Source organism: Camellia sinensis, chromosome 4, assembly GCF_055761805.1.
Source record: "Camellia sinensis isolate YWXY chromosome 4, ASM5576180v1, whole genome shotgun sequence".
NCBI classification, from domain to species: domain Eukaryota; kingdom Viridiplantae; phylum Streptophyta; class Magnoliopsida; order Ericales; family Theaceae; genus Camellia; species Camellia sinensis.
Window position 1 is genome coordinate 105,573,290 of NC_138964.1, and position 72,089 is coordinate 105,645,378.

The following is a 72,089-nucleotide window of genomic DNA, read 5'->3' on the forward strand; positions in this document are numbered from 1 at the left end:
TTGTTGCATGTTTGACCATCGCATTGTGTATGCTTTGATTATGCCTTTGTGTATGTCCATCTTTGTATGTGTGCATTGTGTATGCCATATAGCTCATGTGCATTGAGTATGCCATTCTAGGTTCATAGCATTGCGTATGCTAATTGCATGCGTGCATATCATCCCTCACATGCCAGCATGATTTGGTTGCATTGTATTTAGGGTTGCATGTTAGCCGCATTGTGTATGCCATCTCATTGTATTGTGTTTGGAGTAGGGTTAGTCCAAACACGGGAAATGAGGGACGTTTCATACCCAAAGTGATGAAACGTGTCTCAATTCCCGGTCGCCGACACTCCGGATTACCCATGATGGAGTTTGGGCCTTGTTGCGTTTATATGTGCATTCATTTCATATTGAGTCGTGCAATTCGACTCCTTGGCCATCATGCATCGAGATGCGTGATTGGTGGCACGAGGATCGAGGTCTACACTCCCTAGAGCTTGTGCAATGGCGGGGAGAGTGGTCGTGCATACATATGTGAAAATACTTTACCATGCCCCTTTTTTGCTCTCTGTTGCAGCAAACTGAAAACCGACAGCAAAAACTGGTCAACAATCTTCTGGAGCTTTGTACAGCATTCCGGAATCAATTAAAAATAGAGGCGAATCGGGGCATCGTGAGGAATTTCCCAACGAGACGACTCGAGCATGCATGCATCTTTCATCATTCGGAACAGAGCTGAGGCGGTCCATTTAGCTTGCATGCTAATTTATTTGCTTTTCTAGTTAATTTGTTGATTAATTAGGGTTTTGTAATATTTAATTAGCTAGAGTAGTTAATTATTTATTCAGTCTGTATTATTTATTCGGACCCTCCGGGGGAGGGCAATGTTGTAAATAAGTGTGCGTGTGTGTGATGTATGTCTTCCAACCCCACGTCTTTCTCCTTTTTATTTACTAGCTTATGATGGTTAGTTTAGGGCACGTTTAAATTAGCATCCTTATGCTCGTATGTTTGCATCCATTCATCTGTTTTGCATGCACCGGGCTCGGCGCATCATACTAACTACATTGTATTTCAATTCCAAGTTAAATACATGTCGTCCGTTGCATTTCATATGCCATGCTTAGAATAGCCGAGCCTATCTTAGTTATATTCTTGCATGTGTTGCATTAGGCATTTCAGCATAGTTAGGATTCATGCATGTTTTCTAATTAGCTTTTTTCTTTGGCTCGAAGTACTCGGTAAGTGTTTATGCTTTAGCATCCTTGCATGCGTATGAGTGACTGCCATGATAGCATGCTTACCATGAGGCTATGTTCTTATGTGATATAACTGCCTAAATGCTTTGGATGGAGGTTGGGTTATTTGAATTGGAACAATGCATTGAATGAAGTTTTAAGCCCACTCGAGAGTGGCAAAATCCTATTTTCTAAGCCCACCCGAGGGTGGCAAAATCCACGTCTTAGCCTACTTGCGAGTAGCACCTTCAAACCGTTTTTCAAAATGAACATGAGATGTTTTGTTCCAATTCAGGCGACCCAGTCTATACTTGTATGCTGTGCGCATCACATAGTAATTCTAGGCTAATAACCGGAATAAGAGCACATAATGTTTTCGAAACTCGATATCATGGTTAGTAGAGGCCGATCTTTGATCAGGCGAGCGGGGGTGCTCACGAAGTGACCTTCCCTAATCATACCCAAGTTTCCGAGCTGAGACAACTTTGGTGATGACGGACACGTGGCCTTAGGCAAACGAGTCAGGGTTTCCTAAATTCCCCAAAATAAAATATTTAGGTGGCAACTCTGTATCTGGCAAAGCAGTCCATGTTTGGCACTTCTTTCAAAAAATCTATTTTCAAAAACGATTTGCCAGATTTGGACTCTTTGATGATTCATCGGTTTTACATTACACTCTGCGAGATTAGATACAGGACAATGTAAAGTCTACACCGATCACAAGAGTTTGAAGTACGTTTCCACTCAAAAGGAGCTAAATATGCGACAGAGAAAGTGGTTAGAGTTGATCAAAGACTATGATCTTCAGATTCAGTATCATCCGGGCAAGGATACCACCGTAGCCGATGTGTTAAGTAGAAATTCAATGAGAAATTTGGCATGTTTGATCACCGAACAGAGGGAGTTACTGAAAGATTTAGAGAAATCCGAAATTGAAGTGGTGTTTCACAAACAAAGTGGAATGATAGCGACCACTTCAGCTCAACCAGCAATCATTGATGAGATTAAATAGAAACAAAGAGGAGATGAGTTCCTCAAGAAAGTGGTTGATGAATTTGAATCGAATTAGAAATCAGGGTTCAGTGCTGAGAATGAAGTATTGAAGTTTCAAGAGAGATTGTGCGTTTTGAATGTTCTTGATTTGAATAAGAGAATTTTGGACGAAGCTCACAAGTCCAAATATGCAATGCGTTCGGGTAACAACAAAATGTATCGGGATTTGAAGCAAAGTTATTGGTGGCCTAGCATGAAAAAGGAAATTACAAAGTATGTATCTAAATGCCTTCAATGTCCGCAAGTCAAAACTGAACATCAAAAATCGGTAGGGCTACTTTAACCTCTCCCTATTCTGGAATAGAAGTGTGAGCACATAACTATAGACTTCATTGTTAATCTGCCTCAGACACCGAGAGGTATGAACTCTATCTAGCCTATTGTGGATAGGTTGACTAAATTTGCACATTTTCTACCTGTAAGGACTAGTTATGATGCTTATAGATTGGCTACAATTTACATTGATGAAATTATTCGTTTACATGGAGTACCAGTATACATTATTTCGAATAGAGATCCAAAATTTGTGTCTAGATTCTGGAAAAGTCTTCAAAGAGCAATGGGAATAGAATTGAGGTTTAGTACTGTATTCCATCTGCAAACTAATGGGCAATCAGAAAGAACTATTCAGACGTTAGAGGATATGCTCCGAATGTGTGCTCTAAACTTTCAGGGGAGTTGGGAAACTTGCCACTTGCGGAATTTGCATAGAATAATAGTTTCCACTCTAGCATTGGCATGGCACCATATGAAGTCTTATATGGCAGGAAATGTAAGTCTCCGATATGTTGGATCGAAGTTGGGGATAGGGTCTTGCCTGGACCTGAAATTGTGTAAACAACCCATGAAAGTATTAAAGTCATTCAGCAAAGGCTCAAAATAGTACAAAGCCGACAGAAGAGTTATGCGAATCATAAAAGAAGGACTCTTGAATATAAAAGCGGTGATCATGTATTCATAAGGGTAATTCCAATGAAGGGTCAATTAAGATTCGGCAAGAAAAATAAATTATCACCTTGATACATTTGGCCGTTTCAGATTCTGGAAAGGCTTGGTCTAGTTGTGTACCGAGTTGCTCTACCACCGAGAATGGAACAAAAGCACAATGTGTTTCATGTGTCAATGTTGAGGGACTATCTTTTTGATCCGTTCCATGTTATTGATTATCACCGAATAGCTCTCAATGAGAATATGGAGTATAAAGAAAAATCAATCCAAATCATTGACCGACAAGTGAAATAGTTGCGAAATAAAGAAATTCCTATGGTAAAAGTAGAATGGAAGTAACATTACGATATGAAAGCGACTTGGGAGAAATAAGATAAAATGAGGCAAACGTATTTGAAGGACCAAACTTCTTAAAAGGGGAAGACTGTGACAACCCTGACACGTATTATGCTTTTAATTCTTTAATTATGCATGTGCTTATGTGCTAGGTGTGAATTTGAATGTTAATTATGTGATTAATGTGGTTTTGACTTCATATCTGTTGATCGTAGGAATATCTGTTACGATTCCTATTATAATTTGAAAATTGAAGGCCTTATTGGCGTCAGAAACCAAAATTGGTTAGTTTATTGAGATCGACATAATTTTTAGAGTCTATTGGAAAGTTTGACCAAAATTTGATTCAGTTTAGAAAAATTGAATTTTTAATTAAACAATCTTAAGTCTTGATTAGTGCTTAAACCATAATTAGCTTCATAATCTAATTCACATGTGTATATATGATAAGAGATGAGAGAATTAGAGGAATGAACTCAAAAATTCTGCAGAGAGCTCTAGAAAGAGAGAGTGTGACTTCAATTTAGAGAGAAAGAAGGCTTGATCTTGAAAATTTGACTTGAATGTTGGAGAATTCGGTAGAAGAACCCAAGTTCTTGCTAGAATTTGCTTGATTGAAGACTTTAGGTAAGTGATTAGCTCTAAATTTATAAAACTAAGTCATTTCATATGTGAATTCAAGGAGATTATGTGTTTAAATGTAAGAATTGAGTTTAGGATGAAGAATTAGAGGTTTATGCATACATGCATGCATAATTTAGTAGAGTTTCATAATTTTGAGTATGATTGATGTCATCCATGTTGAATTTAGAAGATGAATTGTACATGCATTCATGATTCACAAAGATTTGTAGATAAATTTCATGTTTTATATAAGCCTTGGAAAAAGAATTTAAAGTTTAATCATACATGCATGAAGATTTGAATTTTAATGTTGAAGAATTCATGGAGTTTTGAGTTGTTGACCGCAATTGAGTGTATGTTTATGTTTCAAGTGTTTGTGAAGTTAAATACAAGCCGTGCAAGAATTTGATTTGAAAACACATGTTTTGAAGCTTAACTCTGTTCTGGAAATTCCAGAATTCTGCCTCACCGCTCAAGCAAACAATATGTCGCTCGAGTGCACATTTCATGCATCTAGTATTTTTACAGACATTTGTAGTTAGCTCAAGCGACCAAGTCATCGCTCAAGCGATTGCCTTTTATTTTTCACCTTGGTACGAGCAAACATCTAGCTTAGATTCAGACCATCCAGCACTTTTGCAGACCTAGTGGTCCGCTCGAGCGACCAATGTTGTGCTCAAGCAAATTGTCATGTTTCCGCATATTTTGAAAAGTCGTATTTTACTCACTTTGGCATTCTCATTCCCTTCTGAGCATTCTTAGTTATAAATTAAACATCCTAATTGAATTAAAGAGTTAGAAAAAAAAAAGCCTCGGATAATTGAACATGTTAAAGAACAATCTGGTTAAGTAATGTGATTCAATGTGTGTATGTTTATGAGTTATATAGGACCATCTGCGAAGACGTGTCAGCAACTGAATCACTGTGAGCAATATCTTAGTAAAGATATGTTCTTATTATTCTATTTTCTGAATGTCTTAATGTAGTAAGTGTTTTGAACTTATCATTTTGCAAGCGCGAATGAGTTTTATCTGTCCGATCAACATGATATCTATAAATGTGATTGATGTGACATGAATGTGTATGATGGACATCTAAAATGGACCCGTGGTCATTTCGTATATTTGACAAGTTGGACCTAAGGTCGTTTTGAATATTTGATAAGTCTGATTATGTATTATGAGTTGACCGAATGGTCATTATACAACTATAAATGATTGGACCCAGGGTCATTCCATTAAGATATGTTCAATTCTATTCTGTACATCTATTATCTGTTGGACTCAAGGTCATTCCCCTATCGGTTAGACCCAAGGTCGTTCCGTTATGAATTGTTAGTGATATGGAAATGCATAAGTTACTTAAAAGAGCTCATTCATATAACCCCTTTACTTTGATGTTATTCATTGGGCGTTAGCTCACTTCGTATTTATATGTATGTAGGCAAGCAACGGGATATCTAGCCCCAGCCCTAGGGAACCTGTGAAGTTTATTGAGTTTTATAAAGTTAGTCAAGAAGCACCTCACAGAAGAGGCTTTTGTTTTGTCTTTGATCTTTTGTTTACTTTTGCCGGTCACGTTGACCATGGTTGTACTTAACCCTTTAGGCTGTAAGATAATGTTTTGTACTCTTATGGGGTGATTTATGGATATGTGTAATATTATGATATGTTTATATAATCAGATGTAAGTTATTAACGTAATGAATATTTTTGTTCAAGCCATAAATACACAGCTCATTGGTCAAAATTTTATAATTCTACTTTCGCTACTGGCCCCATATAATTAAATATGATTAGATCTCTATTTGAGGTCATAGGTAATCTCATGATTTCTGTCCGGTTATGATCCAAACATCTAGGAGCGGGTTTAGGTCATGACACGAAATCTACCCCAAACGCATGGAAATGAACATGAAAGTCTAAATCAATGAAAAATAGATTGTAGGGTAGATTCCAACATTCCTTTGGAAGCTACAGTAAAGAAAACAAGAATATAAGCTACTCTATGCAATAAGCAAAAAGAATGAGAGAAGAGATGAAAAATAAGGTGAATCAATTTGGAAAGGGACATAGAAAGAGGCATATGGAAAAACAAAGACCTCAATCTATGAAAAGTAACATGAAAGAAGTATATTCAACCCATAATCCAAGGAAACTAAGCTACTGGCTAAGAAAATGGAAGCTAGAAAATAGAGAATAGAAGAAGTCTACTCTCTACTTCATGGAAATGAGTGTGAGATGCTCAAATCCATGTAATGATTTGTTAAAATAGTATACTCAACCATTCTCTAATAGGAAATACATAATTCAAAAGGGCTAATCTAAGAAAAACAAGAACTCAAAGAAAATAGAGAAACTTATATCTCTACTCATGCAAATGAGCATGAAAATGCTCAAATCCGTGTCAAAATGAATTGGGATAATAGATTTTAACTATTTTCTAGGAGGAAGCCCATGTTTGGCTTCTAAGAAAGCTATTATACTCAACAATGAAAGAAATAATCAAAACCAATGAAAATAGAAGAAATCTATTAAAATACATTATGGAAATAGGCATGAAATGTCCACATCCACGTAAAAATGAGTTCAAAGAATAGATTTCATCTATTTTCAAGGAGGAAACCATGTTTGGCTTCCAAGAAAATGTAGGGAAGCAATCAAGCATAATGATAATAAATCTAAAGCATTATAACAAGGATTTGACTAGAATCCACTATACAAGCCATCTAATCATATTGAAAGATAATGATTGAGCTAAAATCAACTATACAAGCCTTTATTCAACTAGAAAATAAAAGAAAGTGAAATAATAAAAAGTAATTGGCTACTAAGAAAATGATAGAGAAAGTGCTAAAAAATGAAAACAATTCAATCCAACACAATATAGGGGAGTAACCTTAGCCCCAACATATCAATAATCTCAATAGAATCAATATATAAGTAGTGTTTGTGAGAAGAGAAATGCAATGAAAAGAAAATAAAGTGATGAAAGTAGAGAGTACTTCAAGCTAAGAGATGAAGGGCTCAAGCAATTTGAATTGCCTCCTTCAAGCTTCCCTCAAGTCTGTAATGAAGTATTAATGCGTCATATTCCAACCATAGATGAAGTGCTTCTATATGTATTTGAGTGTATATATAGCTATATATGAGTAAGAGAGAGAGACAGAGAATGAGTAAGCGTCAAATATCAAGAGAGTTCATCTCTACCCAGAAAGGTGTATTCATAGGCCTCCAGGCCTCTGGAAAGTGCCTCATCATGGAATTTTTCGATAATTGTGCGAAATGACATCTTCCAAGATGCTAGGGGACTATCTTCTAGAAACTTTCTCGTGCCGCACGTTTTGTACAGCCACACATTTTTCATGTGGTCATAGCTTTAAGTTGCATCCATGGAAAATTTGCAAAACACTGGGGCTAAAAGATTTTGTGTTGCTGGCCTAAAATAATGTGGCTCAGCTATTTTTAGAATATTTTTCCTCATTTCACTCATTCTAGCTTTGTCCTTGCTTATTTTCTAGAAAGAACAAGATTTTTTTTTATTTTATTTATAAACAAAAAGCTTGGACATAGTGAAATGATTGAAATAACATAACTACCTATGAAAATCATTTTGAAAAATCTTTTTAATGATCTTAAAAACATTTTGGCCAAAACAGGTTTAGGGTGGGATATCTCTCTCCATCTGAAAGTTTGTTTTGAAGATTTCAAAGCAAGGAGTTTTTATTTTCATCATCGGAAAGCTTGGGAAGGTTCCCAAGTCTTAGGGTCGGTCAAAATAAGGTGTCTAAAAGGTTTAAATTTTCATTTTCATTTGAATTTAAATTGGACAAAGATTAGCTTTGAGAGTAAATCGAGAAAAAATACAAACACTAATGGCCAAAGCGAGGAAAAAAAAATGCTTTAAAGGGGCAAATGGAAAACTATAAAACTTAAGGATGAAAAGTTGTAATTTATCTATTTTGCCAAAGTGTCCGCTCACAAATGATATCATCTTTTTCCATTAATTCATCCATTTTTAATTTCCTGAGTTTAGATCTAGAAATTTTAGACTTCTTTGATGATAAGGATGATGGTTTTACAAATTGTTTTCCAAATAACTCGTGTTCATGGGAAACAACTATGTTGTCACAAACATAGTGAAAGTCACAATAAATGGTAATTATAATTGAAATGAATAATGAGTATTGTGTTAATGAATGATAGGTATTATCTCCCTAAGTAGTAAGCATTGTCTCAATTAGCAGCAACAATTTTCATAATAAACAATAAATAGAGTCACAATGAGTGGTACGTAGAATTAAAACGAATGGTAAATATTGTGCCAATTAATAATAAGTCACTATAACAAAACTGACTTTTTACGGCACCACATCAACGACATACAATAAATGCATGCCGTAGTTTCTCACTTTTACGACTTGCTTTTTTTTCACGTCGTAAATACTTTTTCAATCACGACGTGTCTATTGCGTAGGCCGTGAATGATAATAACAATGATTTTTTTATGGCTTGCAATGCATGCTGTAAATAATAAAACTTTCTACGATGTGAATATGACATGCCGTTAATACATCAATTATATACGACGCACATACACCAGCTGTGAAAAGTGAATACTTTTCACAGCGCACACAACGCCTGCCGTTAAAAAGTATTGCCTTTTTACGGCGCACACAACGCCTGCCGTTAAAAGTATTGCAATTTTTACGACAGACAATGTATGTCGTAAATTGTATGATCAAAAACAAAGAAGCACCAAAATAAAATTTTTGGCACCAATTCACCAAAAAAAACAAAAAAAAAATATTTAGGAAAAGAAAATATACATCAATTGTTTGGGCTTATAATAGATTCTAATCATCAGACACTGGTTCGAAGGACATCCATCGCTAGTACAACTCCACTTAATAGCGTCGGGCACATGAAAGGAGATAAGGAATGGTACACACTTATACCCTTCTATTCTATTCTCTTCTCTCTCTCTCTCACTCTCTCTCAGATTTTCCCTAAACACATCTCATTTGGGGCATCTCTCTCTCTCTCTCTCTCTCTCTCTCTCAGATTTGTGAACGAGATTGAGTCTGGTCGAATCGAGTTGTAGAATTACTTTGACGAGTTGTCGCTCAGGTGGGAGACCGAGTCAAAGAAGAGTCAGACCTCGAAGGAGAGTCAGAGTTACTCTATGGAGGTTTAACTCTAGTTTCTCCAGGTATGCTACCTTGAATGATTCCTTGATCTTCATCAATAGCCATATATGCGTCTCTGTCTCTCTGTGTGTGTGTATATATGTATCTATGTGTATATATTAAATATATAGACTTACACAATGATCATTCATTCAAGGTTTTGACCAACTATAAAATGAAAATTGAAATTGAAATTGATGAATGGGCAACGAAGAAACAGGGTTTCAGACTAGTAGTAGTTACGGAGTCACTATAACATGATAAAATTTAACAGATTAGAAATGGGATTTCTTAGTAACGACAAACATTGAATTTCGCAGAACTTTCTTCCTCTAATTACCATTTTGTTTCTAGAACAATATACCCACACCCAAAAAAAAAAAAATGAAAAAAAACAATAAGCAAAACCAATAACAAACACCACAGGTAACACATTCATAAGGTACACGTTAAATATTTGCTTATTTGAAATTTTTATTACAAAGTAGCATAAATTTTTTGACAGTGTCTTTTTAAGGTGCACATCATAAATTTCTTCTAAATTTTGAAACTAACTTTAAACAATCCACTATTTAACTCGGCTCAGTTTTTCCCTAAATCCAAGATTCAAACACAGTTGGGGGAACTAGAGTTCCCTATACAAAGAAGTATAATGTTGTTGTCTTTACGAAACTAGCTGATCGATGTGATTTTGGAGGTGCACTCAATACTTGGGTCATTTTGTTTTTTAACGGCAGTTGACTGATGTAGTATTGCTTCATTAATTGATAAAAAATGCCGTTAGATGTAGAGTTTGTTCAGATTGATGTGAGGAATTTACGATGGAGAGGTAAATCACTTTATCTCCCTTTCAGTTACACAAACTTTCACAATGAGAATCCCTCTAGGCTACCTATCTTTATTCTTTTTCCAAGCCTCCAGCCAAATTAGGCACTCTGTTTTCAGTTTATTTTTTATTTTTTTATTATTCTCACTAATTGGCTCATCGCACATTTACAGAAAAAATACAATGGATGGGCAAAAACAAAACTCTCTCTCTCTAACATGCACACACAATAGAAGTTCAGTATGCTTTTGTCATTAGTAATTATGTGTTTGTGTGTGTGGTGCATTCCTTAACTCAAATAGTATATAGAATGCCAAAATTGAGCATCAAAGAAGTTATACCACACAATTTTATCCAGGGAACTGCTAGACTTGGACTGACTTGGAGGGAAGTGTTTGTTTTCTTGAAGACATTGCAAACTGTTCTTTAAGAGATGTGTTGATAGTTAATTTATCTTTTGGATATTTCCCTTAGAAATATTCTTGTATAGCATTTGGGGCTATTGGTATTGAGTTGCAATTCATGTAACATGATATATTTGCTTAATATATTTCTGTGGGAGATGCTAAGCTTACTATAGTATTCGTTCATTTACCAAAGTAGTGATCTTGATTTCTTGTGTAGGTCCAATTGTTGATACTGTTGTTATGAATCCTCTGTTCGGAACCGGGAAAAAGGGGGCTGATATGGACTTTCTCTTTGCGACTTTGAAGGTAAAGAGGCTAGGACTACTTTTTGACGCATTGAATGCACGTGTCCGTTCTTACTTTTTGACGCGTTGAATCATAATAAATCGTAGCGAATTGTAATTAATGGAAAATTGAATCACATGATTCACTTAATTCACTTAATTTTTGATTCAAAGGCATTATTTGAATGCATTTCATTCCAGTGGAATTATATTTGTTAAGAGACTGATAAATGCATTTCTGTTTGTTGCTTGAAATAGTTGTAGACATGAAAGTTTATCCCATAATTTAAGTTATAATTTATGTTTTCTGCTGAAAGGTTGGGGGGGGATCATGTACTTTTTTGGTCATAGGGATAAGATCGTTGCATTCTTTCATTTTGATTTTTCTGCAGAATTTAAAAAATGTAGGAACCTTTGGCAATACAACGAAAGGATTTGAAGACCTAGCTCTAGGTAAATTCTTGCTTTGCATGGATTTACAAGAATTTACCATACCTTTGTGATGTGATATTTCTGACTTTGATGATTTGCCATTATTGCTTGAAGAATCAATTGTATCTTTTCTACTGAAGCTAGTGGTCTATTATAGTTTGGCCTTGAGGAAATAAATAGATTAACAATAGGCATTGACTTAAGGTGTATAAATATTTTTTCTTTAAAAAAAATTAATATTCTGATGTATTAATCTAGGTTATCATAATGGACTGCCATATGAATATTTGAGGGAAAGATATTAGATGTATTTCCTAATTACAGAAAAGAAGCAGAAGACCACCTGTCAAAAGCTGTAAGTCAGAAAAAAAAAAGTTTCAATCCTGGTTGTTTCATGTGCTGCATTGCTCAGGCTGAGGGTTACGTTTTGAAATTGGCTGATGTTATTCCAGGTGAAGTTGAATCCATCTCTGGCAGTTGCTTGGCTCTGCTTAGGTAACTGCATTTGGAAAAATGGAGATCTACCTTCAGCAAAAAACTGCTCACTTGCACTAAGCAAGGTTATGTTTTTGAGTTCTGATATATTTCCATTGTTTCTCCAATTTCAACAGTGATGTGTGTTTTTATTTCATCTGTGTATATTCAACTACCAATAAGTTTATATCTAATGTAGGGTCCAAACAAAAAGATACTTTATCAATTATCTATGCTAGAAAGAAGAATGGCTCAATGCAAGGATCTTAGTTCAGTGTTATTTTTCTGTTTTCTCTTGGTTCCTCTTGAATATAATCTTCCATATTTATTAAAAGACAAGAAGTTATTATTCTGTTTTCTCTTATGGTTACATTATACTTGGGTTCTTGGTTCTTTGGGAGATAATTTATGAAGTGCTCTCTATTTTAGATCTAGAATGTTTGGGCCATTTATTTACAGTGAGTTTATTTAGGAGATTAATGAATCTATTTTAGTTAATAATAATGTTGTAACTTACGTTGCTTGTACCTATCATCGTATTCTTGTTCCAAAAACATTTACTGGTTTTTTTTGCTGTCTCAAAAGGAAGAAGGAAAGAGAAAACATTCACCATTCTATCTATTTTTTGATTTTGAGCTTCTTGAGTTCTGAATCCTTCTGTTTGTTTTTTTGCCACTAGTTTCATTGATGTCTTTTAATCTAGTACCTTTGTTGTGGTGTTGATGGAAGCAACAGGCCTAGAGATGGTGAATTTTGTTAGAATTTTTGTGTTCTTGACTAACTTTTTTGCCCTTGTATTGCCAACTATATTTGCTAAAGACAATTTGGTAATCATCAAATTTAACTGGTCTAGAAACTTTGGGAGTACAAAGAATAACTCCCTTGCTTGCCCAAAGAAAAAAAGAGAAGCATGATAGATGGAGATAAAAGAAAAAAGATTATTTATGATTTTTATATTAGGTGAGTATTCTTGTAAAAATGTAAATAGGGCATATTTTCTAGTCAGTCAAAGGAAGGTAAAATATATAAGAGAAAATTCAGATTGGTTTATCATTTCAAATCAGAAAGTAGCCTCCTTCTCATGCTATTTGTGGTCTCTAATTTTCAACTTTTGGTTTGCTAAGGCTTGTATAAAGTGTAAATATAAAATAATTTGGAGATCTAATCACAACAAATGGAAGCATTGCAGAGCTCACTCTTTTTTCGAGTCAAAGGCTATGCATCAATCATAATATAAATGCATTTATCTACTTTCCTAATTCTTTGTTATCTTTGAAGGTACTGATAATCAGCCAGAGATTGCTGAGGAAAGGATCAAACATGCAAAGGAAGTTATAATGTTGGATGTGAAAGATAGGAATTCTTGGTGTAAGGCTTCGTATCAGATCTAAGCTAAAACAGTAATTTGAATTTTTTTGGCTACTTTGAATTGGGAATGTGTGGATTGCAATTGGGTGGGTTTGAATGATTTTTGGTAAGGGGTTTTAGTAAAGGGTTTGATGATATTAGTGGTTCAAAGCTAGGCAGAAAGAGTGTCCAACTTCAAGACTAGCTGTGTTACATGGCATTTTTCAGAAAATTTGAACTTGTAGGTTTTTCTCGAAAATTAGTGTGTTGCATATTTTTCCTCTGTTAGAATAAGAAACTTTATACTTATTGTGGAGTGCTATAACAAAATTATGAAAGGTTTAGACAGTGGCAACTGTGGTTGATTATGAATTGTGTAATCTATTTTTCCTTGCAAGCAGGAGTAATCATGGGTGAGCATAGTTTTTTTTTTTATGTAATCTAGAGATAATTTGTTGTGACATGCTTCTTTAAACTTTACCCTCTTGGTTTAAATTATGGGTCAATGCAAATCTTATTTAATCTAGAGAATTAACATGTACTTCATGGTAATAAGAAATGACTGTCATATAAATGCCAAGGCTTTTAGAACTATAAAATATATATTACTTTGTTTTTACATTGTACCAAAATGGGCATTTTTTTACTCTTTTGTGGCAAAGGATTTGAAATTGTGGGTTTCTACAAGAAGAGAAAAGAAAAGGAATTTACGGCTTCTTAGGTTGGCTTCTTAGGTTAAGCTCTACCTTATGCTGTCTTTGTTGCTTTAGTTCATTGGAGTTAATTTTTTTATTTTCATTGTTTCTTATTTACCTACATTCCTTTGTTTTTTTAGCAATCTAGTTTTTGTCATCAACCCCATATGGTGGCTGCTATAGCAGTTACGAATTATCATGGAGGCAGGTAAAATATTTTTATTTGATTTCGAATATGTACTCTATTGTAGCTGTTGGTTAGTATTTTTGGACTAAAAGATGTTTGTTTTTAAATTAAAAGACTTGCTGATAGTTCTTTGTAAGCCTAATGCCCTTAATTGATGTTGTTGTTATTAAATGGTTTCGTCTAGTTTATTTAGTTGATTAGGTGCATAATTAAGTTTGTTCTTTTAAAAAAGTTTATTGTGTATTGAAAAATGGATTTATTTGCTTTAGTTTATAACTAAGAAAAAGTTACCTTCGGCATGTGATTGGCTTATATGACATTGCTTTTATGGGGCCATTGAATTATCTTATTAATTTTGGAAATGTTTTGTTGATATTTTAAAATTTCTTGATCATTTCTTAATACCTCAAGAAATATTTTTATCCTTGAGTCATCGGTTTTTGGACTTAAAATGAAGTTTCCTTTGTCATGCAGACAAGAAATGCAACAGGGTTAGTTGCTCCAGCTATTGTCACGGGTTTAGGTGCCTTAACACATACATTGGGCACCCTCGTCCCTGTGATAGAAGCAAGTGGATTTGCTGCATCTGCAACAACAACTGTTATAGGAACTGTTGTCAGTAGTTTTAGATAATCTCTTAATAGTTGTCAATATGTTTAGAAAGTTAGATATGCATAGTTTTGGATGGTTTAAACTTTTTGTACAATTTAGAACTTAAGGATATAGTTTTCGAATGTTTGGAATGTATAGACAATTGTTGAATGTTTTATAATTTATGGATATAGTTTCTTTTTGATGTTTCAAACAATATTTTGGTGGTTGATTGATGTTTTGTAATGCTTGTTTGTAATATTTGTTAGATTGTACAAAATTGGTCAAATAGAACCTGCTGAATTTAAAAATAAAAATAAAAAACTACATATTCTACGACAGGCATAATAAGTTGTTGTATTACAAATTTTATGACGCGCAATCAACGTCGTTATTTGTCTCACCAATTAACAGCGTGCAAAAGTAGTCGTAGAAAAAGTAACAACGACGCACAAAATTTGTCGTTAAATAATTTTTAACAGCGTACTATAGGATGTTCTAGAAAAAGTAACGACGACGTACAAAATCTACCGTTAAATAGTTTTATGTCGTTGAAAGTGAATGACTTTCTATAACTGGTCATAATATGACGCGCGCTGCACGTCGTGGAAGGGTTTTTACGGCGTGCATTGCGTGCCATAAAAACCCTTTTTTGTTGTAGTGAGTATTATCTCAATAAGTGGTAAGTATTGTCATAATAAGTGGTAAGCATGATCTCAATTAATGATTAAGTATCTTACCACAATAAATGATAAATAGAGTCACAATAAAGTGGTAATGGCTTTATAAAGTATTTGCCATATAGCTCATGTGTTCATGGCAAAGAACTATGTTGTTAAAAACTGTAACGCCCTGAAATAAGTGCAATAACCCATCTACAACATCAATAAGTGACAACTATGATAGAGTAATTATCTTTCATTAGCTTCCAATTAAGTTTTACAAAAGAATAACATACGTTGATATACATTTACAAGCATAACCCTGAATCAATAGCATATGTTACATAATAAGGAAATAGGATGAAAGTTAAAACAAATAAGAAATGCCTTAAAGGCTTACGACTTTCCAAGACTGTGCTTAGTTACAACAAAAGTGGAATTTAAGTCCAATATAGTTAAAGGCCCTTGGTTTGTGCAAAATATATACAAAAATCAACAAAATGAAGCTCTTGCTCCAAGTGCCCCCAAGCTATTGCCTTAGCGGAGGCATATCATCTGCACCTAAAATGTTTTTCCCACATAAGGTGAGCCAAAGCCTAGTCGAAATAATACAACATAGTATATGAATCTTAACAAAACTATAAGGTGAATGAATATGCAATGCTTGTGCCAAAACATTTTATATCTCTTTCCAAAACTATGCAATGCCAAGTTAATATCATGATTCATAAATCATTTCTTTTACAATAAAAAACAAGGCAGTGAATCACACTCTGGGAATCTCAAACAAATACAACCTTTCATAGAAATTTCATCCGCGGGAAACTGAAAATCTACACCTATATAAACGTAGGCAATATAAGCACTACTATTACCATTTTATGGAAATTTCATCCATGGGATCGGCACCCATGTATATGCGCAATTTTTAGGACTTTCACCATGGACACTCAGGCCATCTTATTTCAACAAGACAATACATATTTCCCAAATTCACCTATTTTTTTTCAAAATGATAAACATTTCCAATGTAAAGGTATAAGATAATGCTCAATGAAATTGAATGAGAAAATAGTTTTAATTCTCTTAATTCTCATGCAATTTCTACAACAATCATGGTTATCCTCCACTGATAGCCCAAAACATATATTTCTAAACAGATAATCAATTATCAAAAAGGATAAACCCTCTAAATTACAAGATGTGAGTGGTAATACATATCCAACTCTACCATCCTCATCAAAACCCATCTAATTTCTTATTCCCAACACCAATTCCATAATTTATATAAAATCAACATTTAACACAATTAGGGCAAAACCCCATTTTCTTCCAAAATCAATTCTACATATCGAAATCAACTGTTTTATCATAACTTAATCTCATTTCAAATCCCACAACCATTTCCATGAAACTATTAAAAAATCCCTCTTTTGAGTTTTGACCAAAAACCCTAGATTTGTTCAAAAATTTCCCAAATCACAATATTGTTTCAAAGCACAAATAGCTAAGTTAAAACTCATAGAAAGTGCAAAGAATCCATACCTCAAACTTAGAAGACGAGAAGAAAAGTGTAGAAAACTCAAGGACGCCGAAAATCAACTTTGCTCCAATTAGAACGAAGCCATTGTCAAGCTCTATCTTTTTAACAAAGGGGCACATGTGAAAAGATCGACGAGTCTAGGTATATTTTAGGGAAATTAATGAGTTTTAGAGAGAGAGTAAGAGAGAAATTAGGGTTTTGAAATGTATAGAGAGACAGAGAAATGAAAAAGTGACTAAAAAATGGTTGTTTATGAACTGATATACACACAAATTGCTCGAGCGCAATAAGTGTCGCTCGAGCGACCACACACAATAAGTTGTACTGCTCGAGCACAAGAATCTTTGCTCGAGCGAAAAATACCAACTCCTAGAAGTTTTACAAACAGAGGACCACTACTCGAGCACAAGAAGACTCGCTCGAGTGAACACCACTCGAGTGCAAGAAATACCGCTTGAGCAAAAAATACCAATACCTAGTATCTCTGCAGACCTACAAAAGTATTAGGAGTTCACAAGGACCGCTCGAGCACAAAAAGTGTCGCTCGAGTGAAGAAGCAAATTTCTAGGCAGCAACAGTTTGAAAAATAAACTACCAACCTGTTCCAAACGCAACCAACACATCCCAAAAGCCAAACTCAAAGAGAAATGAGAGAAAACAAGGCATGAACAACTATATAAGACAATGAAACCCAGATCCAAAATATCTAATGGGTCAGTTCTAAACCAAAATCGCTATAACCTCCCCCTTAAGGAATTTCATCCCTGAAATTTTAAACCAAACATTAAAACCATGTTTAAACTAGTTACAATAATGATAGCAATTCAAACTTAACATTATAACCCATCCACTCGTCATCCACTCTCGTCAACATGAATAACGAATATGCAATACTGAATATACAATTTACATTTCCAAAACATATGCAATGTTTATATTACATTAACATAACAAAGTTTTCAATACATGTTCAAACATCAACAAATAGGTCCGGATACTTCTCACGAACTTCCGACTCACGCTTCCAAGTGGCCTCCTCAACCCTGTGGTATCGTCACAACACTTTTACTAAAGGAATTGTCTTACCTCGTAAGACTTGGTCTCGAGTATCTAAAACTCTAATGGGTCTCTCCTCATACGAGACATCCTTGTCTACCTCTAACTCCGTCCAATCCAACACATGTGATGGATCCAGCTTATACTTTTGAAGCATACATATATAAAACACGGCATGAATGCTGGAAAGCTGTGGCGGCAAGACCAGGCGATAAGCTACCTCCCCAATTCGTTCAAGGATCTCAAAAGGCCCAATAAACCTAGGAGACAATTTTTCGCTCTTCTCAAACCTCATTAAACCCTGTCTAGGTGATATCTGCAAGAAGACGTGATCTCTCACTTCAAAGGATAATGGTCTCCTTCTATGGCCGACATAGCTCTTCTAACGACTCTGAGATGTAACTAACCTCTTACGGATAAGTGCAACTTTCTCTGTCGTTTCCCAGACTAACTCTGGACCTATCATAGGTGCATCACCCACCTCAACCCAATACACAGGAGATCTACACGGTCGGCCGTATAAGGCTTCAAACAGTACCATACCAATACTCGACTGGAAATTGTTGTTATAGGCAAACTCTACTAAGGGCAAGTGCCTCTCCCATGACCCCTTAAAGTCAAGAACACAACCCTGAAGCATATCTTCAAGCATCTGAATGGTATGCTCTGATTGCCCATTAGTCTGAAGATGATAGGTGGTACTAAAAGTCAATCTACTGTCCAAGGCATTCTGTAGGCTCTGCCACAGCCGAGCCGTGAAATGAGGATCTTTATCTGAAACAATAGTCATAAGGACCCCATGAAGTCGAACTATGTCCCTAATATACTAGCCGGCAAGATAATCTACCGAGTCACTTGTGCGCATAAATACAAAAGTGCGCTGACTTAGTCAACAATCAACTACCACCCATATGGCATGATTACCCTATTAACTCCTCAGAAGACCCACAACAAAATCCATCGTGACTTGCTTCCACTTCCACTCGACTATAGGTAAGGGTTGTAATAAACCCGCTGGCCTCTGATGCTTGGCTTTCACTTGTTGACAAGTAAAGCACATCGATACAAACACAACTACATTCTTCTTCATTTCTTTCCACCAAAATTGGCAGCTAAGGTCATGATACATCTTTCTGCCTCCTAGGTGCACCGCAAGGCGTAAATGGTGGAATTCTTGATGTACCTCCTCTCGGCAAGACTTCGGTATGAAAAGACGGTCAAGGTATCTAACACTTGAGTTGGAATACACGTTCAGGTCTTTCTTTACTTTCTCGCTAGATATCTTCTCCTCAAAAGTTTTTTTACCTCAAGGTCACCCCTCTGTGCTTCTATAACTCTGTTCACTAGTGTAAGTTGTGCAACTATCATAAACAACACTGTTGATTCAACGGACTCACCAAGATGCAAATCAAACTCGCCAATAGCACCTAATATCTCCCATTCCCGAATGACAATACTAGCCACATTGCTAATGGGTTTTCTACTCAAAGCATCAGCCACAACATTGGCCTTCCCCGAATGATAGTGTAACTCAAAGTCGTAATCCTCCATGAAATCCATCCACCTCCTTTACCTCAAATTCATATATTTTTGTGAAAACAAGTACTTCAGACTCTTGTGATCAGAAAACACCTCAAACCTCTCACCATAATGTTAAAGCCTCCAAATCTTCAAGATAAAGATCACAGCTGCTAGTTCTAAGTCATGGGTAGGATAGTTTTTCTCATATGTTTTCAACTGACGTGAGCCATAAGCTACTACATTTCCCTCTTGTATCAAAACATAACCAAAACCTTCCCGTGATACATCATAATACACTGAATAGCCTAAACCTCTCTCCAGAATAATCAACACTGGAGCAGTGATAAGTCTAACCTTAAGCTCCTGAAATGACTTCTCACAAGTCTCACTCCACACAAATTTGATCGCCTTCCTCGTCAGCTTAGTCAACAATGAGGCTAACCTACAGAAATCCTTCACAAACCGACGGTAATACCTGGCCAACCCCAAGAAGCTACGGATCTTGAAGGCATTCTTAGGTTGTTCCCAATTTTGTACTGCTTCTATTTTAGATGAGTCTACAGTCACTCATTTCCTGGATACCACATGGCCTAGGAACTTAATTTCCTTTAACCAGAATTCACACTTCCCGAACTTAGCATATAGTTTGTGGGTTCTAAGTAACTCCAGCACAACTTGCAAGTGTTCCTCCTCAGAGGGTGAGTAAATTAAGATGTCATCAATAAAAACAACTACAAAACGGTCTAGGAACTCACGAAAGTTCCCATTTATCAAATCCATAAATATGGCTGGTGCGTTGGTTAACCCAAAAGGCATCAATAGGAACTCGTAATGGCCATATCACGTACGGAAGGTCATTTTCTGGATATCCTCTTTCCTTACCCTCAATTGGTGATAACTCGATCTCAAGGTTATCCTAGAGAAACAACAAGACCCCTTCAATTGGTCAAACAAATCATCTATATGAGGCATTGGGTACTTGCTCATAATAGTTACCTGGTTCAACTTCTGGTAATCAATACAAAGTTGTAATGCATCGTCGTTCTTCTTGGCAACAAGAGTCGGTGCTCCCCAAGGCGAAGTACTAGGATGGATAAAACCTTTATCAAGTAATTTTTAGATTTGAATCTTTAACTCACTTAATTCAACAGGTGTAAATCTATACGATGTCATAGAAATAAGTGTCCTGCTAGGCACTAAATCAATAGAGAACTCAATCTCACGGTGAGGTAGTAAACCAGTGAGATCCTCGAGAAAGACATCCGGGTATTGACAAACTACTCCCGATAACTCAACTCGGACCATATCACTCTCAACACCTAAGAATGTAGCAAGAAAAAAACTAAGCTCACCTCAACCACGCGGATCATACACAGACAATAAGGTTCTATCGACTTTATCCCCCAAGAAATAAAAACAATCACCACTCGAGGTGCATATAGTAACCCTCTGACAGTAACAGTCTATAATGGCCCGATACAAAGACAACCAATCCATGCCCAAAATAGCATCAAAGCTCGACATATCAATCAATGCAAAAGAAAAAAAAAGTTGGCGACCGGCAACCTATATATCACAACCCCGACACCCCTGGTCCAAAACAATTTCACCACCCATAGTTGACTCTACATTGAGTGGAGATGCTAACCGAGCCACTTCTAACCCCAATGCCAATGCAAATGTAGAAAAGATAAAAGAATGGGATGCTGTAACAAGCCCGCGGGGGGACCTCGCTACAGCTCGGACTCTTAAAGTTGTCACGGTTCTTAATCTTGAACCAAAGAGTCCAAATCCGGCAAATCGTTTTTGAGAAACTGATTTTGAAAGAAGTGCCAAACATGGACTGCTTTGCCAGATACAGAGTCGCCACCTAAATATTTTATTTTGGGAAATTTAGGAAACCCTGACTCGGTGCCAAAAGGCCACGTGTCCGTCATCACCAAAGTTGCCTCGGCTCGGGAACTTGGGTACGATTGGGGAAGGTCACTTCGTGAGCACCCCCGCTCGCCCGGTCATAGACCGGCCTCTACTAACCATGATATCAATTTTTGAAAACATTGTGAGTTCTTATTCCGGTTATTTAGCCTAGGTTACTATGTGATGCGTACAGCAAATAAGTATAGACTGGATCGTCAGAATTGGAACAAAACATTTTATGTTTTATTCCAATTTAGATAACCCAACCTCCACCCACAGGCATTCAGACAGATATATCATATAAGCAATTAGCCTCATGGTAAGTATGCTATTCATGGCAACACTCACACGCATGCAAGGATGCTAAAACATAAAGCTTACCGAGTACTCCAAGCCAAAATAGACACTTGTTAGAAATCATGCATGATCCTAAGTATGCAAAAATGCCTAATGCAACACATGCAAAATGCAATTATAGCAGGCTCGGCTATTCTAAGATGGCATATGAAATGTTACAACTATCATGTATTCAACTTTTGAAATTGAAAGTACAATGCAGTTAGTATGATGTGCCGAGCCCGATGCATGCAATACAGATGAATGATGCAAACATGCTGTCATACCGTATGCTAATTTAAACATGCCCTAATCTAACCATCGTAAGCGGATAAATAAAAGGGAGAAAGACGTGGGGTTGGAAGACATGCATCGCACTCACCCACACTTATTACAGTTGTGCCCTCACTCGGAGGGTCCAAATAAATATACAGTCCAAATATTACAGTCCCCAAATAAAAGAATATTACAGTCCAAAAATATTACAAAATTCTAATTAATTAAAGAATTAACTAAGAAAGCAAATAAAACTGGCGTGCAGGCCAGGGACTGCCTTGCTTCTGATGGATGATGCATGTCCGGATTGTCTTGCGCGGAAATCCACCGGAATGCCCCAATTAGCCTCTGTTTACACCTGTTTCTTGAAATGCATGCCAACCCTCGAAAAGTTGCTGATTCTGCGTTTTGCTGCAACAGAGAGCAGGAAAGGGGCATAGCAATGTATTTGCACAAATATATGCATGTCTCGATTCTCGTGCCACCAATCACGCATACCGAGGCATGATGGCCGAAGAGTCGAAATGCACAGCTCAATATAGGATGAATGCACATGAAACTACAGCTAAAACCTAACTCCATCATGGGTAATCCGGAGTGTTGGCGACTGGGGAATTGAGACACATTCCGCCACTCGGAGTACGAAATGTACCTCGTTTCCCGTGCCCGGGCTAACTCCTATACCGGACACAATGCAACATGCATGATATGCATGAAATGCGACTAATATACAATTCTAACATACACAATGCTATGAAAATGAGATGCCTCGAAATGCGTGCACATGGGCACGCAAACTGAGAAAATGACGGAATGCTGAAAATGAGATGCCTCGAAATGCGTGCACACGGGCACGCGAACCGAGAAAATAATACGTGTCTCGAAATGCGTGCACACGGGCACGCAAACTGAGGCGATGATAGATGCAGTGAAAATGAGATGCCTCGAAGTGCGTGCACACGGGCACGCAAACCGAGGCGATGACAGATACAATGAAAATGAGATGCCTCGAAGTGCGTGCACACGGACACGCAAACCGAGGCGATGCAGAAATGCGATGAAATGACAAATGGGCTTATACCAACATGGGTGAGCCTCAGCCACACTCACGTCGGATGCCGTCGGATAAAAAAGGAAGTGCCTCGAAATGCGTGCACACAGGCACGCAAACCGAGGCGATGGCAAAATGCGATGTAATAACATGAAAATGTGATATGGACTTATACCGACATGAGTGAGCCTCAGCCACAATCACATCGGATGCCGTCGGATAAAAATGAAGTGCCTCGAAATGCGTGCACACGGGCACGCAAACCGAGGCGATGGCAAAATGCGATGTAATGACATGAAAATGGTATGTAAACATGGTAATGGATTTTCAGCAACAAAATAAGGGGGAAAACAGTCCCGAAATGAGGCGAAACGACATGAAATGCAAGGAAATGCCCCGAAATGCAACATTAGGCACCCGAAATGGCCTATAGCTACGCTAAACATGCACAATATGGACACGCAATGCAAAGACAGAAGCTAGACAGTCCCAAAATAAGCACTTTTCCAGTTTATAGCATGGCCAAACAGTAAGTATAGATATGGCAAAAATGGCATGCAAGAATACGGTATTTTCAAGGGGTAATGAAGCAAGTGATATAAACAAAACCCAAACTGAAAAATTTCCTTCTACAACACTGAAGATGTACCAAAAATATGAACATTTACAGTATATGGCAGTCTCAAAATCAGTATACAAATATGCTAAAAATGTGATGTAAAATGAAGCTCAAAAGGTGCTAAAACATGAAGTATACAAAATAATCACCAAACAGAAAAAAAGTGTGAATGAAACATGAAGTATAGGCCAAAACAAGGCCACTTTCAGTTCGGACCAAGGTCCAAAAACAGAAACAAAGAGGGCTATCAACTCATGCAAAAATGAGGCCAAATAAGGGATTGAACTACAAGTGACACATGGAGATACCAAACAATGTTGAACCCTTCTCCAATGTTGAAGAGGGTCTCAAAATAAGCCTTATATCAGTTTACAACATGCTCGAAAATAAATTGATCATGGGTCAAAAATAGCATACAAAACTATGACATACAAGATGGTCAATGAAGCAAGTGTATTATGGAGGGCTCAAACAGGGTTGAGCCCTTAATGAGAAGTGAAGATGAGCTCAAAAAATGGCCCTTTTCAGTTAGGGCCAGAGCTTGAAACAAAAAGCAAGAGGGGCTTAGAAATAGAACAAGAAAAAGGGTCAAAAGGGTAAAAGTGTAACTTACCCTTGAAGATCCGAAATTTTGTTGCTTCTTAGATGGATTTGGAGCTTCTTTAGCCTTCAAGAATCCCTCCTCACTGCTGGAAATGAGATGGTGGTGGTAGAGCTTGGTGGTGTAGAAGGAATGGAGGTTATGGACTTAGGGTTTTTTGAAGAATTGAAGAAGAAGAAGATGGAGATGGCTATGGAGCTTTGAAGAGGATTTTTTCTAAACTAAACAAAGGAGGCTATCAGCTGGTTATAAGGGGCCAAAAGAGGGTGCAAAGGTGGGGGAGAAGGAGGGTAAAACTCCCCCACAAAATATCCCCCGGATACAGAAAATATCTGGGGGATATTGCCCCACAGCTGTAAAGGGTACAGTGAGAGGAACACGGCCGGCCTCTCACTTTTGTTGGAGGTGGCCGGCCGGCCACACCCCCTAGCCGGCCGGCTAGGGGTCAAAAGGGTCAACAAGCATTTCTGGCCGGCCAGGTATTGGGGAGGTACCCCTATGTGTGTACAACACAACCATGTGGTTAAAATTCCAAGAAAGTTGGTCCAAGGGGTTCAACATTGGCTCGGAAAGAGGGGGTCAAAAGGGTCAATTTGAATTACTGGCCGGCCATGAACTTTTAGGGGCCTCCCATGTGTGTACATCACAGATATGTGGTTCAAAGTTCGAGAAAAAAGGTCCAAGGGGTTCAACATTAGCCCGGAAGAAAGGGGTCAAAAGGGTCAGGTGACCTTAATGGCCGGCCACCAACTTTTAGGGGCCTCTCAGATGTGTAGATCACAGATATGTGGTTGAAAGTTGGCAACACTACCCCTAAGGTATTCAACATTAGCCCGGAAGTTGGAAAAACGAGCGCCGGGAGGCTCGGGAGGAGAGATAACTGGTTGCTGCAACATTTGCTGGCCTCCCACCCTTCAGTGACCTTCCTCGTGATAAAACAGAGGTACCTGCCAAAAATGAACGAAAACCGTTGCAAAACGAAAGTTCCGGGGCCAAAACACGCAGTTCGGGGTCCCGAAAATGGCAATCGACCTCGAAGTGGGTTTCTCAGCCCCCAGTGTCCCTCAAAAGGGAGAAAATAGGAAGTATGCCAAAAACCAGAGCAAACGGAGATGGTTAAGCGGTCCCGAACCGAGGCACACGGCCTGACGGCTCCGGAAACCGGGAACCGGACTCCGAAATGGGAAAAATGGCCTACGGCCACCAAATGTAGCCTACGGACATTGAGAGATGGTCTACGGGACCTCTCCCTCCCCTCAGGAAAAGAAACAGAGAAAACCGAGTGTGGTTCGCAAACCGAGACAAGGCACAGAAAAGGGTTCGGGAGTCCGGAGGCAGGGCTCACGGCCGTAACTCCGAAACTTCTGAACAAGCGCATTATGCAACATCACCAAGCGCTCAATCGGTGACGTCTGAGTCTTAAGGTCGGTCAAAAATGGGGTGTCTACAGTTGCCCCTCTTTGACAGAACTCGGAAGTCACAAGTGACGGGAGTGAATGTCAAAGCCTAGAGACGACCCATTTTTGACAAGGCCGAAGACTTAGACAAACATACAAGATAGACAGAGATGCGCCCGCAGGCATGCCCGCAGGCAGGGGGCAAAATGCAAATGATATGCAAAAAGCCGGAGGTAACCCAATGATCGTGCAAATGCAGCAAGCTGTAATGAAGCAAGTATTCGCAAATAGATGCAACAGTTTTAAGCAAGAATGCAAAGCAACAACTACATTTCATGCAGTTAAGAATGCGGAGGATTATTCAATCCCCGCCACGTCTCACACGGAGAAGATACGATACCTGCGCGATTCGTCTGGCCGCACCAGCCTCAATTGAACCGTACATACAATATCGTGCCTGCAAAAGAGAGAAATTGCAACAAGCACAATATGCTAACGACATGTATTTAATGTTATCTCGAAAGTTTGACACACGCAGTGTCGGTGAGTGAATGCATCGCAATGCAAGAATGGAACATGCGTGACAATGCATGCTAAAACACAGAGGCATGATTAACATCAAGAAATGTGCATGACAATGTGAGTATGCCCATGAGAATGCAAGATAATGTGCATGATAGTACAAAACGTGCATGAATCAGGGCGCCCGTTTGTCGTGAAACAACGAGTACAGAAAAGCGTGTTTCGGCGAAGGTAACTCAATCGCGGTCTCCGATCTGCTTCTTTGAAAGGTCACAACCCATTCAAAAAGGATACACTTTGATTTCGATGGATGATGATGAGACACATGTCAGAATTTGAAACCGAAGTCCCGACGGAGCAATTTTGCGACCGGAAGTGTACTTTTCTTGAACTTTTTCAGGTCCCGGGAACTCCGATCTTCCTCAAAATTTGCAGAGAGCTAGGTGAGCATGTGGAGAGCATGGCCGGCCACTTATCTTCCCAAGGGGAGGTGGCCAACCGTTTTCCACAAAAGCTAATGGCTGGCCGGCCATTTCTGCAAAAAGCAGATGGCTGGCCAGCTAGAAATAGGGGCCGGCCGGCCATGCCCTTTTCCCAGGGGTATTTTGGTCTTTTCCTCTCCTTTTTGCATGCCTTTTCACTCAAGGCTTGAGGCCTATAAATGGCAGCCGAACCTCACTTCATTCTTTGCCTCTTTCAACACTTTTCTCTCCAGATCTAAGTTTCACGCGCGTTTTCCAACGCCCCGCGCAAATTGTTTTCGCAAAAACACTTAGTTTTAAGCATTTTGGAGCGATTAAATTTCGGCTTCGGAACTTCTTTTTGCATTTTCACCACTTGAGGTAAGTTTGTCTCAATATTTGGAAGATTCTCTCGGGGGTTGACTTTTGTTGACTTTTCATTTCCCGAGAGTTGACTTTTGTTGACTTTTCCAATTTTGCTCATTTTGCTCATTTTTGCTCCCCTTTTGCAGATTCTTGAAAAATGGCGGGCAATTCTTCCCATGGTGGAGGCTTTCCAGGTGCCGGCGATGACTTCGATCCCATGACTTTACCCCCGAGGACTCGACCTTTCATACCCGGGAGGTACCGTCCGCCAGTACACGTTCTTCCACGTGCTGTCTTCCGTCACTTCACTAATTTTGACGAGAGAGCACCTGGGGATCTGCTTCTCAGAGAGCCGGAGCAGCATCTCTCTCACGAGGCCCGAGAGGTATTTACCTCATTTTCTGTATTTTACATTCCGCACCCTTGCCATGCTTTAAACATGCAGTTTTAGCTTATGACATAGTACTTTCTTTACATCTTGAGCATGTAGTTTCAACATTCAAATTTCTGAACACTCGGTTCATTAATTAATTGCGAACACACAGCCCACATTAGAACACACAGCTCAAACACTGATTTGTCGAACACACAGCCCGAATTCGAAAGTGAACACACAGCCCACACTTTAAATTTTCTGAACACGCAGCCCAGATAGATAGTGAACACGCAGCCCACAATATAACTGAAAGTTGAACACGCAGCCCAAATTTCAACTTTTCTGAACACGCAGCCCAGGTAGATAGTGAACACGCAGTCCACAATTTAACTGAAAGTTGAACACGCAGCCCAAAATTCAAATTCTCTGAACACGTAGCCCAGGTAGATAGTGAACACGCAGCCCACAATTTAACTGAAAGTTGAACACGCAGCCCAAATTTCAAATTCTCTGAACACGCAGCCCAGGTAGATAGTGAACACGCAGCCCACAATTTAACTGAAAGTTGAACACGCAGCCCAAATTTCAAATTCTCTGAACACGCAGCCCAGGTAGATAGTGAACACGCAGCCCACAATTAAACCGAAAGTTGAACACGCAGCCCAAAATTCAAATTCTCTGAACACGCAGCCCAGGTAGATAGTGAACACGCAGCCCACAATTAAACTGAAAATTGAACACGCAGCCCAAAATTCAAATTCTCTGAACACGCAGCCCAGGTAGATAGTGAACACGCAGCCCACAATTAAACCGAAAGTTGAACACGCAGCCCAAAATTCAAATTCTCTGAACACGCAGCCCAGGTAGATAGTGAACACGCAGCCCACAATTAAACCGAAAGTTGAACACGCAGCCCAAAATTCAAATTCTCTGAACACGCAGCCCAAAATTCAAATTCTCTGAACACGCAGCCCAGGTAGATAGTGAACACGCAGCCCACAATTAAACCGAAAGTTGAACACGCAGCCCAAAATTCAAATTCTTTGAACACGCAGCCCAGGTAGATAGTGAACACGCAGCCCACAATTAAACCGAAAGTTGAACACGCAGCCCAAAATTCAAATTCTCTGAACACGCAGCCCAGGTAGATAGTGAACACGCAGCCCACAATTAAACTGAAAATTGAACACGCAGCCCAAAATTCAAATTCTCTGAACACGCAGCCCAGGTAGATAGTGAACACGCAGCCCATAATTAAACTGAAAATTGAACACGCAGCCCAAAATTCAAATTCTCTGAACACGCAGCCCAGGTAGATTATGCATGTCGCTTACTTCACTTCATCGGCAGACAGCCCATTCATTTCATTGGCACACAGGCCATTCATTTCATTGGCACACAGCCCATTCATTTCATTATTGACATATATATCCATTCTGAATGCAGGCTAGTTCCCGTAGTGTGCGAGGATATGGCTCCACCATGGCACGGGATTGGTATGCTGAGCTTCCGGAGGGTGTCCGGGATCTGGTAGACTCGGCAGGGTTCGGGCCCTTTTGCGTCGGGTTGTCACGCTGTCCTGCCAGGAGGACCTTGATGGCAGCTTTGGTAGAGAGATGGTGGGACACCACCAATTCCTTTCATTTCTCTGCTACCGGGGACATGACCATGACCCCTTTTGATTTTGCTGTATTGACCGGCCTTGATGTCGGAGGTTGGCCCATTCCCTACGACGAGGATATGGGCGAGTGGGAGGCCGCCTGGATGTATCTACTGGGGGCTCGCCCACCCGTTGACAGGGTCTCTGGGAGAGTCCGCTATACTTGGTTCTCCTCCCATTTCCGGCGGGCTGAGATGGTGCCCGAGACTCCCGAGGAGACAGAGCAGTATGCCCGTGGTTTCCTTATGTTCCTCTTCGGGACTACCCTGTTCGCCGAAAGAGGGAACACCATTGGGCTATACCTGTTGAGCGCTCTAGTCGACCTATCACAGGTCCATCGATATGACTGGGGCGGCGCTGGCCTGGCTACCCTTTATTTTTACATGAGCGTGACCTCCCGTGGGCGGGGCGACTTACTTGGCGGCTACTGGAGAGCCTGGGAGGTACTTTTCTGTCCCCTTGATTTACATTTCTGCTTTTCATTACTTGCACATTGCACACACAGCGCACTTTTATAGTCTGTATTTTGCCCTCAGCATTCTGTGTTTACATTCTGTACTGCTTTTCTCAGCTATGGGTGTATGTATACTTCCCATCATTAGCCCCAGAGCTGGAGGTGGTAGGGATTCCCGTGATCCCATATTCATTGATATTCGAGGGACCGCACCGGCCGAGACCTCGAGAGACCCTCCCTCGCCTACGGCAGTACTTCGACACCGTGCGACATTCAGAGGTACCTCAGAACTTTCAGTTCTTTTCATTTTCATCTTTGATTTGCTCTGTACATTCTCGATTTCTGATTGGTTTATGCATTTGTCATCCACAGATCACATGGCAGCCCTGGGCGTCTCTGGATGACGGTCTTCGACTTCAGTACACCGGAGCATCGGACATTTCCCAATATAGGGTCCTGCTTGAAGGGCCGGTTGGCAGGGTATGGTTCCTGGGGAAGCGCTTTCTGCGCCAGGTATGGGGGTATCTTTCTCAGGATATTCCCGCAGTACCTCCAGCCAGTATGCGGACTACTGACAGGCTCTCTTTCTCAGAGGTAGTCGGCGCCATGCTGGGCAGTGATGCTTTACTACTTGTTGAGGAGGGGGACTACGCCACTTACCGTCATATATATTTGATGCCTCCATTGACGGAAGCTCGTATCCCGATGATGAGGCCTGCCGGTATGTCATCCTCGGGCCAGGCTCAGGCTGCAGGCGCCCCTTCTAGTAGCAGGGTTGGCACATCTAGGGGTGGGAGTAGACCGGTTCCTCCGATTTCGCCGACTTATCCCCATCCCGGATGGCCAGATATGCCGACTGAGTTGATGGGGTGGCAGTATGGGACTACCTCTCCGATTCCGATCCCGATAGAGCCTCCGATGTCCGGTCATCGATATGTCAGAGACCCCGACTCGCCACCGGTATGTTTTACAGCTTTGGTTTATCACTCAGATATTTGGACATTCATTCCTTTACTGACACCCTTGCCTTTGCATATGTAGCCCCCTGTTGAGTATATGGATCAGGTGCTCGAGATGGTAGCCTCACTTGAGGGGATGGTCCTACGGAGGGAGGCACAGTTGTCTGTTGCGGGCATTCAGGTACCCTTCAGTTTTCTAGCATTTATCATACTTCTGACGACATGCTGATTTCTACTGCATCGATAGACTACTTGTGTAGAGCACATCTGACACACACCCCACTTGTACACTGTATTTACATACTCCCACTTTATGTAGCTTTTGTTTGCATCTGCATCTGACGTATATATATCTGAACTGATGTATTTGAATTGAACTTTTTGTTTTTCAGATGCCTTCTTGGTCCGGTCAGCCGCAGGCCAGGCCACCTGGGTCTTATTGGGGGGCTGGGCCATCTGAGCCTTTTCAGGGGGCGGGGTCATCTCGGCCTTCCCGGGGAACCGGGCCATCTAGGCCTTATCGAGGGACTCGAGGGGGACCCGTCCGCAGACGCAGGGCTCACGTTGTGGAGGTGGAGCCTGATGAGGAGGAGGAGGAGGAGGCTACCGACCGTCAGTTCGAGACATCTGTTGAGGAGGGAGGCTCTGGTTTTGGCTCGGGGAACAGAGGCGAGGCTGAGGAGGATCCTGAGGATGACAGCTCCGACTCTGACGATGGTGTGGAGGTTGTTCCGCAAAAGAGGACTAGGCGTGTTTCTCGTTCCCGCTCCCGAGGATTTTGATGTTGCTATTTCCTGCTTTATTTTTCTTTTTGGCTAGTAGTTTGTGGCACTTTGCACATTGTTAGGCAGTTTTATTTTTGTAAAACTTGTACCCTTAATTGTTGTAAAGCATGATGAAATGAAATAGCTTTTGAAAAGAAGTTTGTATTTTAAACTTTTAGCATCGTATCGCATCAATTTATTTCGCATAAGAATGAAATTGAATGGTAATGCGCATTGTGTAATCACCGAGTCAGGTAGCGAACCGACGCAACCAACTAAACAACTCAACTTACTAAGATATAACAGGACCTTAGAAAGTTTTACAACTCGATAAGCAAAATGCAACAATGCAAATAAAACAAGACTTTAACAACAATCGCTTAAACAGAGAGCAATGACTCAAAGACACGAAACACGTCCGCTCGACAAACAACTCGATAAGAAAAAACAACAACTCGATAAACAAAACTTCAACAACAACAAAGTGTATTTCTGACGATCTGGGCATCGGAACGCATCCGAAACAGAGGGAGATGAAGACCTTTGACTCTCCCGTTGCACGGAAATGCTTGGAACTTTCCCTCGAAGAGTAAAACAGGGCCGAGGAGATACACTGCAGCCTTGCCAGCCATCCCCGGGAGCCGGCCGGCCATTTTTGCAAAAAGTGAATGGCTGGCCAGCCATTTGTGCAGAAAGTAAATAGCTGGCCAGCCAGAAAAAGTAGCTGGCCGGCCATTCAGTCCTGCAGCCATCAGATTTTTGACACGTGTCCCCGTGAATAGTGTTTTTCCTTCTATAAAAGCCTCAACTTCGGGAACATTCACTTCAAGTTAGTTTTTTCACAAAAATGGAGGCATTTCTTACAGAAAATCTCACATCTTGGATCTCTTCTCTAGATGGCTCGGAAAAGCTGAATTTCTGGGGTTTCGGCTTAAATGCACTATTCACGCTGAGCCGTACTCGGCTACATCTCCCTTTTCTCCATGCCGCGGCAAGGTTCTGGAATCCAGTGACACATGTTTTCAGTTTTGGCGGCCAAGAGATGTGTCCCACTTTCGAAGATTTTCAGGTTTTGATGGAGTCTGAGTGCTCTGAATTGATCTTGCCCCAACTCCGTTTTGGCCATGCTCAGGCTTTAGGGCGGATGTGTGGGCTCACTGCGCACGACGCTCGATCTCTGATTTGCAGTGGGGAACTGGACATCCTCGGCTTGATCCATCGGTTTTCAGACGCCGGTGACCGCAACAACCATTATTGGCAGGGTTTCCGGCAACACGCCTTCTGCTTATGTTTGTTGTCTCACTTTCTGCTTTCCTCGGGCTTCGGCGGGGCTAGTATTCGCCTGATTGAAGTCGCCCAAGGTTTGAGAGAAGGAAAGAGCTGTATTGCCATGACCTTGGCCGAGACACTGATGGGTTTAGATTCTGTCTATCGCCGGGAGGCGACTAGGTTTGCCGGGAGTCCACTGTTGTTGCAGGTAATGTTTCCCACCCGACCTCACATATATATTTGCTCACATCACTCGGCCCTCAGGCTCGGTTTTTTTTCTCACAAAACCCTTGTCTTACTTTTCTCTCATCGTACATCTCTCTATTCTTTAATCTCTCATTTTCCATCCCTCCCCAGGTATGGTTAATGGACAAGTTGCAGGTCGTGGACTCTTGCCCAGCTTATTCAGCTCGAGGCTACTTCTTTCGGCAGCGCCTAGTCAATGCTCTTGACGAAAGGTGGTGGTTTGACTGGATGTGCAATTTGTCCGCGGACGGCATTGCATGGCGTTGTCCTTGGCTCAACCTCCCGGCAATGAGCTATAGTATGTCCCGGCTGATTGGGATCCAATTGATTGGTCTGACCCACTGCGTATTTTATTTTCCATTCCGGTTCCTGCGTCAGTTTGGTCACGATCAGACTTGTCCACCAGAGGGGATTGAGTACCCAGCCGCTTCAGCTCGAGGCTACTTCTTTCGGCAGCGCCTAGTCAATGCTCTTGACGAAAGGTGGTGGTTTGACTGGATGTGCAATTTGTCCGCGGACGGCATTGCATGGCGTTGTCCTTGGCTCAACCTCCCGGCAATGAGCTATAGTATGTCCCGGCTGATTGGGATCCAATTGATTGGTCTGACCCACTGCGTATTTTATTTTCCGTTCCGGTTCCTGCGTCAGTTTGGTCACGATCAGACTTGTCCACCAGAGGGGATTGAGTACCCAGCCGCTTTCCCGATCCGGGGAGCACAGCTTGCCCGATATGCCACAGCATGGAGGACTAGAGAGCTTCTGGCCCCTGCTTCCACTTTCAGTTGCACTTTGTCTGATGAGTGCTGGGATTGGCTTAATGAGGAGGCGCAGGTTGGGCCCAGCTTGGCATCAGATGCTCCGTCCAGCTCCGGGAGGGGACGCGGAGATACTTGATTCAACTATGCCCCAAATTTATTGCTTATTTAGCATTTTCAAGTTTTCTTTATGAATGTACTAAAAAGCAACCTCGATTATATATGTAAGAGCAGGAGGACTCTATTTTGAAATCAATGAAATTGACAGTTGTGGTACTGAAAATTTTCCGCTTTGGTCCAAAAATGGTCTAAGTCGTAAAAAGATTAATTTGAACAAAGTCAACTTTTATTAAAACTTTTCCAAAACCATTTTCGATGTGGATCAGAAATGGACACGCCGAAAATCTGTCACTGAGATGCACAACCCCAGATCCCTGCAACTGGAAAGTTGCCCCTAGTCTGAAGAACAATGCGGCACTGCAAAGCAACGGAAAGTTGCCCCTTGTCTGAGTAACTTTGCACCGTCGCGGCAACGGAAAGTTGTCCCTAGTTTGAACAGCACTGTACCGGAGATCACGATAAATGCTGATGGATAAAGATGGCTGAGATGATCAAAACGGACAAAGTTGATCGGGGAAAAGTTTATGGCTGAACCTCAATGTGAAGTTGCCTACGTATCCCAAAGATGGGAATCAAGCCTTACGTAGTTCAGGCTAAGGTTCACTCGAGTATTTTCACTCTCCTTTTGCGCTCTAACTTTTGCCAAGGCCGCCCTTTGCGGGTTTTCAACCTTGCGAGCTCAGTTTTTATATTTTCTAATTTTTTGTGCTCTGACTTTTGCCTAGGTCGCCCTTTCGGGTTTTCGGCCTAGCGAGCCTCTCAAGGATAGTATTTCTTCAACTTGTCCATATTGATCGGTTGTAAGAACTCCAAGCCATCTAGATCCATCAGAACCACAGCTCCACCTGACCAAATAGCTTTGATGATGTAAGGACCAGTCCAATTAGGTTTGAACTTGCCCCTTGGGTCGTGGATGGGAGCTCGGTTGTCTTTGAGCACCAAATCTCCTTCTTTCAGATTCCTGGACTTAACCTTCTTGTTGAAAGCCCGGGCAATCCTGCGTTGATAGCCTTGAATGTGGTACAGTGCTTTCAGTCTTCTTTCATCAAAGAGCATGAGTTCTTCGAATCTGCTTTGCTGCCAATCTGCTTCGGCTATCTGGCATTCAGCCAATACTCGTAACGACGGAACCTCAATCTCAATGGGTAGAACAGCCTCCATTCCATAGACCAATGAATATGGAGTCGCTCCAGTAGAAGTTCTGATTGAAGTCCTGTAGCCCCACAGAGCAAACGGCAGCTTGTCTGGCCAATCTCGATAGGTTTCCACCATCTTCTGTAGTATATGCTTGACATTCTTGTTGGCGGCCTCAACCGCTCCGTTGGTCTGTGGCCTATATGTAGATGACTTATGAAAAGCCACATTGTATTTCTTCAACAAGTCTATCACCTCTTTCTTGAAGTGGGAACCATTATCTGAAATTATCTCGTTTGGCACCCCGTAGCGACAGATGATATTGTTTCTGATGAATTTTGCAACGTGCGATGCTTTCAACACTGCGTATGATTGGGCCTCGACCCACTTTGTGAAATAATCTATCGCTACTAGGATAAACTCATGCCCGTTTGACCCCTTCGGGGTAACAGCTCCGATCACATCAATTCCCCAGACTGAGAAAGGCCACGGCGAAGTCATGTTGTACAGTTTTGACGGCGGGATGTTCATGCGGTTTGCATGAATTTGACACTTATGGCATCGCCTAACAAAGCTAATACAATCCTCCTCCATGGTTGACCAGTAGTAACCCTGTCTGAGAATCTTTCTGACCAGCATCACTCCATTCATGTGTGCACCGCACTCTCCCCCATGGATGGCTTCCATCAGGCGTTTCGACTCTTCAGCTTCTACACAGAGCTTATGCATTCCCAGATGACCCCTTTTGTGCAGCTTTCCTCCGCAGATGACAAACTGAGCAGCCATTCTTCTGACAGCCCTCTTATCCTTGGCATTTGCCCCTAGTGGATATGTCTCCTTTTCCAAGAAGTTCCAGATGTCGTAATACCAGGGGTTGCCGTCTTGAGCCTCATCTATGGCGGAAATTGACTCGTACGCTGGCGCGAACTTCTGATCGATAATGACTGGACGCATCCGGACTCCGGACGGGATGTCTATCATAGAAGATAGGGTTGCTAGTGAATCTGCAAACCTGTTGTTCTCTCTTATGAGGTGGGTGAAATTTAGCTTCTCGAACCGAGGAATTAACAGATCCAAGGTTTGGTGGTAAATTACCATCCTTTCCTCCTTGACTTTCCAATCTCCTTTTGCTTGAGACACAATGAGGTTTGAGTCCCCAATGACGTCCAACCGTCTTGCCCCTAGTTCTAGGGCTGCTTCCAGGCCAGCAATACATGCCTCATACTCTGCTTCATTGTTGGAGACTTTGAACCGGAGCTTGAATGCTAAAGGGATGCGGGAATCATCGGGCGCTATCAGCAACACCCCTATCCCATACCCATACTGGTTTGACGCTCCGTCAAAATACATTGTCCAAGTTTCATCTTCAACGTGTAGAATAGCTTCATCTGGGAATAGATACTCAACCGCTTCATCCCCCTCAACCGGGTGGTCGGCAAGGAACTCCGCTACCGCTCTACCTTTTACTGACTTGCGCGTTACATACTTCAAATCAAATTCGGAGAGCAAAAGCAACCAACGAGCTGGCCTACCCGTAAGTGCTGGTTTCTCGAAAAGATATTTGATGGAATCCAAACGCGAAACCAACATTACAGAGTGGGCTAACAGGTAGTGCCGCAGCTTCCTGGTTGCCCATACCAAGGCCAAACAAGCCTTTTCCAGCGGTGTATAGCGGGTCTCGTAATCTAGCATCTTTTTGCTCAGATAGTATATGGCCCTTTCCACTTTGTCTTTCGACTCCTGCGCGAGCATGCAGCCCATAGTAGTCTCAGTTACCGAGAGGTACAATATCAACGGTCTCCCCGGCTCTGGTGGTGACAACACGGGTGGGTTCTGTAGATAATCTTTGATCTGCTCAAAAGCTGCTTGACATCGGCCGTCCCATTGGAATTTCTTTCCTTTCTTCAGGAGACCAAAAAGTGGTTCACAAGTCAAGGTTAATTTAGAAATAAACCGTCTTATGAATTGCACTTTACCTAGAAAGCCTCGCACCTCCTTTTCAGTCCTTGGTGGTGGCATTTCTAAGATGGCCTTGATTTTGGAAGGGTCGACCTCGATGCCCCTTTGTGTGATCAGAAACCCCAGCATCTTTCCTGCTGTAACACCAAACGTACATTTTTGGGGATTCAGTCGCAGTCGAAACTCTTTGATCCTTTGGAAGAATTTTTGTAAAGCGGTGTAGTGGCCCTCTCTATCTTTGGACTTCACTATCATGTCGTCCACGTACACCTCGACCTCTTTATGGATCATATCATGCAATATTGTAGTCGCTGCCCGTTGATACGTAGCTCCAGCATTCTTCAGCCCGAATGGCATCACTCTATAACAATATGTCCCCCACGGGGTAGTGAACGCAGTCTTCTCCCGGTCTTCGGGTGCCATCACTATCTGATTATAGCCTGAGAAACCATCCATAAACGAAAGCAAGGCGTGTCCTGTCGTGAAATCCACCAATTCATCGATGTGTGGCAAGGGGAAGTCGTCCTTCGGACTGGCCTTGTTCAAATCTCTGAAGTCTACACAGACCCGAATTCTGCCGTCCTTCTTTGGCACCGGAACTATGTTGGCCAACCAAGTTGGATATTCAGATACGAGCAGGAACCCTGCGTCAATTTGCTTGGTGACCTCTTCCTTAATCTTGAGGGCCCAATCCGGGCGAATCCTTCTGAGCTTTTGTTTGACAGGGCGGGCCTCTGGATCAAGAGGGATCCGGTACTGTACAATCTCAGGATCGATTCCAGGCATGTCTTCGTAGGACCACGCGAAAACATCTTTGAAATCTTTTAATAAAGCGACTAAGCGCTCGCGTTCCTCAGAAGACAACGTGGACCCGATCTGGACCAGCCGCGGGTCCTTCTCAGTACCAACATTCACAGTAGTGATTTCATCCATTAAAGGTTTAACAAATCTCTCCTGCTCTTGATCAATTAATCGTTGTAAAACTGGAGGAATTTCTTCCTCGCTGTTTTCATCAAAATTTTGAAAATCCTGATTTAAGCAATAAATCAAAGGCACAGAAAAATACTCGGAAACCACATCCATATCATTCTCATTAAATATTTCCAAGCCGTCAGATTCTTCTGTTACAACAGACTCAAAAGAAAATGAAAAAGACGACCTAGACAGGACTGTGGTATCCGGGTTATCACCCCCAGGAATACCGGACTCAGACTCAGTCGAGCTGGAATCTGATTCCGACGCAGAAGATTCGGTGGAATCAGATTTCGGCTCACTACCTGACCCGGAACTGCTAGATAAAAAGCCTTCTTCATATTGCCAAATGAGAGAAGGTGCGATAGATGCATCCAAAATCGGCGCTGGAAAGCCCATAGCTATTTCATCTCCAATCACAGAAACCGAAGAGTTATCTCCCAAGCACTCTTGGTCGATCGGAGGATCTGATAGTAGACGCGCCAATGCTACCCCCATTTCAAACTCTGTGCTCTCAGGCTCCACTGTTCCATATTGTTCAACCTCGGTTGGTGGGTCTGTCTGCGCTTCGGCAACGTCATCCCCAGATAATTGTATGTTGAAGAAGATTTCAAAACCAGGCACGCGCTTCCCCTCCGTGTTTTGCCATGGCTCCGGGAAGCCGCAGAATGGAAAATCTTCCCCCTCCCGGACGAAACGTCCGTTTAGGGTACCCCAGATGGGCCTGTGCATTAACTCGAATGGCTTCCCGGCCCTCTTTGCTTTGGCCCTTCCGGCCATTTCTTTTCCTTTCCTCAACCAGTCCTCTTTGGTGGGTACATAACCCAGTCCAAAGGCGTGAGGGTTGTGTGGCACTTCGGCCAACACTGAGACGCCCTTCCGGCCACTTCTCCCTAATCCCATCCCGGGGGTATGTTTTAGCTTGTTCATGAGGTAGATAGATTGAGCACTGACATACATACCCTCATTCACAGCCATGATGTTCTGCACCACTTGAGCCTCGGCCAAAGTGAACCCCGATAAAAACACATCCTCCGTGCCGTGCTCGATTTCTAAGACAGGTGTAGACACCTCCGGCGGCGGATGGATTGATGAATTTCCAAAAACGATTGCTACCCCTTTCCCGTGGGGGTACTTCAGTATTTGATGTAGGGTGGAAGAGACTGCTTTGACCTGGTGCAACCATGGTCGCCCTAAAAGTAGGTTGAAGGTTGCTGGAACGTCCAAGATATGAAATTCGATGTTGTGTTGTCCTGGACCAACCTTGGTTTGAACTTTAACAGTCCCCATCACTTCTCTGCTGGTATTGTCGTAGGCTCTGATCACTTGGGTGGTTGGGATGAAGTCAACGGGTTTTAACCCAATCGCATATGCCGTTCTGGTCAGGCAGACATTAATCGCGGACCCGGTATCAATAAGTACCACCGGTATCCACTTATCTCTACATTCCACAGAAATATAGAGAGGTTTGTTATGGTTCGTGCCCTCAGGCGGTAGCTCCTTGTCCGAAAAGGTTAATGCCGGGGAACCTCCTCCCGGAAAAACCAGCCCGACCAGTTGTTCAGGGGTGGTGTCAATGGAAAGTTTGGATTTATCCATAGCAGATAGGACAGCTTCTCTGTGCACCCGTGATGCCATTAGCAGTCCCCAAATGGAGATGTCTGCCTGTATTTTCTTTAACTGTTTCAGCACAGCTTCATCCTCAATCTGCCTCTCCTTCTGTCTCTCCGCTTCTCTGTCTTTCCCGGATGCTTCGGGTTGGTCTAGGTGTGGGGGTTTGAAGTACCGCCCACTTCTTGTCATATGGTCCACTTCATCTAGATACCAAGTATCATCTGGTTGGCCGCTTGCCCAATCTTCATCAGTGTGGGCAAGACATAAGTCGTCATCTTCCCATCACATTCCACTGGCGGCCAACAGACACCTGTCTGGCTCTAGTCCATTCGCACTCTTAGTGCTTTCTGTCCATATGCTCGCAGCATTGTCTGTCTTCATGCACACAGCGCTTTCAGTCCCCTCAGGGCCTTTGGCTTTCCTGGCTCTCTCAGCAGCCTCAAACTTTCCTTGTTCCAACTGCATCAGTACAGCTGGTTGTTCAACAATCTCTGTATTTACAATGCCCATGTCTTGAGCGGAATTCTTAACACCGGCGCTCTCCGGCGATACAACTTGATTTTCGGCCGTTCCGGCCACAACTGATATTTCTGCCCCTGCCGGGATCTGTTCTGGTTGAGCTTCCCCCACTGCATCCGGTTGATCTTCAAGCCATCCTGTGGCCTCCTCTGATCCCTCATAATCGTACCAATTAATTGATGCATCCCCCAGTTCCTGGTCCTCGAGAAATTGCAAGTTAGCAAAGTCCTCCTCTACGGTTGTCGGGTCATCTGCCCATAACCCAGATCCATCCCCTCGGATCATGCATAGTTCTCCTGTCTCGGGAAATTCTACACTTAGCCCAATTCGGCTCGTTGATAGGATGTACTTGCTTGGATCATAGGCTCCCCCAGCAATACTCTGCCCAGTTCCAGATTCAGCAATCTCATTCTCTTCCAAAATCTGCCCTGTTCTGTCCTCGACGGTCACCACCATCGGTTCCGGTTGGGTTTTGGAGACGTCCACCATGCACAAGAAGTCAGTGCAATTAGGGAGGAGCACCTCTGGCTTGGGTAGGTGGGTGGGTGTAATATAGATACTAGGATCGTAAAATGCGACCCCAGTCTGGATAAAGTTGATTCTATTGGGAGGAGGAGCTTGGTTATGTGGTGGGAGAGGGTTGGTTGTGACATTGGGTTTGTCAGGGGGCGCGATCACCTGTTTGTCAATAAGATCCTGGACCTCATGACGTAATCTGAAACAACGGTCGGTGTCGTGACCGTGTTGTTGGTGATAAGCGCAGTATTTCGATGAGTCAAAAGAGGGAGGGAGTGGATTTGGTAATGGCTTGGGTTTCAGGGGTTTCAAATGGTTTTTCCTGATCAGTATTCCGAGAACCTTGGACAGGGGCATGTATAGTTGGGTAAATGTTCTTTGGCCCCGAGGTTGGAATCTATCAGTTCGTGTATTGCTTCCGGACGCGCCGGAGAAGGGTGTGGCAGTTGTGGGCCTTGGAGGAGGAGGGGGAGTGGTGGTGACCATACCAACTTCCGAGGCTCTTGTATTAGCAGCGCCACTCGGGCCCGCATTGTTACTACGGTTGAACGTCCTTCTCGATTGTTCTCTGTCTTGGTCAAACAGACCTTGTCTCATGGCATCTTCTATTTGCACCCCCATATCATGTAGATCTGCGAAAGTAGGGAAGGGGACCACGATCATTCTCTGCATTAACTTCGGGTGGAGATTGCGCACAATCATCCGAATTTGATCTCTGTCAGTGGGCCTTAAAGTCATCGTTGACGCCTTTGCCCTCCATCGGATCACAAAGTCCGAGAAAGATTCCTTAGGCTCTTGCCTTGTCGTTTCTAGATCACGGGTTGTGATCTCGATCTGAGTATTATAGGAATATTGTGTGACAAAGGCCTCAGCCATCTCATCCCAGTTCTTCTTCACCTCATCTGATAATCTTGCGTACCAATGGGAGGCCACACCCGACAGGGTTCGGCCGAATAATGAGAGCTTTTGTGGGCGCGTCAGGCCCATTGGCCGCAAGACATCCGCAAACAGTCGGATATGGACCATAGGGTCGCCAGTCCCGTCAAAACGGTCGATTTGTGGCATTTTGAACCTGTCGGGGAGTGTTACGGCCTCCTCGGTATATCCGTCCCCGATATCCGGCATAGCCTTAGCCCCTTGGGATTTTTTGAAAAGTTTCTCTAGTTTGCTCAATTTCAGAGCTGTTTGATCAACCTCGACCTCGGATGGAGAGTCCGGGTGATTGGGTGTATGGACCTTGGACAGTTGTGGTGGAATCGGGGGCGGAGCTGGCCCCGTTGGAAGACTTGTGTCCTCTTGCAGAGTCTGGATGGTTGGTACGGTATTCTGGGTGTTCAGAGGAACGTCTTGAATGGCAGGAGCCTTCTCAGGTAATGGGGCTCCTGTCTGAGGGGGAATTTGTTGTGAAGCAGATGCCTCATTCTACTGTCGCAGTCTGGTAATCAGTTCAGCCTGCTGGGTCATAATCTCAGATTGTTGCTTAGCAAGTTCGTCCCGGCGAACTGCATCTTGTTGCATAGCCCGCATGGTTTCCTGCATTTGGCGCATCATATCCTCCATTCCTGTTGGTGCCGTCATACTGTTTCGATTTGTCTGAACTACTGGCGGATCTGTCTCAATGGGGATCTCAATCCAACTGTCCACTGATGGGGGAAACCACTGTTCTGGTGCTCTCTGTTCAGATGTACTGCGCTTTCTCTGCTTCCTTCTTGTAACAGGGGGTAGAGAATGGAACACTGGCTGTCCGTCTATTAGATCCTCAGATCGATGGAGTCGACGACCTCGTGTCCAAGGTGCTTGGGGAATGCCTGCTGGGTTGGAAGCAATCGTGCTAAAACTGACCTAGCAAAAGATAAATAAAGCGAAAAGGAAATAAATAAACAGATAAACGGACAGCACAACAGCTTAAAATAAAATGCATGACACACAGTCGGGCATAATCAACACACAGTCAATAAGCTGAATAAATACTGCCCTCAAACACTGGTCATTATTCCTGTATCACTGTCCCCTAAAACAAAATCTGATATCCGCAGATAACCAATTCTTCAAATACTGGCTGATGCCCGCAGGCCTGATACCGAAACTCATGTACTGAACTGATGCCCGCAGGCCTGATGTTGACAATACTGAACTGATGCCCGCAGGCCTGATGTTGACAATACTGAACTGAAGCCCGCAGGCCTGATGCCCAAACTCATATACTGATACATGCATTCCTGTAGAGACGCACTCTAAAGCACATAACAGATAAGTGAGAGCCAAAACACCCCTATGTTGGGGTAGGGTTTCCCTGTCCTATTTTGTCAGGAGCTAGGGTTTCACTACGCACGCAGCGGTTTCAAACAACCTATAAACGGGTAAGCAACCTGTCCTAATTTGGAATGGTCACTATGGATCCGAATATGCACTAGGTCGAATGGTCAAAAAGGGTGCCCCGGTAAAACCGGGGTTTGTGTTCCCATACTGGCAGAGCCCACAACCGGTCAGCCTTATGGTCATGCCTTGACAAGACAAGCCTCCGGCAAACCGTTCAGGAATAGCAGATGGCAAACACGGTGTCCTAGGCGCACCAATGCAAATGCAATGCAAAGAGACACACAAGTGTAGTCAAAAACAGATATCATGAGTTCGAGTCAAGTTCTCTAAATCCCCAGCGGAGTCGCCAGAAACTGTAACAAGCCCGCGGGGGGACCTCGCTACAGCTCGGACTCTTAAAGTTGTCACGGTTCTTAATCTTGAACCAAAGAGTCCAAATCCGGCAAATCGTTTTTGAGAAACTGATTTTGAAAGAAGTGCCAAACATGGACTGCTTTGCCAGATACAGAGTCGCCACCTAAATATTTTATTTTGGGAAATTTAGGAAACCCTGACTCGGTGCCAAAAGGCCACGTGTCCGTCATCACCAAAGTTGCCTCGGCTCGGGAACTTGGGTACGATTGGGGAAGGTCACTTCGTGAGCACCCCCGCTCGCCCGGTCATAGACCGGCCTCTACTAACCATGATATCAATTTTTGAAAACATTGTGAGTTCTTATTCCGGTTATTTAGCCTAGGTTACTATGTGATGCGTACAGCAAATAAGTATAGACTGGATCGTCAGAATTGGAACAAAACATTTTATGTTTTATTCCAATTCAGATAACCCAACCTCCACCCACAGGCATTCAGACAGATATATCATATAAGCAATTAGCCTCATGGTAAGTATGCTATTCATGGCAACACTCACACGCATGCAAGGATGCTAAAACATAAAGCTTACCGAGTACTCCAAGCCAAAATAGACACTTGTTAGAAATCATGCATGATCCTAAGTATGCAAAAATGCCTAATGCAACACATGCAAAATGCAATTATAGCAGGCTCGGCTATTCTAAGATGGCATATGAAATGTTACAACTATCATGTATTCAACTTTTGAAATTGAAAGTACAATGCAGTTAGTATGATGTGCCGAGCCCGATGCATGCAATACAGATGAATGATGCAAACATGCTGTCATACCGTATGCTAATTTAAACATGCCCTAATCTAACCATCGTAAGCGGATAAATAAAAGGGAGAAAGACGTGGGGTTGGAAGACATATATCGCACTCACCCACACTTATTACAGTTGTGCCCTCACTCGGAGGGTCCAAATAAATATACAGTCCAAATATTACAGTCCCCAAATAAAAGAATATTACAGTCCAAAAATATTACAAAATTCTAATTAATTAAAGAATTAACTAAGAAAGCAAATAAAACTGGCGTGCAGGCCAGGGACTGCCTTGCTTCTGATGGATGATGCATGTCCGAATTGTCTTGCGCGAAAATCCACCGAAATGCCCCAATTAGCCTCTGTTTACACCTGTTTCTTGAAATGCATGCCAAGCCTCGAAAAGTTGCTGATTCTGCGTTTTGCTGCAACAGAGAGCAGGAAAGGGGCATAGCAATGTATTTGCACAAATATATGCATGTCTCGATTCTCGTGCCACCAATCACGCATACCGAGGCATGATGGCCGAAGAGTCGAAATGCACAGCTCAATATAGGATGAATGCACATGAAACTACAGCTAAAACCTAACTCCATCATGGGTAATCCGGAGTGTTGGCGACTGGGGAATTGAGACACATTCCGCCACTCGGAGTACGAAATGTACCTCGTTTCCCGTGCCCGGGCTAACTCCTATACCGGACACAATGCAACATGCATGATATGCATGAAATGCGACTAATATACAATTCTAACATACACAATGCTATGAAAATGAGATGCCTCGAAATGCGTGCACATGGGCACGCAAACTGAGAAAATGACGGAATGCTGAAAATGAGATGCCTCGAAATGCGTGCACACGGGCACGCGAACCGAGAAAATGATACGTGTCTCGAAATGCGTGCACACGGGCACGCAAACTGAGGCGATGATAGATGCAGTGAAAATGAGATGCCTCGAAGTGCGTGCACACGGGCACGCAAACCGAGGCGATGACAGATACAATGAAAATGAGATGCCTCGAAGTGCGTGCACACGGACACGCAAACCGAGGCGATGCAGAAATGCGATGAAATGACAAATGGGCTTATACCAACATGGGTGAGCCTCAGCCACACTCACGTCGGATGCCGTCGGATAAAAAAGGAAGTGCCTCGAAATGCGTGCACACAGGCACGCAAACCGAGGCGATGGCAAAATGCGATGTAATAACATGAAAATGTGATATGGACTTATACCGACATGAGTGAGCCTCAGCCACAATCACATCGGATGCCGTCGGATAAAAATGAAGTGCCTCGAAATGCGTGCACACGGGCACGCAAACCGAGGCGATGGCAAAATGCGATGTAATGACATGAAAATGGTATGTAAACATGGTAATGGATTTTCAGCAACAAAATAAGGGGGAAAACAGTCCCGAAATGAGGCGAAACGACATGAAATGCAAGGAAATGCCCCGAAATGCAACATTAGGCACCCGAAATGGCCTATAGCTACGCTAAACATGCACAATATGGACACGCAATGCAAAGACAGAAGCTAGACAGTCCCAAAATAAGCACTTTTCCAGTTTATAGCATGGCCAAACAGTAAGTATAGATATGGCAAAAATGGCATGCAAGAATACGGTATTTTCAAGGGGTAATGAAGCAAGTGATATAAACAAAACCCAAACTGAAAAATTTCCTTCTACAACACTGAAGATGTACCAAAAATATGAACATTTACAGTATATGGCAGTCTCAAAATCAGTATACAAATATGCTAAAAATGTGATGTAAAATGAAGCTCAAAAGGTGCTAAAACATGAAGTATACAAAATAATCACCAAACAGAAAAAAAGTGTGAATGAAACATGAAGTATAGGCCAAAACAAGGCCACTTTCAGTTCGGACCAAGGTCCAAAAACAGAAACAAAGAGGGCTATCAACTCATGCAAAAATGAGGCCAAATAAGGGATTGAACTACAAGTGACACATGGAGATACCAAACAATGTTGAACCCTTCTCCAATGTTGAAGAGGGTCTCAAAATAAGCCTTATATCAGTTTACAACATGCTCGAAAATAAATTGATCATGGGTCAAAAATAGCATACAAAACTATGACATACAAGATGGTCAATGAAGCAAGTGTATTATGGAGGGCTCAAACAGGGTTGAGCCCTTAATGAGAAGTGAAGATGAGCTCAAAAAATGGCCCTTTTCAGTTAGGGCCAGAGCTTGAAACAAAAAGCAAGAGGGGCTTAGAAATAGAACAAGAAAAAGGGTCAAAAGGGTAAAAGTGTAACTTACCCTTGAAGATCCGAAATTTTGTTGCTTCTTAGATGGATTTGGAGCTTCTTTAGCCTTCAAGAATCCCTCCTCACTGCTGGAAATGAGATGGTGGTGGTAGAGCTTGGTGGTGTAGAAGGAATGGAGGTTATGGACTTAGGGTTTTTTGAAGAATTGAAGAAGAAGAAGATGGAGATGGCTATGGAGCTTTGAAGAGGATTTTTTCTAAACTAAACAAAGGAGGCTATCAGCTGGTTATAAGGGGCCAAAAGAGGGTGCAAAGGTGGGGGAGAAGGAGGGTAAAACTCCCCCACAAAATATCCCCCGGATACAGAAAATATCTGGGGGATATTGCCCCACAGCTGTAAAGGGTACAGTGAGAGGAACACGGCCGGCCTCTCACTTTTGTTGGAGGTGGCCGGCCGGCCACACCCCCTAGCCGGCCGGCTAGGGGTCAAAAGGGTCAACAAGCATTTCTGGCCGGCCAGGTATTGGGGAGGTACCCCTATGTGTGTACAACACAACCATGTGGTTAAAATTCCAAGAAAGTTGGTCCAAGGGGTTCAACATTGGCTCGGAAAGAGGGGGTCAAAAGGGTCAATTTGAATTACTGGCCGGCCATGAACTTTTAGGGGCCTCCCATGTGTGTACATCACAGATATGTGGTTCAAAGTTCGAGAAAAAAGGTCCAAGGGGTTCAACATTAGCCCGGAAGAAAGGGGTCAAAAGGGTCAGGTGACCTTAATGGCCGGCCACCAACTTTTAGGGGCCTCTCAGATGTGTAGATCACAGATATGTGGTTGAAAGTTGGCAACACTACCCCTAAGGTATTCAACATTAGCCCGGAAGTTGGAAAAACGAGCGCCGGGAGGCTCGGGAGGAGAGATAACTGGTTGCTGCAACATTTGCTGGCCTCCCACCCTTCAGTGACCTTCCTCGTGATAAAACAGAGGTACCTGCCAAAAATGAACGAAAACCGTTGCAAAACGAAAGTTCCGGGGCCAAAACACGCAGTTCGGGGTCCCGAAAATGGCAATCGACCTCGAAGTGGGTTTCTCAGCCCCCAGTGTCCCTCAAAAGGGAGAAAATAGGAAGTATGCCAAAAACCAGAGCAAACGGAGATGGTTAAGCGGTCCCGAACCGAGGCACACGGCCTGACGGCTCCGGAAACCGGGAACCGGACTCCGAAATGGGAAAAATGGCCTACGGCCACCAAATGTAGCCTACGGACATTGAGAGATGGTCTACGGGACCTCTCCCTCCCCTCAGGAAAAGAAACAGAGAAAACCGAGTGTGGTTCGCAAACCGAGACAAGGCACAGAAAAGGGTTCGGGAGTCCGGAGGCAGGGCTCACGGCCGTAACTCCGAAACTTCTGAACAAGCGCATTATGCAACATCACCAAGCGCTCAATCGGTGACGTCTGAGTCTTAAGGTCGGTCAAAAATGGGGTGTCTACAGTTGCCCCTCTTTGACAGAACTCGGAAGTCACAAGTGACGGGAGTGAATGTCAAAGCCTAGAGACGACCCATTTTTGACAAGGCCGAAGACTTAGACAAACATACAAGATAGACAGAGATGCGCCCGCAGGCATGCCCGCAGGCAGGGGGCAAAATGCAAATGATATGCAAAAAGCCGGAGGTAACCCAATGATCGTGCAAATGCAGCAAGCTGTAATGAAGCAAGTATTCGCAAATAGATGCAACAGTTTTAAGCAAGAATGCAAAGCAACAACTACATTTCATGCAGTTAAGAATGCGGAGGATTATTCAATCCCCGCCACGTCTCACACGGAGAAGATACGATACCTGCGCGATTCGTCTGGCCGCACCAGCCTCAATTGAACCGTACATACAATATCGTGCCTGCAAAAGAGAGAAATTGCAACAAGCACAATATGCTAACGACATGTATTTAATGTTATCTCGAAAGTTTGACACACGCAGTGTCGGTGAGTGAATGCATCGCAATGCAAGAATGGAACATGCGTGACAATGCATGCTAAAACACAGAGGCATGATTAACATCAAGAAATGTGCATGACAATGTGAGTATGCCCATGAGAATGCAAGATAATGTGCATGATAGTACAAAACGTGCATGAATCAGGGCGCCCGTTTGTCGTGAAACAACGAGTACAGAAAAGCGTGTTTCGGCGAAGGTAACTCAATCGCGGTCTCCGATCTGCTTCTTTGAAAGGTCACAACCCATTCAAAAAGGATACACTTTGATTTCGATGGATGATGATGAGACACATGTCAGAATTTGAAACCGAAGTCCCGACGGAGCAATTTTGCGACCGGAAGTGTACTTTTCTTGAACTTTTTCAGGTCCCGGGAACTCCGATCTTCCTCAAAATTTGCAGAGAGCTAGGTGAGCATGTGGAGAGCATGGCCGGCCACTTATCTTCCCAAGGGGAGGTGGCCAACCGTTTTCCACAAAAGCTAATGGCTGGCCGGCCATTTCTGCAAAAAGCAGATGGCTGGCCAGCTAGAAATAGGGGCCGGCCGGCCATGCCCTTTTCCCAGGGGTATTTTGGTCTTTTCCTCTCCTTTTTGCATGCCTTTTCACTCAAGGCTTGAGGCCTATAAATGGCAGCCGAACCTCACTTCATTCTTTGCCTCTTTCAACACTTTTCTCTCCAGATCTAAGTTTCACGCGCGTTTTCCAACGCCCCGCGCAAATTGTTTTCGCAAAAACACTTAGTTTTAAGCATTTTGGAGCGATTAAATTTCGGCTTCGGAACTTCTTTTTGCATTTTCACCACTTGAGGTAAGTTTGTCTCAATATTTGGAAGATTCTCTCGGGGGTTGACTTTTGTTGACTTTTCATTTCCCGAGAGTTGACTTTTGTTGACTTTTCCAATTTTGCTCATTTTGCTCATTTTTGCTCCCCTTTTGCAGATTCTTGAAAAATGGCGGGCAATTCTTCCCATGGTGGAGGCTTTCCAGGTGCCGGCGATGACTTCGATCCCATGACTTTACCCCCGAGGACTCGACCTTTCATACCCGGGAGGTACCGTCCGCCAGTACACGTTCTTCCACGTGCTGTCTTCCGTCACTTCACTAATTTTGACGAGAGAGCACCTGGGGATCTGCTTCTCAGAGAGCCGGAGCAGCATCTCTCTCACGAGGCCCGAGAGGTATTTACCTCATTTTCTGTATTTTACATTCCGCACCCTTGCCATGCTTTAAACATGCAGTTTTAGCTTATGACATAGTACTTTCTTTACATCTTGAGCATGTAGTTTCAACATTCAAATTTCTGAACACTCGGTTCATTAATTAATTGCGAACACACAGCCCACATTAGAACACACAGCTCAAACACTGATTTGTCGAACACACAGCCCGAATTCGAAAGTGAACACACAGCCCACACTTTAAATTTTCTGAACACGCAGCCCAGATAGATAGTGAACACGCAGCCCACAATATAACTGAAAGTTGAACACGCAGCCCAAATTTCAACTTTTCTGAACACGCAGCCCAGGTAGATAGTGAACACGCAGTCCACAATTTAACTGAAAGTTGAACACGCAGCCCAAAATTCAAATTCTCTGAACACGTAGCCCAGGTAGATAGTGAACACGCAGCCCACAATTTAACTGAAAGTTGAACACGCAGCCCAAATTTCAAATTCTCTGAACACGCAGCCCAGGTAGATAGTGAACACGCAGCCCACAATTTAACTGAAAGTTGAACACGCAGCCCAAATTTCAAATTCTCTGAACACGCAGCCCAGGTAGATAGTGAACACGCAGCCCACAATTAAACCGAAAGTTGAACACGCAGCCCAAAATTCAAATTCTCTGAACACGCAGCCCAGGTAGATAGTGAACACGCAGCCCACAATTAAACTGAAAATTGAACACGCAGCCCAAAATTCAAATTCTCTGAACACGCAGCCCAGGTAGATAGTGAACACGCAGCCCACAATTAAACCGAAAGTTGAACACGCAGCCCAAAATTCAAATTCTCTGAACACGCAGCCCAGGTAGATAGTGAACACGCAGCCCACAATTAAACCGAAAGTTGAACACGCAGCCCAAAATTCAAATTCTCTGAACACGCAGCCCAAAATTCAAATTCTCTGAACACGCAGCCCAGGTAGATAGTGAACACGCAGCCCACAATTAAACCGAAAGTTGAACACGCAGCCCAAAATTCAAATTCTTTGAACACGCAGCCCAGGTAGATAGTGAACACGCAGCCCACAATTAAACCGAAAGTTGAACACGCAGCCCAAAATTCAAATTCTCTGAACACGCAGCCCAGGTAGATAGTGAACACGCAGCCCACAATTAAACTGAAAATTGAACACGCAGCCCAAAATTCAAATTCTCTGAACACGCAGCCCAGGTAGATAGTGAACACGCAGCCCATAATTAAACTGAAAATTGAACACGCAGCCCAAAATTCAAATTCTCTGAACACGCAGCCCAGGTAGATTATGCATGTCGCTTACTTCACTTCATCGGCAGACAGCCCATTCATTTCATTGGCACACAGGCCATTCATTTCATTGGCACACAGCCCATTCATTTCATTATTGACATATATATCCATTCTGAATGCAGGCTAGTTCCCGTAGTGTGCGAGGATATGGCTCCACCATGGCACGGGATTGGTATGCTGAGCTTCCGGAGGGTGTCCGGGATCTGGTAGACTCGGCAGGGTTCGGGCCCTTTTGCGTCGGGTTGTCACGCTGTCCTGCCAGGAGGACCTTGATGGCAGCTTTGGTAGAGAGATGGTGGGACACCACCAATTCCTTTCATTTCTCTGCTACCGGGGACATGACCATGACCCCTTTTGATTTTGCTGTATTGACCGGCCTTGATGTCGGAGGTTGGCCCATTCCCTACGACGAGGATATGGGCGAGTGGGAGGCCGCCTGGATGTATCTACTGGGGGCTCGCCCACCCGTTGACAGGGTCTCTGGGAGAGTCCGCTATACTTGGTTCTCCTCCCATTTCCGGCGGGCTGAGATGGTGCCCGAGACTCCCGAGGAGACAGAGCAGTATGCCCGTGGTTTCCTTATGTTCCTCTTCGGGACTACCCTGTTCGCCGAAAGAGGGAACACCATTGGGCTATACCTGTTGAGCGCTCTAGTCGACCTATCACAGGTCCATCGATATGACTGGGGCGGCGCTGGCCTGGCTACCCTTTATTTTTACATGAGCGTGACCTCCCGTGGGCGGGGCGACTTACTTGGCGGCTACTGGAGAGCCTGGGAGGTACTTTTCTGTCCCCTTGATTTACATTTCTGCTTTTCATTACTTGCACATTGCACACACAGCGCACTTTTATAGTCTGTATTTTGCCCTCAGCATTCTGTGTTTACATTCTGTACTGCTTTTCTCAGCTATGGGTGTATGTATACTTCCCATCATTAGCCCCAGAGCTGGAGGTGGTAGGGATTCCCGTGATCCCATATTCATTGATATTCGAGGGACCGCACCGGCCGAGACCTCGAGAGACCCTCCCTCGCCTACGGCAGTACTTCGACACCGTGCGACATTCAGAGGTACCTCAGAACTTTCAGTTCTTTTCATTTTCATCTTTGATTTGCTCTGTACATTCTCGATTTCTGATTGGTTTATGCATTTGTCATCCACAGATCACATGCCTGAACCACAGTCTTAAGATGAGTCACAGCCTCCACAACGCATCCGTAGTCCCTAATCATCGTCCCAACTACTTTGAAAAGAAGCCCAGTCCTCTATCTCTTCTCAAAATCAATACAACGACGTTCCTCCATCGCCACAAGCTTCGGTGAAAATCTAGAAAGGTTAGTGAAAGTCACCTCAAACTCAGCTACTAGCAAACTAAGCTGCTTGAACTTCAGAAACTGATCCCTCAACTTCTCCCTAGCAGTGGGAGGCAAGAACTTGTCATGGAAGGCATTAACAAAAGCCTCCCAAGTCACCCCAATGCTCCCACGCACATACTTCCACTACTAACCCGCATCTCCCTTTAGCTGGAAGGATGCTAAAGTCACTCTCAGCCCATCGTCTTCGATACCAAGCATCTCAAACATCTTCACCAGCTGCTCTAATGACTTATCCATTTTTAATGGCTCCTTAGGATCACCCAAAAACTCCTTTAGATTAGACTGGAAAAACTCCCTCTTCAAGAATGATAGCCCTGTTTCAACAACTTGGGCTTGGACTTGATTCTCAGCCCTGAAAATGTCCATGGATTCTCGCAAGGCTCCGGCCATTTCATGGGCCAAAGCGCCCATGGCCTGCTAACCAACTAGTTCGGCCACATTGGCCTAACCAACCCCTTCTTCTTGCGCCGGAATCTTATCCGGTACCGACATCTCATGCCGTCTAGGCCTACCACCACCACGTCTATGTCCTGACATTCTAATGAAGGTAACAAAAGAAATTAGCACATTTAGTCACATAAACACTTACTCGCGTCCTATGGCAATGGACAAGAGTAATTCACTCTACATAAGCACGTAGTCACATAAACACATACGAATTTTCTTCCTAGATAATGATTATCCCACGGTAGTGCCAAAGTTATAATTAGAAATAACAGTGATCAAATGCTCTTCTAATAGGACTTCTAGAAACTCGTAGACCCAATCAATATCTCAAAAATTAAATTCTATACCAATGTAATCACATAAGCATGTTATCACATAGCATACCAAATATACAAACATCTCTATCAAGCGAGATAAATCCATTATGGTAAGAACCACTTCCCACATACCCAAAGTATTCAAACCCAGTACGCTCTGATACCAAGTTGTAATGCCCCAAAATAAGTGCAATAACCCATCCACAACATCAATAAGTGACAACTACGATAAAGTAATTATCTTTCATTAGTTTCCAATTAAGTTTTACAAAAGACTAACATATGCTGATATATACATTCACAAGCCTAATCCTGAATCTATAGCATATGTTACATAATAAGGAAATAGGATGAAAGTTAAAACAAACAAGAAATGCCCTAAAGGTTTACAATTTTCCAAGACGGTGCTTGGTTACAACAAAAGTGGAATTTAAGTCCAATACAGTTAAAAGCCCTTGGCTTGTACAAAATATATACAAAAATCAACAAAATGTCCAAGTCCTCTCAAGCTATTGCCTTGGCGGAGGCATATCATCTGCACCTGAAACGTTTTTCCCACATAGGGTAAGCCAAAACCTAGTAAAAATAATCCAACACAATAAATGAATTTTACCAAAACTATAAGGTGAATGCATAAGCAATGTTTGTGCCATAACTTTTTTTATCTCTCTCCAAAACTATTAATATCATAATTTATAAATCATTTCCTTTATAATAGAAAATAAGGTAGTGAATAAGACTCTGAGAATCTCAAACAAATACAACCTTTCACAGAAATTTTGTCTGCGGGAAATCGTAAACCGATACCATGTAAATGTAGGCTATACAAGCACTACTATTGCCATTTCATTGAAATTTCGTCCGCGGGGTCGACACCCATGTACACGCGCGATTTTTAGGACTTTCACCGTGGACACTCAGGCCAATTTATTTCAAGAAGACAATACATATTTCCCAAATTCACAATTTTTTCTCAAAACGATAAACATTTCCAATGTAAAAGTATAAGATAATGCTCAATATAATTGTATGAGAAAATAGTTTCAATTCTTCTAATTCTCATGCAATTTCTACAACAATCATGGCTATCCTCCACCAATAGGCCAAAATAGATATTTCTAAACAGATAATCTATTATACAGAAGGATAAACCCTTCAAATTACAAGATGTGAGTGATAATACATATCCAACTCCATCATCCTCATCAAAACCAATCCAATTTCATATTCCTAACACCAATTCCATAATTTATATAAAATCAGCATTTGACACAATTAGGGAAAAATCTCTTTTTCTTCCAAAATCAATTGTACATATCGAAACCAACCGTTTTATCACAACTCAATCTCATTTCAAATCCCACAGCCATTTCCATGAAACCATTAGAAAACCCCTTTTTTGAGTTTTGACCAAAACCCTAGATTTATTCAAAAATTTCCCAAATCACAATTTTGTTTCAAAGCACAAATAGCTAAGTTAAAACTCATAGAAAGTGCGAAGAATCCCTACCTCGAACTTAGAAGACGAGAAGAAGAGTGTAGGAAAATCAAGGACGTCGGAAATCAATTTTGCTCCAATTAGAACGAAACCCACGTCGAGCTTTGTCTTTTGAACAAAGGGGCACAGGTGAAAAAAAATGACGAATCTAGGTGTATTCGAGGGAAATAAATGAGTTTGAGAGAGAAAATGAGAGAAATTAGGGTTTTGAAATGTTTAGAGAGAGAAATGAAAAAGTGACTCAAAAATGGTTGTTTACGAATTGATATACGCATAGATCGCTCGAGCGACCACACACAATAAGTTGTACCGCTCGAGTGCAAGAATACTAACTCTTAGAAGTTTTATAGACAGAGGACCATCGCTCGAGCACAAGAAGGCTCGCTCGAGCAAACATCGCTTGAGCACAAGAAATACTGCTTGAGCGAAAAATGCCAACACCCAAGAAGTGTCGCTCGAGCGATGAAGGAAATTTCTAGGCAGCAATAGTTTGAAAAACAAGCTACCAACCTGTTCCACACTTAACCAATACATCCCAAAAGCCAAACTCAAAGAGAAATTAGGGGAAACAAGGCATGAACAACTATATAAGACAATGAAACCCGAATCGAAAACAGCTAATGGGTCGGGTCTAAACCAGATTCGCTATAAAAACGTAGTGAGTAAAATCACAATGAATGATAATTATAATCAAACCGAGTAATAAGTATTGTGCTAATAAATGATAAGTATTATCTTCGTAAGTAGTAAGCATTGTCTTAATTAGCGGTGAGCATTGCCATAATAAACGTAAGTAGAGTCGGAATTATTGGTAAGTATAATTAAAATGAATGGTAAATATTGTGCTAATTAATAGTAAGTTTTATTTCAACGAGTGACAAATATTGTCATGTTATGTGGTAAGCATTATCTCAATTTGTGGTTAAGTATATTGCCATAATAAATGGTAAAGGGAAAAATCCTCTTTACTCCCTATGGTTTAAGCCAGCTGCACTTTACCCCCTATCATTTGGAAATAGCCACTTACCCTTCTTGTGGTTTTGGACCAAACTGATGCCGTTAGCTATTCCGTCCAACTTCACAGATTTTGATTACGCAAGTGTGCTGAAGAATGATTGTTTTCCTCCAAAACTAATTACAAATAAATAACCCTATTTATTCCTATATAATGAAACAATGCATTGGAACAAATTCATACATTGGAACTCGCCTAGAAGACGATATCTATGTAAGATACTATAATTTATTTATTTATTTATTATTTTATTTTATTTTAAATCTTAGATTATTATAATTTGGTATGATTATTATTGTTAACTTTTGAGTAATTTATTTAATTGCAAATTTCAAAAACTTTATGATGAAACATAAAATAGTTCTCACTTTTGATGATTTCCTAACTAGAGTTTATTTATTTATTTATTTTTGAAGGGTGAGCTACTATAATTTATTTATTTATTATTTATTATTTTATATTTTAAATTTTGGAAGTCATATATGTATATAGTATGATTGGTATTGTTAACTTCTAAGTAATTGATTTAATTATAAATTTATTTATTGTTTTTGAAATTTTTGTAGATGTCAAGTTATTCATCAAGCAAAATAGGGGCAAGGGAAGTACTTGACCTAAGGTTCCAAACAAAAATATGTGAATCTAAAATAAAGCCAACAAACCCTTTTCCTTTTGTATTGCTATAAGGGCGATTGTGGCTTTTCAACACAAGCGGTTAACGGGGTTAGTTTTGCAAAAAAATCCAAAATGATAAGAGGGGTAAGTAGCTATTTCTAAACGATAGGGGATAAAGTGCAACTGGCCTAAACCACAAGGAGGTAAAGCGGATTTTTCCCAATGATAAATAGAGTCACAATGATTGGTAAATATTGTTTAAATGAGCAGTAAATAGAATTAGAATGAATGGTAAGTATTATCTCAGTGAGTGATAAGTATTGTCTTAATTAGTGGTAAGTCTTGCTATAATAAATAGTAAATAGAGTTATAATGAGTGGTAAATATTTTCTGAATGAGTTGCAAGTATTGTCTCAATTAGTGGTAGGTGTTTAATGATAATGAGAGTCACAATGAGAAGTATAGAATAAGAACGAATAGTAAGTACTATGTTATTGAATGGCAAATATTATCTTGATGAATTATAATTGTTCTCATAATAAGTGATAAGTATTGTCTTAATTAGTTTAATTTCATATTGTGTTGCAATGTATAAACATTGTGAATATATTTTGGAGATTAGAGATCAATGTGTGTTGAGTGAGTTGTTATGCATTTTATAGTGTTGGGCATGAGTTATAATTGTTGTAGATGCTATGGTGATGTTGTTGTTGACATAGTTCAATTTCGAGAACAAAATTTCATAAAGGAAGGAGATTATAGCAGCCCAAGTTAAGGTCTGATTCTTTTATACTCCATGGTTCTGAGTGTTGTATCTATTGTTGTTGTTTATATCTATTCCGGTCCTATAAATTATTTGAGCTAAGTTTGGGGATTGTTAGGTTGTGTTTTGAACAGGTTGGGACCTAGTATTTCTGAGGAAATTTTGCCTGTTTGCTATTAGGGTTGCTCGAGCGGTCTTTGATTTCTCCTAGATTTAGTGTTTGCAATCTGAATGTTTGGGAGGGGGTCCTTCTTCGCTCGAGCGGTCTGTTTGCTGTTTAAAATATTGAGACTTTCTATTCTTCGCTCGAGGGGTGTTTTGGTAGCCCGAGCGATCTGTTCTGCAAGGTTGATATTCTAGGAGTTTGGTTTCTTTGCTCGAGCCAAGTTTTGGTCGCTCAAGTAATGTTCTGTGTTTAACGCACGAGCGGTGTTTTGGTCGCTCAAGCAGTCTATTTGTATAATGCTGCGGGAAAAGATATTTTCTTTCACTTTTTTGAGCTCTTTCTGTCTCTCTAAAGTATCTGAACTCAATTTCTCTCTCTCTCTCTCTCTCTAAAGTTTGCTGTTTAATATATTTTTTTTTCTACCTTAAAACTTCCGATCTACTTTAATCCATGAATCTCGCCACCTTGGTGCTTTGGGACAACAAGTAGAGCGCGATGGGGTAATTCTTTTAATTTGAAAAGTTCGGGTTTCTGTCACCGTCAAATTTAGGGTTGTTGTCACGACCCAAACCCGCCCCTATGGGTTTAGCACCTTAACCGGCCAGCAATCCGAGATTACCGAAGGCCTGCTTAACAGAAATACAGTAATACAGAGTACAGGGGCTGGCGGAAGCCAATACAGTAAATAAACAATATCCAATGAGCTGTGATAATCTGTATGCAAAAAGACTTTTCATTCAAATATATACAGTCGGACAAAGCAGTATGTACATAAATATGATCATTCAGTTTAGGGACCTAATCCCTATTAAACAGTACAGTAACAGTACAATAAACAAAACGGTTACAGAGACAGAAGGGGGAACTAAAACACCCCTAAGCCATAACTTGTCAGGCTCGGAACCTCGCATTGAGGCACATAGGTTGGCTCGACAAAACCGGAGTTTACCCCGACGCTCCTAGCTGTGGTCTGGTGCCTGTACACCTACATATATATATGAGCAGTGAGCTAAAGCCCAGTGAATAACACAATGCGTAAAGGGGTTAAGAATGAATGTTCTTACAGTAATGAAAACAGTTCATTAAATCAGTATTTCAGTCGTTCAGTCAGTACAGTCATATGTGGTACATCCATTAGCATAACAGTACAGTAAACAGTAGGTCTTAAAAGACCGAGCAGTAAATGATGACCATCAGTCAGTAACAGTAGTGGTTCCAACGAGAGAACCGACAGAGATCTCTGTAACAGTAAATAGTAAACAGTAGTTGCTAAGGATGCCACAGTACAGTTCAGAATATAGGACATACATTCATTCAATCAACAGTATCTATTCAGAAAGCAGTACAGTTCAATAGTTCAAAAGATAATCGTTTTGAACATATCTTTACACAGTTGTTACTCACAGAGTTCTGGGCTACAGTAAAGCTAAAGCGCGTCCCCAGTCGCCAACCCTACACAGTTATAGATTGAACACACACTAAGCTACACAGTTGGGAAAGATAATAACTTAATCCCTAATTTGCCTCGGTGTGGTTCTACATCTATATCCTCAATAAGATGTCTTAAACTAGGCCTAAGAATGCCTAGAATGAGATGAGGATGCAAAGATGCACTCTAAAAGCATTTTCAGACTTTTCAGAAAACAGGGGTCACGCTCGAGCGTAGGTTACTCCGCTCGAGCGGACATGCAAACAAAGGTTTCTGCTCGAGCGTATCATTACCCGCTCGAGCGTTCTGCAAAACAGTCAAAAGTGCTGGATAGGCGAAAATCACGCTCGATTGGGCGCTCGACACCCGCTCAAGCATGAGACACAATGTCCCGCTCGAGCGTCAATTATTCCGCTCGAGCGGACTTCAAAACAGAGCAACATGCTGGGAGCATGATTTCCACGCTTGAGCGCCAGTCACCCCGCTCGAGCATGAGTCCAAATTCTGAAAATTCCAGATTTGAACCTCAAGCTCAAAACCATATTTTTAAACCATAAATTTCGATCCTCTTGGGCCCATTTTCTAGAAAACACATCAAAACTCATACTTTAACATGATTCAAAGCTCAATTTGTAACATCAAAGCCCAAGGGTGTTTCAAATAAATCCAATTTAAACCAATTTCCATGAATATAAAGAACGTGCAAACATGTATGAATTAAAACCATTTCAAAGCTTCAATTTGATGCTCTAAGGAGCCAGTTGTTCCAAAAACAAGATGAAAACATGGACTTAACATAATCATGAGCATGCATGAGACAATTCTCCATGGAATCAACTCAAATTCAACAATTCAAACATGCATGCATGGAATGAGCTCCAATTCAACATTAATGAACCAATTCTTGACTTAACTCTTTAAACTACCATGATCCATGCTAGAAAGAACTTAAATACACAATAAGAAGGATGGAATTCATACCTAGGTTCCTCAATTACAAGTCTAGAGGCTCAATTAGGTAAATCTCCTACAAATTCTCCAAGTCTCCAAACTAGACTCTCACTTGAACTCAATTCCGTCACTCTCACTCTCTAGGTCGGTTGTGTGCAAGAAATGGGAGAAGAAATGTTAATTCAATGTGTATACACTAGTCTCAAAATGTTGCGTAAGTGATCCACTAGGGATGGCAAGGTTGTAATTAAGCCAACTATTGCAATTTAACTCATTTCAATCTAATTTAATCATACCTAATCAGTTTTTAGGTAATTACACCATAAAATCACATAAATCATGATGATCATAGAACACTAATCGGTTTCCGGTTCGGCCGCCGACAAGGCCTTCAATTTACACTTTAAACACAAAAATACGAACAGATAATCAAATAACCAAACAGATAGAATTACAATTAAACAGGTATACTCAGTCGATTCAGTTTCAATTTTAGTCAATCAGTTCAGTAGTTTATTCAGTTCACTTATCATTCATAATCAGTTTCAGTTTAACAATAATCAGTGGTTATTCGGTAAACAGTGACGAGGGTTGTTACAGTCTCCCCTCCTTAAAAAGAGTTTAGTCCTCTAAACTCGAGTTACCTTCATTCTAAAAGAAAACAGGGTTCAGTGGAAACAGTTCAGGATATTTTTTAGCCATGTCATCTTCCCTCTCCCAAGTGGCATACATGCCACCATGGTTTTGCCAGTCAACTTTCACTAACGGGATCTCTTTGTTTCTCAATTTGTTGATCCGTCTGTTTACAATCTGAATAGGCCGTTCCTCGTAAGTGTAGTTATCACTCAGCACTACACGAGTAGGCTCTATCACATGGAAAGGATCCCGGAGGTAGTCCCTCAACATAGAAATGTGGAAGACGTTGTGCATATGCCCCATTTCAGGAGGAAGCGCAACTTGATACGCCACCGGATTGATTTTCTCAATAATCTCATATGGTCCGACGTATCTCGGCGCTAGCTTGTCTTTGACTCCAAAACAAGTCTGGCCTTTCATCGGTGTCACATTCACAAACACGTGATCACCCACTTCATATTCTCTATCTCGTCTTCTGACATCAGCATAACTTTTCTGTCTGCTCTGTGCAGTTTTCAGTCTCTGTTGTATCAGTTTCACTTTCTCAGTCATTTCGTATACAATCTCGGGTCCAAGCAAAGGCCCATCTCCAACTTCTGCCCAGCAAATCGGAGATCTACATTTTCTGCCATACAATGCCTCAAAAGGCGCCATACCAATACTTGAATGATAGCTGTTGTTGTAGGCGAATTCAGCTAATGGCAAATGGCTTTCCCAGTTTCCCTGAAAATCAAGGACACACATTCTTAATAAATCCTCCAGAGTCTGGATGGTCCTTTCTAACTGGCCATCGGTCTGAGAATGATAAGCACTACTCAGTCTCAATTCGGTGCCCAATGCAGTCTGTAAGCTTTTCCAAAATCTCGATGTAAACTTCGAATCCTTGTCAGAAACAATGGACACAAGCACTCCATGCAGTCTAACTATTTCATCAATATAGAGTATAGCCAATTTGTCCGCATTATAAATTGTCTTAACAGGTAAGAAGTGAGCAGATTTAGTCAGTCTATCAATGATAACCCAAATTGAGTCCATACCTTTACTGGAGCGAGGCAATCCCACAATAAAATCCATGGTGATATGCTCCCATTTCCACTCCGGTATCGGTAAGGGCTGCAATAAGCCTGCGGGTCGTTGATGTTTGGCTTTGACTTGTTGGCAATGCAGACATTTCGATACAAAGTCAGCAATTTCTTTCTTCATTCCCGGCCACCAGAAATTCAGTTTCAGGTCTTGATACATTTTCGTATTCCCTGGATGGATAGAAAATGTTGAATTGTGGCCCTCTTGCAGAACTCTTCTTTTCAATTCAGTAGCATTCGGTACACACAGTCTTTCTTGAAATTTCAGTACATTACTTTCAAATTTGAAACCCGGTCTTGGTCTAGTTTCCCTTTCTTCGATGATCTTCTTCAAGAAGTCATCCAGTTGCTGTTTCTCTTTAATCTCTTCAATCAATGCCGGTTGAGCAGAAATAACAGCTAAGGTTCCACCTTGTTCTCGTAAAACAATTTCAATTTCAGATTTTTCAAGGTCACAAAGCAATTCTTTCTGCCCGGTGAGCAAACAGGCTCAATTTCCAGTCGATTTCCGGCTCAGTGCATCGGCAACGGTATTGGCTTTTTCCGGATGGTACAAAATCTGTAGGTCATAATCTTTAATCAGTTCTAGCCATCTCCGCTGTCTCATGTTCAGTTCTTTCTGTGTGAAGAAATATTTCAGACTCTTGTGGTCGGTATATACTTCACATGTCGCCCCATACAGATAGTGACGCCAGATTTTCAGTGCAAATACTACTGCAGCAAGTTCCAGATCATGGGTCGGGTAATTCCTTTCGTGCGATCTCAGTTGTCGAGAAGCATAAGCAATAACTCTCCCATTCTGCATTAAAACACATCCCAAACCCTTATGAGAAGCATCACTAAATACAGTATAACCATCCGTACCTGAAGGTAGGGTAAGAATCGGTGCAGTTACAAGTCGAGTTTTCAACTCTTGGAATGCTGATTCCCTTTGGTCAATCCAGTCAAACGATATCCCATTCTGAGTTTACTGAGTCAACGGTAAGGCAATTTTGGAGAAATCTTTGACAAATCTTCTGTAATACCCGGCTAATCCCAAAAAGCTTCGGACTTCTGTCACATTTGTTGGTCTAGGTCAGTCTACTACAGCTTCAATTTTCTGTGGATTAACAGAAATTCCATCTTTGCTAACAACATGCCCCAAAAACATACCATGATCAAGCCAAAATTCACATTTAGACAGTTTAGCATAAAGTTTCTGTTCTCTTAAGGTCTGTAGGGCAAGTCTCAGATGATGTTCATGTTCTTCTATACTTTTGGAGTAAATCAGTATGTCATCAATGAATACTACAATAAAGTCATCAAGGTAACTCCGAAAGGCATCACTAAAAACTCGTAATGTCCATACCTCGTTCAATGTCCTCTGATTTAACTTTCAACTGATGGTATCTTGATCTGAGGTCGATTTTAGAGAACACTTGAGCACCCTGTAACTGATTAAATAAGTCATTAATACGTGGCAATGGGTATTTATTTTTCACAGTTACCTTGTTCAGTTCACGGTAGTCAATACACAGTCTCAGTGAGCCGTCTTTCTTCTTCACAAATAAAACAGGAGCGCCCCATGGCGAAGTGCTAGGCCTGATGAACTTCTTATCCAGCAGTTCTTGCAGTTGCACTTTCAATTCTTTCAGTTCAGTTGGAGCCATTCGGTAAGGAGCTTTAGACACTGGCTGCGTTCCCGAAATCACATCAACGGTAAATTCAATCTCCCTGTCAGTCAAATCCCCTAGCAGATTATCTGGGAAAACATCTGGGAATTCTCTGACTATAGGGATACTGTTCACGTTAGCATTATCATCAGTAGATACAGTCAATACAGAATACAGATATCCCTTACACCCCTTTTTAATCAATTTAACAGCTTTCACAGATGAAATCAAACACGGAGGAGGTACTACTCCAACCCCATTAAACACAAATTTGGGTAAACCCGGTGGACGGAAAACTACTTGTTTCGTTACACAGTCTATGGTAGCATGGTATTTCGTTAACCAGTCCATTCCCAATATTACATCAAAGTGATCAATGTTCAGAAGCAGTAAGTTAATAAACAAATGTGCATCTCCAACAATAATTTCACAAGCAGGGTACATATATGCACAGGTCATAGATTCCCTATTGGGTGATGATACAGCTAACAAATAATTCATGGATTCTAATGGTCTATTCAGTTTTTGCGAAAAAACACGTGATACATATGAATACGTAGACCTCGAATCAATCAGTACATAAGCATTTTGAGTACAAATAGAGAGAATACCTGACACAACGGTCTCGGCATTCTGCATGTCTCCCAGTACTAGGGCGAACACTCGGCCCTGCCTCATAGGCTCTTTCCCGGTAGCTTTAGGGTTCGGTTTTAGTGCAACAGTTGATGCTGCTACGCTTGGTACAGCTTTACTATTGGCTTGCGGAGCAGAGGGGCAGTCTTTAACCATGTGGCCCACCTTGCCACACTTGAAGCAGGCTCCAGATATTTTATAATAGACCCCTTTGTGCTTCTTGCCACACTCAGAACAGGGTGGTATGAAACCACTCCTTTGGCTGGGGCTAGTTGTGGACCCCGTATTCTGTTTCTTATTCAATGGGTTATGCTTGCCTTTCTTGAATTTAAAACCCTGCCTTTTACCACGCCATTCGGACGCTGGTGTTTCAGTTTTCAGTGCCTCGATGTTCGATTCAGCCATCAAGGCTCGGTCAAGAACATTTACATAGTTCGGTAGCTTCAAAACATTAATTCTGTCGAGTATTGCAACATTAAGGCCACCTTCAAACTTCCTGGCCTTCTTATAATCAGTGTCCACCATATGTGGTGCATAACGGGCAAGTTCAGTAAATTTTGTCTCATATTCAGCCACCGACATGGTGCCTTGTTTCAGTTGCTTAAACTCAGTCACCTTTCTATCCCTAATACACTGAGGGAAATACTTCTCGAAGAAGGCTCCTTTGAATTGAGCCTAAGTCATTACGGTGTTGTTATCACGGATAAGCATCCACCATCTTCTGGCTTCTTCTTGCAGAGTAAAGGTAGCCAATAGCACTTTATGTGCTTCAAAGCACGGAAAAACCTCAAACAATTTTTTAGTCTCAAGGACCCATGCTTCAGCTTTTAACGGTTCAAGGCCTCCTTGAAAGGATGGCAGTTTCATTTTGCTGAACTTGTGGGTGAGAGCAATTATGTCCCCATCATTAACATTAGCATTCTATTCTGGCTGTATCGGATGAGGAGGTGGGGGCTGTGGATTCTGTTGTTGGTCCAGTCTTTCAGTTATTAATTCTATCATTCTTTCCAGTCTTTCCATTTTTGCCTTAGAGGATGAGGTTTCAGATTCATTTGCAGTTCTCGCATTATCCATTTCACTATAGGCAGTTATAACAGTTATCAACATGGGCAGTCATTCATTTAAACAGATTAACACATTAGCATATATTCAGTCATATCATAGCCACACACTTATCATGCTCATGTGATGCCCTATTTACTTTTCTAGGACACCCAATAGCTCATTTGGACACGTGTGTACGGTATAACTCGTGGTAAGTATCACTCTGATACCACTCTGTTACGACCCAAACCCGCTCTTATGGGTTTAGCACCGTAACCGGCTAGTAATCCAAGATTACCGAAGGCCTCCTTAACAGAAATACAGTAATACAGAGTACAGGGGCTGGCGGAAGCCAATACAGTAAATAAACAATATCCAATGAGCTGTGATAATCTGTATGCAAAAAGACTTTTCATTCAAATATATACAGTTGGACAAAACAGTATGTACATAAATATGATCATTCAGTTCAGGGACCTAATCCCTATTAAATAGTACAGTAACAGTACAATAAACAAAACGGTTACAGAGACAGAAGGGGGAACTAAAACACCCCTAAGCCATAACTTGTCAGGCTCAGAACCTCGTATTGAGGCACATAGGTTGGCTCGACAAAACTGGAGTTTACCCCGACGCTCCTAGCTGTGGTCTGGTGCCTGTACACCTACATATATATATGAGCAGTGAGCTAAAGCCCAGTGAATAACACAATGCGTAAAGGGGTTAAGAATGAATGTCCTTACAGTAATGAAAACAATTCATTAAATCAGTATTTCAGTCGTTCAGACAGTACAGTCATATGTGGTACATCTATTAGCATAACAGTACAGTAAACAGTAGGTCTTAAAAGACTGAGCAGTAAATGATGGCCATCAGTCAGTAACAGTAGTGGTTCCAACGAGGGAACCGACAGAGATCTCTGTAACAGTAAACAGTAAATAGTAGTTGCTAAGGATGCCACAGTACAGTTCAAAATATAGGACATACATTCATTCAATCAATAGTATCAGTTCAGAAAGCAGTACAGTTCAATAGTTCAGAAGATAATCATTTTGAACATATCTTTACACAGTTGTTACTCACAGAGTTCTGGGCTACAGTAAAGCTAAAGCGCGTCCCCAGTCGCCAACCCTACACAGTTACAGATTGAACGCACACTAAGCTACACAGTTGGGAAAGATAATAACTTAATCCCTAATTTGCCTCGGTGTGGTTCTACATCTATATCCTCAATAAGATGTCTTAAACTAGGCCTAAGAATGCCTAAAATGAGATGAGGATGCAAAGATGCACTCTAAAAGCATTTTCAGACTTTTTAGAAAACAGGGGTCACGCTCAAGCGTAGGTTACTCCGCTCGAGCGGACATGCAGACAAAGGTTTTCGCTTGAGCGTATCATTACCCGCTCGAGCATTCTGCAAAACAGTCAAAAGTGCTAGATAGGCGAAAATCACGCTCGATTGGGCGCTCGACACCCGCTCGAGCATGAGACACAATGTCCCACTCGAGCGTCAAATATTCCGCTCGAGCGGACTTCTAAACAAAGCAAAATGCTGGGAGCACGATTTCCACGCTCGAGCGTCAGTCACCCCGCTCGAGCATGAGTCCAAATTCTGGAAATTCCAGATTTGAACCTCAAGCTCAAAACCAAGTTTTTAAACCATAAATTTCGATCCTCTTGGGCCCATTTTCCAGAAAACACATCAAAACTCATACTTTAACATGATTCAAAGCTCAATTTGTAACATCAAAGCCTAAGGGTGTTTCAAATAAATCCAATTCAAACCAATTTCCATGAATATAAAGAACGTGCAAACATGCATGAATTAAAACCATTTCAAAGCTTCAATTTGATGCTCTAAGGAGCCAATTGTTCCAAAAACAAGATGAAAACATGGACTTAACATAACCATAAGCATGCATGAGACAATTCTCTATGGAATCAACTCAAATTCAACAATTCAAACATGCATGCATGGAATGAGCTCCAATTCAACATTAATGAACCAATTCTTGACTTAACTCTTTAAACTACCATGATCCATGCTAGAAGGAACTTAAATACACAATAAGAATGATGAAATTCATACCTAGCTTCCTCAATTACAAGTCTAGAGGCTCAATTAGGCAAATCTCCTACAAATTCTCCAAGTCTCCAAGCTAGACTCTCACTTGAACTCAATTCCCTCACCCTCACTCTCTAGGTCGGTTGTGTGCAAGAAATGGGAGAAGAAATGTTGATTCAATGTGTATACACAAGTCTCAAAATGTTGCCTAAGTGATCCACTAGGGATGGCAAGGTTGTAATTAAGCCAACTATTGCAATTTAACTTATTTCAATCTAATTTAATCCTATCTAATTAGTTTTTAGGTAATTACACTATAAAATCACATAAATCACGATGATCATAGAACACTAATCGGTTTTCGGTTCGGCCGCCGACAAGGCCTTCAATTTGCAATTTAAACACAAAAATACGAACAGATAATCAAATAACCAAACAGATAGAATTACAATTAAACAGGTATACTCAGTCGATTCAGTTTCAATTTCAGTCAGTCAGTTCAGTAGTTTATTCAGTTCACTTATCATTCATAATTAGTTTCAGTTTAACAGTAATCAGTGGTTATTCGGTAAACAGTGACGAGGGTTGTTACAGTTGTGTTCTTCATCTCTTTCACTTTTCGAAAAGGAAGGAATTTCTTCAAATGTTTTTGCATGCTACTTAGCTTTGTTATGTTCTCTTGAATAAAGTAGTATTTTGAGCGTTTTGGATTGGGTTTGGGCTTGATTTTGGGTTTTAATTGGGTTATAAAAGAGGGGTTTTTGTGATAGGTTTAAATGAAATGTTTTGGTGGATGAAAAGTATTGGAAATTGTTGAATCTCTCTTAAATGAGGCTTTTGAAATAAACAGATGTTGTTTGAAATATTAGAAATCCTTGGGATTTATTGGTTTAGAACAAAGGTGGAAAATGATGGAATTGTTGAATATTGTTCTAATTCATATTTGATTGGGAAGATGAGTTGAACATATTTTGTTACTCTTGTATTGAAATTTAGGAATTTATGTTTGTTGCTTAAAATTTATCTTTTGATTAGAGATACCTGTTTTAGCTATCGATGGAGGATATCATCGATTGTTATAGAAATTGCATGAGAACTAAGTTAATTGAAACCATTCACTCATGCATTGCATTTCAACACTTGTTTCATACTTATACATTGAAAATGTATCATTTTGAGAAAAATTGGTGAATACCTTGGTGAATCTAGTTAGAGGGTGTGATTGTGGCTATTATTATGTTGGCATATGTGTTCTTGGTGAAAGTGCAGAAACCAGCGTGGTCAAGTGTCGATCCTTTCGGTTTGTACCGGTAAAATGGCTTTGATAGTGCTTGTATAGCCTACTGGCAGACACATACCTAGAGATTTCCAGTGTGTGTATCTACTGCCCTATTTTTTGTTTTGGAAGTAACAATTTATAAATTGAATTATAAACATGGCATTGCATTGTTTGAAAGAGAAAATATATTGTTTTAGGTAAATGGAATTCATGTGCATTCACCACATGGCTTTGTTAAGCATCATACAGAGCACTACACTTATCTTTACTGAGTTTTAGCTCACCCTACGTGGAAAACAACTTTCAAGTGTTGATGATATGCCTTCGCCAATGGGTTAGCTTAGGAGGACTGTGGAGCTGAATGCTTATTCTATTTTTTTATGTGAATGTCTTTTGTAGAAACCTAGGGATTTTATTTGTATTGGGCATCGATCCACTTTTGTTGTAACCAAATATCATCTTGAAAATCTGTAGCCATTAGAGAATAAATTATCTTTATTTCTTTTGTATCTATGTATATCTGTCACATGTTATAGATTCATAATCTAGGATTAATGAATGTATCAATACATGTGATGTCTTTTGTAATATTTCAAAGAAATCAATGAATGAATATTAGTTTTGGAAATGATCTTGATATTGAATGATTGAGACTATAAGCTTCCGCATATCTGTTGAGAATCATGAGGGTATCTGTTGTTAATATTTTCGGAGCTTTAGATATAGTGAAGCGTAGGATAGCTCCATTGACTTTAGTCTATTTTTGATTTAGCGAAAAATGTTTTTACATGGAATAAGAGATTTCAACAAATAAATTACCATGATTGATGGGTTGTGTTCACACTATAAATGATTGATTAGGTAGGACAAACAAGTGCTTAGATAAAATACGAAATTGGTTTGTGAGAACAAAAAATACCAGTTTGATGAGCTACATCTCCAACTTGGGAAATGCTGCTCATGAGAAGGAAAAAGCACAATTTCCACTAATATGATCAAAAGGAGATTGAGCTATCCTATTTAATAGTTGGGCTCACATTTTTGAAACGCCATAATATGTTGGGTTAACAAGTTACTTAAAAAATAATTCTATTAATTCTGATAGCTTTTGTAAAGAAAATGCTATGGATGTTAGTAAATTACAACATTTTGTAGGGAAAAATGCTTCAAACACATGTTATTAAAAGCAACTTATATTGTAGCAAATCAAGTGTACTATTAGTATTGAGATTTCAACCCAAGCCCAAGCAAAAGGCCAAGAGCAAAGGGTGAACCATACCATTCACGATGAAAAACTTGCCTCCATGCCATATTGTACTCACCTACGCCCACACCATTTCACTAGGGCTATAGACAACACCTCTCTTTTATCAGTGAATCTAGGAGCATATAAACTAAATATAGTATTGAACACAACATATATTAATCAAAAACAAATTTTGATATGGCGACACCAAAAAATTTTGTAATGTTATGTCAAAACATGTACTTTTTTTTTGAATCTGCATTAGATTTATGGATTCCTAACTACACTTATTGCTATTTTATGAGTTCCAAAAAAAATACACAAAAAATAAAAAATAAATAAATAAAATACCCAAACAAATAAATTTGTGAATCAGTGGAACACTAAAAAACAGAAATAAAAAATAAGAAAAATAACAAATATGATCAATTGAAACGACGAAGTAATCCTTATAAAAAAACAAAATAAAAGTGAAAATGAGAATTAAATCATGAGAAATCAAAATCCCTTTTAATACCAAACCATTAGCCCTAATAGAAGAAGATAACCCAAAACTAAATTAACTTATGCAAGAAACACTGCTCATTAATCATGAGTGTCTTCTTTTCATTTTTGAGGAGTTGAATCTTTTCATGCTCTGTAGAGATTCCAATATATTTCATCTTTTTGGGTATGGATTGGTGAAAGCCAAAGTTTTATGAGTTCTACATGGTGCTTGACACAGTATGGACTATATGGAATTGAGAACTCGTGCATATTTAATACAAATAAAACTCAATTGAATTTATCCTAGCAAGATAGCATTCAAAAGATAGATTAGCCTATTATAGACCATCCATTAAGAAAAGGATGATTCGTTGAGTGATGAAATTACACCTTCTCCTTTCGAATGAGCTTTCATCCTTCAATAGGACCACTACCAGAGGAAACTTCCTGAAGAAGGGGATTTGTAACCGGTGTGTGGACATTTCCATCATACATGCATCATCTTATATACTAAAAAATGATCAAAATAATGACACTCCTGAGCATTTAGATAAGAAGCTTGATGAACTAAGGAATATGTTGATCACGTAGTCTAAAAAAATCTATGACACAAAAAATATAAGAAAGTATACTCATCTCAGAGAGAGAGAGAGAGAGAGCACTTAGATAAGAAACCTGATGAATTAAGGAATATGTTGATCACGTAGCCTAAAAAAAACTATGATACAGAAAATATGAGAAAGCATACTCATCTCAGAGAGAGAGAGAGAAAGAGAATATATATTTTCATTTGTCCATAGTAAACTATTGTTGATATGCGAAGTGAACATACTGCTAGGCAGCAACTACATTGTCCATGTTAAAATAATGCAAGTTATACTCAAAAGAGCAGACAAAATGAATGAAAAGGGAAAAATAAAAACTAAAAAGAAAAAGAGAAAAAAAAAAAAAAGGTGTCCGCATGCCCCAAAAGAAGGGAGTTGCAATACTAGGTTTAACTCACAGTGTGACAACCCCACCAAGCATAGTATTCTATATTTAATTAATTATGGATATTTAAATTTTAATTGCCTATTATACTGATTTGATTGAGGAATTGATGAGCATTATTAAGTCTAATTCATATATGACTTTGTTAAGGATTTATTTCAAAATCAGGAATTTGCCTAAACAGCTTAAAAAGGTAAAATTGATAAGTTGAATCAGTTTAATGTCATGTATTGAACCATATGGGAGTTTAATTAAATATTCGATTCAGTTTATTAAAATTAAGAATTGATTAATTGAGTCCTAATTGAAGTTAATAAGTTATAAGGATTAGGAATTGTGATTATTTTGAATTGGATTCACTTGTGAGGTGTTTAATTTGTATATGCGATTTATTGATAAATTTTTTGATTATGATAAAAAATTAAAGGCTTTAATGATTTAAGAAACTAAAATTGATGAGCTCAATAAGTTTAGTTTAATAGTTGGAGCCTTTTGGGAAATTGATTAAAAATCTGATTTAGATTGATAAATTTAACTATGGTTAATTAGGCCTTAATTAAAGTTAATTAAACTAATTGAGTTATCTCGAAATTATGCTTAATCAAGTTGTGTGCTAGTCAAGCCTAATTAAGATTAAGAAGTAATTAATTAAACTAATGGATAATTAGCAACTAATTTAATTATACTCAAAGGATACACCTATGTTGGAGTAATTTGAGAGAGTTCTAGAAAATGTGAGAACCTTGCTGAGTCGTAAATTGTATTTGTATAGAATAAAAGAGGTAAGGGTTGATCCCATTTGTTTTGCTGGAGAGAACATAAGAAGATGAAAGTTAGAGAACTCAACTTAGAGAAAGATTTGTGCTGGAGAGTTTCATTGTAGGAAGAGAACCCAAGTCCTAGAGAGAGAGAGAGAGAGAGAGAGAGAGAGAGAGCTCACCTTTAGAGTGAGAAGTTCAAGATTTTGGAGAAGCGAAAGAACCTAAGGGAATTAAGGAAGAACAAGAGAAATTAGAGAGAAATCACTTCCACTTTCTGAAATTAAAGCTTAAGGTATGGAATATATGTTCAATTCATGTAGAAGATGTATATTACACTTGAAATTAAGGAAGCTTTGAAATCAATCTCTTGGATTTTGTAAGAAAATGGGTTACATGCATGTTCATGAAAGTTAATTTTGATTTCATCATTTTGGGTTTGGATTTTGAATTATTGCAAGCATGAAAGCTTTTAAGTTGCAACTAATTTCAGAAAATTCATAGATTTGTGTTCTCAATTTCATGTTTTGTTCTTCAAAGAGAAAGAGGATGGAAAATCTTTGCATGCATGGAGATTTAGGCCTCGTTTGAGAACAAGCTAATTTAGTAACTTTTTGGCTATTTGGCTAAAATATGAGCTAAAAAAAACTAGTATGTTTGGGATGACTTTTTGGCTTTTTATGAAAAGATGTGCAAAAAGTAGAGAGAAAAGAGAATCTTTGACTTTTTTGTATGGGTTGTTGGCTTTTTGACTAATTTAGTAACTTTTTGACTTTTTGGCTAAAAAGTTCGGTTGCCAAACGAGGCCTTAATTCAAGTTTTGGCAAATTGATGAGGTTTTGAGTAAATTGTAACACCCCAGAATTTTTCCCTCCGCTTGAGCGGTCTTGTGAGGCTTCCAGTACTTTTGCAGTCTGTCCGAGATTTTGAGAGTTATGAATTTTCGCTCGAGCGCAGAAGTGGTCCCTCAAGAGGTCGGCTTTGTTAGTCCGTTCACTCGAGTGCAAGATTGGACGCTCAAGCTATCTGCCTGGTTGAGTCTGAATTTCTGGGACTAGTTGGATTGCTCTTGACATTTTTATTATTATATTTTGGAGCCTCCTTATTTTATTTTGAGACATTGATCGAACTAGTAACATGATGGCAAAGTAAGATTGGACCAAAAACTT

At 40.9% G+C, this 72,089-nt stretch overlaps 2 protein-coding genes across 29 annotated transcripts; both read left to right on the forward strand.

Moving 5' to 3' along the window:
• Positions 1–9,023: 9,023 nt before the first annotated feature.
• On the forward strand, positions 9,024–14,830 carry LOC114294705 (uncharacterized). 28 transcript variants are annotated; one of them, XR_003640576.2, is made up of 8 exons: positions 9,034–9,128; positions 9,249–9,396; positions 10,824–10,912; positions 11,283–11,343; positions 11,581–11,677; positions 11,775–11,882; positions 13,075–13,164; positions 14,500–14,830. XR_003640576.2 is itself a non-coding variant. In XM_028238849.2 (6 exons), exons 3-6 carry the CDS (start codon positions 10,847–10,849, stop codon positions 14,646–14,648), a joined length of 366 nt encoding a protein of 121 aa, XP_028094650.1. In that variant the 5' UTR covers positions 9,034–9,128; positions 9,249–9,396; positions 10,824–10,846; the 3' UTR covers positions 14,649–14,830. The 28 variants fall into 28 exon arrangements, 2 of the variants coding, with proteins under 2 accessions (XP_028094650.1, XP_028094653.1); XR_014327234.1 differs by lacking the exon at positions 9,034–9,128 and adding an exon at positions 13,979–14,046 and having other exon boundaries at positions 9,139–9,396; XR_014327231.1 differs by lacking the exons at positions 9,034–9,128; positions 11,283–11,343 and adding exons at positions 13,806–13,877; positions 13,979–14,046 and having other exon boundaries at positions 9,139–9,396.
• Positions 14,831–27,101: 12,271 nt separating this feature from the next.
• On the forward strand, positions 27,102–31,175 carry LOC114304687 (uncharacterized). Its single transcript, XM_082923521.1, has 6 exons — positions 27,102–27,215; positions 28,767–28,850; positions 29,552–29,713; positions 29,807–30,394; positions 30,476–30,574; positions 30,786–31,175. Exons 1-6 carry the CDS (start codon positions 27,102–27,104, stop codon positions 31,173–31,175), a joined length of 1,437 nt encoding a protein of 478 aa, XP_082779647.1.
• Positions 31,176–72,089: the final 40,914 nt, after the last annotated feature.

What these genes read in the sequence shown, in the direction of transcription:
- LOC114294705 (XM_028238849.2), top strand. Translation starts at nt 10,847, where the DNA reads ATGAATCCTCTGTTCGGAACCGGGAAAAAGGGGGCTGATATGGACTTT. An exon ending in TTCTCTTTGCGACTTTGAAG is followed by an intron (nt 10,913 to 11,282) that starts GTAAAGAGGCTA and finishes ATTTTTCTGCAG; the next exon opens with AATTTAAAAAATGTAGGAAC. An exon ending in ATTTGAAGACCTAGCTCTAG is followed by an intron (nt 11,344 to 13,074) that starts GTAAATTCTTGC and finishes TTATCTTTGAAG; the next exon opens with GTACTGATAATCAGCCAGAG.
- LOC114304687 (XM_082923521.1), top strand. Translation starts at nt 27,102, where the DNA reads ATGGCGGGCAATTCTTCCCATGGTGGAGGCTTTCCAGGTGCCGGCGAT. An exon ending in GAGACCCCGACTCGCCACCG is followed by an intron (nt 30,395 to 30,475) that starts GTATGTTTTACA and finishes TTGCATATGTAG; the next exon opens with CCCCCTGTTGAGTATATGGA. An exon ending in TGTCTGTTGCGGGCATTCAG is followed by an intron (nt 30,575 to 30,785) that starts GTACCCTTCAGT and finishes TTTGTTTTTCAG; the next exon opens with ATGCCTTCTTGGTCCGGTCA.